The 72,089-nt window shown below is 34.9% G+C and overlaps 1 protein-coding gene and 1 pseudogene across 1 annotated transcript; one reads left to right on the top strand and one right to left on the bottom strand.

Annotated features, from left to right (window-relative positions):
- Nucleotides 1-34,151: 34,151 nt before the first annotated feature.
- On the bottom strand, nucleotides 34,152-35,152 carry LOC142634598 (uncharacterized). Its single transcript, XM_075808896.1, has 2 exons — nucleotides 34,816-35,152; nucleotides 34,152-34,717 (listed from the first exon to the last, which is right to left on the bottom strand). The coding sequence occupies exons 1-2, from the start codon at nucleotides 35,150-35,152 to the stop codon at nucleotides 34,152-34,154; spliced, it is 903 nt and encodes a 300-aa protein (XP_075665011.1).
- A 9,572-nt stretch (nucleotides 35,153-44,724) lies between these two features.
- LOC142634597 (putative inactive disease susceptibility protein LOV1) lies at nucleotides 44,725-48,601 on the top strand (annotated as a pseudogene).
- Nucleotides 48,602-72,089: the final 23,488 nt, after the last annotated feature.

Below are 72,089 nucleotides of genomic sequence, written 5' to 3'. Positions count from 1 at the left end.
ACACCATGGAGGTGTATCTCACAAGTGGTAACACCCAAACTATCCACAAGAGAGACAGATGCAACCACATAAGTAAGTGGCCTCAAAGACTGACAAGCACAAACCCATGGAGGGCACAAAACATGGCAAAACCTAGATCTAAATAGGCAAACATGGATATAAAGCATAAAATCAAGCAAGAAAATATAGACATGCATAAAGGAAATGATTCAAACCCTTTGATATAGGCCAAGGTGTATGGATGTAGGCCTACACTGCAAGATCTAGATCTACACCTTTCCTAAAGGACCAAAACATAAGAAAGATGGCATAACAAAATGCAAAAGGGTTTTAGAAGCACATGGCATAGCAACCAACATGTAGATCTAGACAAATGAACATGGCACAAAGCACACAAAGATATAGATTGAGCAAAAACATAGCAAGCAGCACATAAACATGCAAATCTAGGCACAAAGATGACATAGAGCACATAAAGATGTAGATCTAAGCACAAGAAATGGTGTTTGGACATATCATCGGGCTATGATATGCCTAAATACCATGCTTATGCTAGATCTACATCACCCAAGCAATGAAAACATGGCAAAAAGCAAGTAGATATGCTAGGAAAGCTATAAAACATGCTAGGAAAATCAAAAAAGCACATTATGAACAAGGGTAAAGAAAAGGGCGTAGATTGTAGCTAAAAAGCTATATCTACACCCTTAAAACCTCAAACCTAAGGTCCTAAGACCAAGGAAAGGAAAAAGAGTGCAGGAACATTACCTCTTGATTGTTGAGAGGAGAGAGAAATCAAAGGTCTTTGATGTGTTTAGGAGAGAATTTAGAGAGGAAAAGAGAGAGAGAGAACCTGCCTAGAAAAATGCTCCAAAAAATGCCCCAAACCTTTTTTTTTTTATAATCTGAGGGGGGGTGTTTGGGGGTATTTATAATGAATTTGTGACTCTTCACCTCTAGCAGCCATTTCGTGGCCACTGACTTGGAATGGCCTGATGAAGGTCTTCCTAGGCTTGGATTGGGTTGATCTTAGTGTCCCTAGAAAGGTCTAGATGTGTAGTTTCTGAAAAGCTAAAGAACTTGGAAAGCTAATGGTTGGATAAAATGTTGTGGTCTCGAGAAAAGCGAGCTGATACACTTCACACGGTTTTCAAGATATCTTAACTATAATGACTCCAATTTTGACCCATGAATAGTCATTGGAAAAGGAATTCAATAATCTTAACAATGACGCTATCCTCAACCCATTCTGATGGTCGTTTTTATGCTTTTAGGGATCAACCTCGAGTCAAACTTGGTCAAAGTTGACGAAAACCACAGAGCAACTCGTTTTTAATGTAGAATCATGAAAAATATTGTTTTGGGATGATTTTGACCAATTTTGACTTTCAGTCAACCCAGGGTTGGCTAAGGACATTTTGGTCAATTTGATCAGAAATGGCACTTTGAGTGCTCCGCAACCCGCTAGATGTTTTTGTGGGCCTCGTGGAACAAAGTTAATATTTTTAGATTTTTGGAATTCGGCACGCAAATCGAGGGCAAACAAAATACGGTATCTACACTTGCAAATTTTCCAAAATATCAAAAATCAATAGCTATGCCATTAATTAAAATTTTAAATTTCAAGTTTTTGTAATCTAAAATTATGAATAAAAAAATAAGTAAATGGATCATGCTAGGGTTTTAGACCCTAGTTAAGTATGATTCAAACAAATTTTAAGCCAATTAATTAAAGTGATTAATTAAGCAATAGATCATATTTAAAAAAACATCGAACACGTATAGATCACATGAACACCAAGAATGAAGACCCAAGAAAACTTTTGAAACTGTGGTTTCAAAGGAAAAAACTTGGAAATGATTTAACCTGAACAATCTTTAAGGCAACATTTCACCAATAGAATGAAAGTTTATACAATATACTTAACCCTAAATCTACTACTACCTCATGTAATACTTACTCACGTGATCACACGAAGCTCCCAACTCATGGACTCTTCTATTGTAAAATTGTTGAACACAAACTCTGCTGTTTGTGACTTTGAGACTTCACTCAAAGGTTTAGATCATTAACTGTGGTTGATTTGATTGTAGCAACTTTCCTATATAGTTAGATTTGTTGCTTGCTCATGGTCTTCAACTGTAGCTTCAAAAGGGTTTGAAAAACACTAAATTTGTGTACAAAATACACCCTCTTGAAATTGTAAAAACGTGCTCTAGGGTTTGTATTTAAATATCCTTAAGATCCATTAAAACCCTAGATCCAATGGTTGAGAAAGAAAGTGAGAATTTAGAGTTAAAATTTGTTCATGGTTGCTAACCTAAAAATATGGACTTTACAGATCGAATAGTAAATAACATCTAATTGACTTAAAATTTGATATGTGCGTTAAGATCATAAATGACGTGAAATTAATAGTTAGATTTTCAAAATTTTTAGTTACGTTAAGTTTTGTTAGTGAAAGTAGTAGTCATTTGCTATAACAAAGTTTGTAACCAAACTTTGTCCAAATTTTTTATGTTTTTAGCATATATGTCAAATTTTGTGTCAATCGAATGTTATTTAATTTTGAATCCATAAACATATTTTTCATACATAAGGAAAATTTTGCAAACAAAGAGGATATAAGGAAAATTTAATGCACTAATGAATTTATAAAAATCCACTTCCAATAGAAGATATTAAATAGCGTTGTAGTCAAGCTTTAGCGAAACTGAATATAGCTAGTACACGGCTCAAAAGTGATCCCTACTGACTCACTAGAATGAATTGTGTGAAAAAAGCACTATGCCAAAAAAGATCTTTCTATAAGCAATACCTTCTATATTTTACTCATCTAAAATAAAAAACCTTCTATATTTTGATTCTTCCTCCATTCTTACAGGTCCTTCAAAAAGGCTCTTTTGCCGGAATCAGGAAGAAGCAATCATTAGCAAGCAGAAAAGGTGATGAGTGTCTCTGCTCTGTGCTCTCTCCAGTCTACACAACTTAGTTTGTAATACTACTAAATTTTTGGGTTTAACTTAAAATTCTTTAAATTATAAGGTTTCATTTTAAGCTAACTCTAAAATATAGTATTTAAATTGAAATTTATAAAACAAGTGCCTCAACAAAAAATACAAGAGCACTACATGGTTCAAAAGTCATCTGTGAAGCATGTAGTACTCAAAACCTGGGACGGAGAGTATGTGTGGTCCCCCTAGAATTTATTTTTAATTAAATGATGTAATATATATATATATATATATATATATATATATATTTAGAAAGAAGTAAGAAAATTTTATTGAACTAAATCTAATGGGAATACACTATCCAAATCACTAGGTATGGATTCTATCCATACATCCGTGTCTGCACATAAAACTGCTCTTCTAGCTAAGGTATGAGCCAAACTATAAGAATTGATAGATAAAACGTAAAGTAGCCCAATATTTTCATAAATGAATAAAGGATTCTTGTTTAATGACATTTCTTGGGATTAAGAAACTCATTCTTGCGAAATTTTCCCATTCGTTTTCATGATGAGGAAAATCCTTTATTCATTTATGAAAATCTATTATCAATAAAATAAAGATTTTTTCCTGAAGCTTGAAGAGATATATGGCCTGGATCTTTGCTTTGATCTTCTGTTAGATCATTTAAAAGCAATTGTTTTGGAACTTCTAGATCCTTCCAATCAATTAATCTAGAACTTATTTTTATTTCAAAAGTCTAGGTCCAAAGATTTCAAAAAAAACATTTTATAGATATTTTGTACTTGTTTGAGGTAATTTATTAATTCATGGATGGTTTTCCAATGAATTGATAGATCATGAGAATTTGATTAAATGTCTATACATTTTGTTTTTATTTTAATTCTAATGGTCTTCTAGATTAGGATCATTAACTGAAATAAAGTAATTTGGCTTGATGACAAACCAAAGTATTCCATTAACAATATTAGATTTAATTCCTCCTATCATAGCTTTAAGGGGGTTTGTAAACCTTTTATCCACTACCACTGCTAGGATGTGAGTATTTATTCCTTGTCTAAAAAATGCCGTTTCAAAATTCAAAGTGAAAATTAATCCAAAAAATTTTAACATAAAAGAATCACTTGCTTATTTTTCTTTTAGTAATTCAGTTTGCTTGTTTGATATTTGTGACCCAAAGTTAAAAATTTGACTTTTGGCTTATTAAATTATTGATTGTTCCAAAAATTTAAGTTATTAGAAAATTATGAATTTAATCATTTAACTATAATTTTAGCACATCCCTTCACGTGTGGGTTTAAACTGTCCTTTAATAAGTTAGGGATCAAACTTGGGATGTCATTCTCTAATAAAATGTTAAATTACCAAATCTCTCATAAACTTAATGATGTGTTACATTTCTACCTAAAAGATTGTCAATGCTTTTATTTTTTGTCTATTTGTTTGTATGTCTTAATTTTTTACATAACAATCCTAATTGGATTTGTTTTCTAGGAATATTCGTACGTATCACATGGTTAAAACTATTTCCTTTACATAATAATTTTACTTTCTATTTACCTTTTTTAGTTTTTATTACAATTATGAAACAAACATTTTTCAGTCATGAATATTGTCGAAGTTAGATTCATAAAAATTAAAATTAAAAGAGAAAAGATGATTCTTAAACAGATTTTTTTTTTATATATATATATTTTATTTGTACATTGAAAGGGAAATCGCTACAACATTTAGGACAAAATCAATTACAAATGATTTTTGCGCTTTAAAATAATTTTGATTTTGATATATCACAAATGATTGAAGTGAAATGTAATAAGAAATAATCATCTTATGTACTTATTTTGTTTACATGTTTTTAATATTGAATATGTGCTAGTTTTAGCTTTCATATATTAATTTAGTTTTGAATTTTAGTATATTTCTTATTGAATGGCCAATTTTCATTTTCAAGCCTTTTGATTTTAGAGATTCGGCCCTAGTGAGATGACAAGTGTCTTCCATCTATATCAATATGTGACAAGTGTCTTCCATCTAAGGTTACATATTATCACCTTTCTCGAACCCAAAAATAAAAAATAAAAATGAGAGTTTTGTACAATAATACAATTTTGGCCCCCCAAAGCAATAATCCCCCATCCTTACAGTAGAAAACCAACTAAAGCTGCACACAACTTCAGCTTCTCAATAGTGTGACCCTTAGTCAACATGTCTGCTGAGTTCTTAGATTCACAAATCTTCTCAAGTATTACTAGCTTATCTTCAACAAGGTATCGGATAAAGTTGTATTTTATTTGTATATGCTTCGACTTTGAATGAAAAGCTGAGTTTTTAGCAAGAAAAATTGCATTCTGGCTGTCACTATGTAGAATGCCCATCTCTTGCTTCTAAACCTAATTCATTGAAGAAGCCAAGTAGCCAAATCATCTCCTTTCCAGCTTTAGTTGCTGCAACATATTCAGCTTTTGTAGTAGACAAAGTAACAATCTTTTGTAAATTTGAAGTCCAAGATATAGCTGTACCACTCAAAGTAAATACAAACTCAGTAATACTCTTTCTACTATCAATATCACCAACGAAATTAGCATCTACATAACCCTGCAGTTTCAAACTTGCACCTGTGAAGCTAAGACTTGTATTTGATAAACCTCTCAAATATCTCAAAATCCACTTGACTGCCTCCCAATATTGTTTTCTTGGCCTACTCATGTATTTGCTCATAGCCCCCAATGCATGTGCAATGTCTAGCTTTGTACACCATAGCATACAACAAGCTGCCAATAGTTGAGGCATAGGGCACCTTGCTCATATAGTCCCTTTCTTCTTCTGTCTTTGGTGACTGTTCTTTGCTTAGTTTGAAATGACTACCTAAGGGTGTGCTCACTGGTTTAGCTTCATTCATGTTGAATCTACTCAAAATTTTCTTCACATACTCTAATTTTGAAAGCTTCAATGTACCATTAGCCTTGCCTCTAATGATTCTCATACCAAGGATTTGCTTTGCAGCTCCCAAATCCTTCATTGCAAACTATTTTGACAATTGCTTCTTTAGGTTATTAATCTCCTTAATGCTAGACCCTGCAATAAGCATATCATCACATACAACATTAAAATTATGTAAGAATCGTCAAAAGACTTAACATAGCAACAGTGATCAACTTCACATCTCTTGAACCCAATTCTATGCATAAAACTATCAAATTTTTTGTACCATTGTCTAGGAGCTTGTTTTAGGCCATGCAAGCTCTTTCTTAGTTTGAAAACTAGATTCTCTTGTCCCTGAACAATGAACCCTTCTGGCTGAAACATGTAAATGTCTTCCTCCAAGTCACCATGAAAGAATGCCGTCTTCACATCTAATTGCTCAAGATGTAAGTTTTCTACAGCCACCATTCCTAGTACCAACCTAGTTATTGACATCTCTGAGTAGTTAATGCCCTTCTTCTGCTAGATACCTTTAACAACTAATCTGACCTTGTAACGTTTGCTACCATCATGCTCATTCTTTATTTTGTATACCCATTTGTTGTGCAAAACCTTCTTTCTTACTGACAATTCAGTCAATTCCCATGTCAAATTCCCCAACAAAGAATCCATCTCATCCTGCATGGCTAACTCCCATTTGCTTGAAATCTCATCTTGCAAGGCTTCATCATAACACTTTGGCTCACCACCATCAGTTAACAGGAGATAATTTAAAGCAGGTGAATAACGCTGTGGAGGTCTAATGGTCCTGAAAGATTTGTAGACTTCAACTATAGGTGTCCTCTGATCTACCTGTGAATCTACATTCTCCTTATCTTCTTCACCCATTTTCTGGACAGTACTTTTAGTCAATTCATCTAAGTTGACAAACTCAAATTTATTTTGATCTATCTCAATAACATCTGGCACTACAGTTGACTTGTCCTTATACATAACCTGTTCATTAAATATCACATTTCTACTTCTGATGATTTTCCTGTTTTGTTCATCCCAAAACCTATAGCCAAATTTCTTATCACAATGAAAAAAACAGATTTTAGACTTTGCATCAAGTTTACCACGAGCATCAGAATCAATATGAACATTAGAAACACAACCAAAAACTTTTAAATGAGAAAAATTTACCTCTTTACCGCTTCAAACCTCCCCAAGAAGTCTAAACTCCATGGGAACTGATGCTCCTTATTTTATTACGTAAGCTGCAGTGCTAACAACATCAGGCCAGAAAGTTTTTGGTAGTCCAGCATGCAACCTCATACTTCTAGCACACCCATTGAGAATTCTGTTCATGCGCTTAGCCACACCATCTACTGTGGTGTCCTAGGAATGGTCTTCTCCATCCTAATTCCTTGTGCAGCACAATACACACTGAACCCTCCATCTATGTACTCTCCTCCATTATCTAATCTCAAACATTTTACTTTTAAACATGTTTCTGTCTCAACCATGGCCTTCAATTTCTTAATAGTTTTAAATACATCAAATTTATTTTTCAAAAAATAAACTCATACCTTTTTGCTTAAGTCATCAATGAAAGTGATGTAATACCTTGAACCTCCAAGGGATGCAATCGAAGAAGGCCCCCATAAATCAGTGTGTACTAACTCCAAATTTTCAGCCTTCCGTGTCCTGCCAGTTTTCAAGAAGCTAACATTTTTTTCTGCTTTCCTAAGATGCAACTTTCACACATGTCAAAATCAATGGACTTCAATTATGGTAGTTTTCCTCTTGACAACAGCATCTTCATCCCTTTCTTACAAATGTGACCAAGTCTGTGGTGCCATAGGCTTGTATCAATACTTGCTTCAGCTACTGCAATTGTGTCCTTTGAACTTGATATCATATATAGGATACCAGTCTTCTTTCCACGAGCCAATACTCTAGCTCCCTTTGTAACCTTCTAAGTACCACCAACAAATAGTATTGCATGTCGTTCATCATTAAGCTGCCCAATAGAAATCAGATTCCTCCTCAGGTTAGGAATATGTCGAACCTTCTCTAGTAATCAAATAGACCCATTGGACAACAATATCCAGACGTCTCCCATACCCACAACATCCAAGGCTGCATCATCAGCCAAATATACCTTACCAAAATCTCCAGCAACATAATTCTGTATGATTTCTTAGTGTGGAGTGGTATGAAATGAAACTCCTAAGTCCAAAATCCAATCATCAAGTGGACTGTCTACTGCAAGAAGTAATGCATCATGTACCTCTTCTATTACAACATTAGCAGAATCATTTTCATTCTTCTTCTTAGGATTTTTGCATTGCCTCCTAAAGTGACATATTTTCCCATAGTTCCAACATTGTACTTGTTGACCTGATCTAGATTTACTTCTGTTCCTATTAGAATTTCTAGATTTTGATCTGCCCTAATTTGAATTTCTATCATTACCTCTACCTCTTGTCTCAAGATTTAGGGCAGAACCAGATCCTAAGGTTTCACTTTCATCTCTTTTGTGAATCTCCTCAGCTAGAATTAAATCTCGTATGTCATTGAACTTCAGCTTTTCTTTTCCTGTAAAATTGTTTACTGCCATCCCCATTACCTTCCAACTATTTGGCAAAGAAGAAAAAATGATCAGTGCACGAATCTCAGCATCAAAATCAATTTCTACAGACGACAATTGATTTGTGATACTGTTAAATTCATTCAGATGTTGTGCTATTGATGTGTTCTCTGCCATCTTCATATTAAACAGTTTCTTCATCAGATGCACCTTGTTGTTTGCTGACGGCTTTTCATATATACCAGACAAAACCTTCATCAGATCTGCTGTGGTCTTCTCCTTTACAACATTGTGTGCAATAGACCTAGACAGAGTTAACCTAATAACTCCCAGTACCTGTCTGTCAAGAAGAGCTCATTCCTCATCCTTCATAGTTGCAGGTTTTTCCCCTAGAAGCCGCAGATGCAACTTCTTCCTGTAAAGATAATCCTCGATTTGCATCCTCCAGAATCCAAAGTCTATGCCATTGAGCTTTTCTATTCTTGACACCTTTCCTGCTTCCTCTACCATTGCTCCCACTCAAACCTAATCTTAGGCTCTGATACCAGTTGTAAGCAATTAACACAAAATTCCCAAACCTGTGAGAAACAAAATAGAGAAAATACACACCAAAAGAAAAAAATAATAATCACTCGCACAAAACAGTATTTACGCGATTCGGCAATTTGCCTATATCCACGGAATTACAGGGATTTCATTATTATTAGGAAAAAATACAAAGTGCGGTCATACAGTTTTTCACTATCTCAAAAAATCCAACAACAAGAAACCACAGACTAAGCCTCTGCTCCATGGACTAAGTCTCAGAAAATCTCCCATTAAAAACCATGCAACATTATTTCAGGTCAGGTCGTCAACCAAATTAAACACAACTAGGCTCCATAAAGCCCAACACCAACACTGCTTAAAGTAAAGCTATTGTCCAAGTTACATAGTTGGCTTCAATAAAAATAAATTGGGCACTGTGTGGTTTAAAAGGATCAGTAATCATTTAATCAAGAAGAAAAGAATTCATGCAACAAGTGGTGTACCAAACAATGTTATGTGTAAATTTATTCAAATTATACGGATGCTTTAGTGAAATTGAATATAACTATTCACACAATTCAAAGGTGATGACAATTGTCTCATCACAAATAAATTTTGTGCAAAAAGTATTATGCCAATACCTTGCTACAATTTGATGCTTTCTTTGTTGGGCATTGTGGAGCTAGTTATGTTTGATCTAGATGACGATCCGACCCGACCCGAAATGATGTTGTGTGGTTTTTAATGGGAGATTTTCTGAGGGTTAGTCCATGGAGCAGAGGCTTAGTTCGTGTTTTTTTTTTTTTTGGTGATTAGGGTCACTCGATGTATTTTTGAAAGATAAAAAAATTGCACTGCCGCACTCGATATTTTTCCCTGATAATAGTGAAATCCCTACAACTCCGCGGGTGTAGGCAAATTGCCGAACCACGTAAATACTGTCTTGTGTGTGTGATTATTTTTCCTTTGGCATGTGTTTTCTCTATTTTGTTTCTCACAGGTTTGAGAATTTCGTGTTATTTCCCTACATCCTCCATTTACACTCTTTCTTGCTTAGTGTAGTAGACTCCATTACATATCATTCAAAATGGGTATTTTCTTTAAATCAAGCAAAAACAATCATCATGAGTTCCAATTAACTCAACTGATAAAATATCTGATAATTAAATAAAAGAAGTCATAGGTTGAAATTCAATATAATAATAATAATAATAATAATAATAATAATAATAATAATGAGCCAAGGCCAGCTCAACCTAATTTGGAGCTAAGGCGAAAGATTTATGTGGGACCTTTTATATAAATATTAATCTATATATACATATATATATATATATATATATATATATATATATATATAACTGAAGTCTCTGAAACTCTCACAATTTTTCAAGTCAGCACAATATTTAAATAAAATTATCATTTTATCTAAATAAAATAATTTTTGTGTAGTCCAAACTTAACAAGGAGTGAAACTCTATCTATCTAACAAGTCCAACTTAAACTCAAACCCTTCATTTTTTTTAAACAAAATTATTTTTGTTAAATCTAAACTTAACAGGGAGTAAAACTCTATCTCTTTAACAAGTCCAACTTAAACTCAAACGTTGAAAATTTATCTTCAAATTTGCGAGGTTAATCATGAACACTATAAAAGCAATGAAAACACCTTTTCTTTTCTCCCTTTTTTTAAAATTAAATTTTTTGGGTATTATAAATAATTTGGTCTGTTAAATTTTTTTTTTTTTTACACTTCAAAATAAAGAAGTAATCCCTTTGTAAAAATTAGAATAAGAGAGAATTAAGGGAGAAAGACACGAAACTTTGGTCATAGTGTTTGTTGTTTTGGATTTTGATTTTAGGGGATGGGGTGTGACTTGTGAGATTATTTTGGAAGATCAAGATGGCACAACTAGGAATAGAAATTATCATATATATATATATAACTGAAACGTCTGAAACTCTCACAATTTTTCACGTTAGCACAATATTTAAATAAATTATCATTTTATTTAAATAAAATTATTTTTGTTTAGTCCAAATTTAATAAAGAGTGAAACTCTATCTCTCGAACAAGTCAAACTTAAACCCAAACTCATCATATTTTTAAACAAAATTGTTTTTGTTTAATCCAAACTTAACAAAGAGTAAAACTCTTTCTCTCTAATAAGTCCAACTTAAACTCAAACTCAAATGTTGATAATTTATCTCCAAATTTGCGAGCTTAATCATGAACGCTATAAAAGCAATGCAAACCCCAATATTTTTTTTAAAGTCGAGTAGAGGTATGAGCTCTTCTTATGTTATTTTCTTCTCCTCTACTTTGTTAAAAAAAAAAACACCTATTTTATGGTTTTTCATGTATTTTTTTTAAAAGTAATTTTCGTACATGAACTACCAAACTCTCTTTAGCTGTTTTTTACAAACTAGAAAAGCTTGCAACAATTGAAATTATTCTTTTGCATGTAACCCATCTTTCTTTTATATTTCTCTATTGTTTAGTTATACATATTTTGTTTTGTTTCAATAATTTCTAAGCGGTTAATCATCTGATTCTTTAATATTTTTTTGGTCTTGTTCATGGTTTTTTAGAATCAAAGAGCAAACCCAAAATCAAAGAACATGAACATCAAACCCACAAGAAAAAAAAATGAACATCACCAAATCAAAGAACATGAACAAGAGAAAACACAGGAAAACCCACACAAAACCACTCCCAAACCAAACCATCTGGAGAATGAAAACCCAACAAAGCACCTAACTCATCCACTCCCAAACCAAACCATAATCAAAGAAATTTCAAATACCACAAGAAGTTAATAACTTAAAAAGCAAACAGAAATTTCAAAATTCGAAATGCCCACCAAATCTCCTGCAAACCCCGAACCCCAAATGTCCAAAAATGATCACCGATCAGACCAACAACAACAAATTCTGTAATCCCAACCAACGAACCCAGTCGAACCAATGAACCTAGTTGAACCTAGCAAATCCAGTCAAACCTAGCAACCACCAACATCTCTTTCTCTGAACCCAGATCTAATCAAACCTAGTCAAACCCACTAATGATCACTGATCAAAGTCGAGGAGAAAGCCCAGATCCCAGCAAACCCAGTCGAACCCAGCACCCACCATCTCTTTCTCTAAACCTAGATCCAAAGAGAATTTCGAAAGAGAGAGAGAGAGATAGAGATTTTGATTTGAGAGAGAGAGAGAGAGAGAGAGCTTCATTTTAGATGAGAGAGTGCTTTAGTAAGTTGAATCTAGTGGATGAGCAATGACCAAAATGTATTTGGTCATATTTGCTGATGTGAATATTTTTGGGTGAATATATATTCAATCTTTAAAACTAAAAAACGTAAAAAAAAATTTTAATTAAAATTAAAATCAAAATTGAGGAATTAAAAAAAATTGTTTTAATTTTTTATTAATTTAAATCTGACGTGGCATTTAAAAAATGCCAAATAATTTTTTTAATAATATTTTAATAGCTACATCAATGTCATGTTAGCAAGCAGGGCACTCCGTTTACCACCTCAAATTTTTCTGTTACTAGGTTGATGGTAGGGATCAAAATAAAAATGATTTTTCAAAATCAAGAATTGACTTAAGAACGAAATCAATTTAGGGACCAAATCGAGAATCGGCCCAAAATGTAGGGACCAAAAGTGTGTTTTGCCATAATTGAATTTACCATATCCTAATAGGCCTAAGTTGCTTAGGCCTTGGGCCGGCCCTGTAGTTAGCAAAAAAAGCATGTCATTGCTCTATGTGCATAGCTTATTTTGTAAGACTCTTGAATTTTAGGGTTTAACTTGAAATTCTCTAAATTATAAATCCTATATAATAGTAGTGTGCAAATGCAAAATGATATTTATAAAACAAGTGCATTACCAAACAAATCTAAGCAAGAACTTATCCAAATTATACATGCACTTTAATGAAAAAGACGAGATCGTTACTAAATCAAGAAGAATAGAATCATGGTCCATGCGTGCTCTCTTTATTTGGTATACGGAACTTCTTGAAGTTGCACAGTTTGTTAAATAGCAAAGGAGAAAAGATCACAACATGGTTTTAAATTGATCTGTGAAGCTTGTGGTACTCAAAACAAAGCTATTATCCAAGTTACAGAGTTGGATTGAATAAAAAGAAATTGGCCATTGTGTGGTTCACAAGGATCATTAATTACTAAATCAAGAAGAAAAGAATTGATGCTACAAGTAGTGTACCAAACAATGTTATGTGGGAATTTATTCAAATTGTACTGAAATTGAATATAACTATTACACGTTTCAAAAGTGATCACTACTGAAAAACGAAGAATGAATTGCGTGGAAAAAGTATTATACCAAACATAGCTTATAAGCTAAAACCTTTTCGTATTTTGATTCTTCCTCCATTTACACTCTTTTCTTGGTCAGTGTAGCAGAGTCAATTACAGGTCATTCAAAATGGCTCTTTTGCCAGAATCAGCACGAAGAAAAGAATGAGAATCACTAGCGAGCATAAAAGGTGAGTGTCTCAGAATATAACTTAGTTTATAGGGCAAAACTTAGGTACAATACTTAAGTCTTGTTTCTTAATTAGGTTCCTCTCTTAAAATTCAGTTATGTGACAATACTTATTTAAAAGTACACCTCCATCTCATGGAAAAAAAGTCATATAGCTGAATTTTAAAAGGGAAACCTAAGGAACAACATATAAATATTGGACTTAAGTTTTGCCCGAGTTTATAATACTGTTAAATTTTAGAATTTAATTTCAAATATATATATATATATATATTTATATATATATATGGTTTCATTTTAAATTAACCCAAAAAGATAGTTTTTAAAATGAAATTTATAAAACAATTGCATTTACAAACAAATATAATAAGCAAGAATTTAACCAAATTATACATGCACTTTAATGAAAAAAAGGTCCATTTGATAGTTCACAAGTGATCATTATTAAATTAAGAAGAATAGAATACATGGAGCAAGTGGCATTCAAAACAAAGCTAAGCCAGTAAGCAGGAACTTTTTAAAACGTTATAGTTACTTTTATGGAAAGAAAATGGTCATTACATAATTCAAAAATGGGCAATTACTAAATCCCAAAGGATATAATATGTTAGGTTCTAAAAGTTTAGAATAATTGTCAAATCTTGAACAAAAACTTGTCTAGATATAGATCCAAGGGTTTATAGGTTTTATTAGACAATGTTCAAGGTGATGCAAGTCAAGATTCAAGAACGTACAAGCTGTAGAAATAAGAATTCAGAATCTGCTTGGTTCGATCGATCAATAGACAGACTCGACTGATTGAAACACGTATTTGTAGAATTTTAAATTCAGCCCAACAATAGTTCAAGCCCATTATGGATTAGGGTTTCAAATCTACTTCTTTTAGTATATAAAGGAAACTATAAACATGTTTTTATAAGGGCTTTTGAGAGAGAGAAGAGTGTGCCTCTTTTGTAGATCTAGGGTTTTGTACCCAAAGGCTCTCTAAAGTCTTTATTAGGTTGTGTGATGAATCTTTTGTGAGATCTTGAGGTATTTACCTTCATACACACAAATAGGGTTATCAAGATCAAGATTCCTATCAAGAGCTTGATGATCGCTTCAGTTGCTTCTTAAAAAACTTTAAAGAAGATCTTAAACCTTTCAGTGGAGTCCCAAAGTTACAAGTAGGAGAACGTGTGGTTTCAACAAATCAAGGAAAGAAGTAGTCCGCAGACTCGGAGCTGCCACGTGGTCGTAGTAGTAAGTTTTCTACATAGGGTAGCAATAGGATATTAGTGGTCTAAGTTCTATTGTAAAAACTTCAATTCTTTCATAGTGGATTTGTTTTTACCTTGAGGATAACTAGGTTAAATCCTCCCTAGGTTTTTTACTGGTTAGGTTTTTTTGAGTTATCATATCGTTGTGTTCTTTATATTTCCGTATTTTTTACATGATATGATTTAAATGAGTTAACCTAGAAATGAATAATTTATCTAAGTCATCACTTGGCTAAATAACTAGGTTAAACATGTTATGTTAAGGGGTCTAAAACTTTACAAGTGGTATCAGAGCGAGTTAGCTCTTGTTTTTAGGTTTCTTGACCTAGAGTTGATCCTTGATCCCTATTATCATGGATAATTTGAAGTGTCTTTCTGCTCATGTTTGTGATAATTTGAATGAAAATGACACTATTGTTTCTATTAATCTTTTTTACGCTTGTGAAAGTCTTCATTAGGAATTATATTAATCCACAAAAGCTTTGAACAAGAGTTAGTTGAGTTTAAAGCTAAACTTGAAAATTTGACTAGCGCCAAGCCTACTGTTGATAATAGAAGTGTTTTTGTTTCTCTTAAGTCTAAAGCTTAAAAAGTTTCTATCCCTCCTTTCAAGAGGAATAATAAAGAAAATGCTTATTTTGTTAGGTTATACAAAGGCAAAAGTTCTGATGTAGATGTTGAAATTTCTAAACCTAAGTCTAAACCTACTGCTAGTGTACAAAAGAAATCTGTTTTTGTGCCTACCTGTCATCTTTGTGGTGCTATTAGTTATATTTGACCAAATTGTTCTTTGTTGAGGCAAAAACCAAAATTTGAGACTAAATTTGTCGTTAGGAATACTGATGTTCCTAAATTTGTTCATGTTTGTCACTTTTGTGGTGTCTCCAGTCACATTCGTCCTAATCATAAATTGAAATTTAAACATTTTGTAGTTCAATCTAGGATATGTAATGATATTTCTCCTGCTATAAGTCCATATAAATTGTTTCATATTCTTTTGAAAAATTTGAGCTTGTTGGCTTGTGAAAGGAATTTGTAGAATTTCGGTCTTTCTCAGAAGATTGGGATAATCCCCCAGATACACTCTACTTCAAATGGATTTTCACCTACAAAGCTGAAGACTCGTGCTATTTGGGTGAGAAAAGACTTACGAAAATGAGTGTTGTTTACTTGTCCTTGATTTAATTCTTTCAATTAATTGTGGACAAGTTTTCTTTTAGTTTTTGGTTGTTTTATTTTCTTAGGTTGTTTTGATTATTCAAAAATCCAAAAACATTGAAAATTTTCAACAGCAAAAAAAAAAGACAAAAAATATTTTATTTTGTATCTTGTTTTACTTGTTTTGAGGATTACATGAGTTATGATATTTCTATCTTGATTTAGAACATGCTTGACATTATGGAGAAACTTGAAAAAGATGTATTGCTCAACTAAATGAATGATTATTTTGAGATAAATATGATTTTGTATGAGTATGTACTAGTTTGTACATGTACTCATAGGTTAATTAAGAAATTGACATTTCTTTTATGTGTACCCTCTATAGCTTAGTTCAGCATTGTCATGCATTGTTTTTGCATTTTAATCATTTAGCATAATGTGTGCTTTTTAGTTTTGGTAATAAATTTTTTAAACCAAAAATATTTTTATTTATTTTGTATTACACATTATGAATTTGTAATCAAGGTTCGCCTATTATCTTTACATAACATGCTTGTGTACCTTGTTTAACTTGGATGAGTTTATTTTTCTACACTTTGCTAGTTTTAGCTATGTAGTGCATGTTGTGTGGGAACTGTTTATAGTTTTTTATTACATGATTTTGATTTTGAAGTTACATGCTTTTGATTGTTAGGACTAGAACCTAAAGGAAATGCATAAATAACTATCTTACCATTGTTTACTAGTCAATCATGAACACCTTAGTGTATATCGTAAGATTTTGTATTTGAGAAAGTGTAGCACATGCACAAAAAGAACATAAGGTGTAATCTCGAATTAATAATAAAATTGGTGTGTACATTATTAGACTATAATAAAGATGACACAAAGAAATTAATTTGGTTTGTACATTATCTAGCTAAAATAACAATTTCACAACGAAATAAATAATGGTGTGTACATTATGAGACAAAATAAAAAGAAACTTACATGATTGTAAGCTTGTTTTCTAGGAGATGTGAGAGTTATATGATGTAACTCATTAGGTGATAGTTACTTTCCAAGTTATGTGATGAATAATGTAGAAATTGTGATTGTCTACTATCTACATATCATCTCACATGTATCTCATGCTATTACTAGTTACACACACCATACAAGTTATTCTTTGCTAAACTTAGTACATGATATGTGTGTGAATTTGTTTTGGCCATCCAAGATTATATGCTCTTTGATTTTGATACAAAATATTTTCATAGATTGATTTTTGGGGATAAAATGTGTCATAATCTTGTTTTGAAAGTTCTGGGTTGAAAACTCATGTTTTTGAAAAACATTTAAAGTCATTCTCATGCATTTCATTCATGAAATTCCTTGGTTTGAGTAGTTTCTGCATAATCTTTTGCAGTTTTTCAAAAATTTAGTTTTCCAGAATTTTGATCAATCGAGTGTGATTTTCGATTAGTTGAAAATTTTCAGGTTTTTTAAGCTTGCTTCTATCTAACTCGATTGGTGTTCGATCGATGCTCAACCAATATTTTTTCTTTCATGCATCAATTGTGTTTAGGATTCACATGCATTGCACTATTTTTCTGTATTCATCTTGCAATTTTATAATCATGTCTCTCATTGTTTTCACACATAATATGCATATACATTGCTAAATTGGGTACTCAACTTGAAATAAAAATTGATTGATTAATTTTTGAGTCCTTTGTACATTTTAGTATATACTATTTTTTATGTGTGAAATGCAAAAAAAAAAAAAATTCTTAAGAGATATGATGGATAATCAATGTGCAAATATTTTCTATACTTATGCATCTGTTTATGGGTCACATGGTGTCAAGTTTGCATTTATTGAAAGAGAATATTTTTCTTCAAGTGTATTCTCAACTTTTGTGTTACTTAGTTTTTCCCCACCTCCTAAATGTTCCTCAAAACTGTTTTTTCCCAAAACTTGTGTTCTTTCCCAAAACTTGTGTTGTTTTTCCTATTTTTATAGGGGAAGAAACTTGTTTTTAACCTTTGTTGTTTATAGGAGAAGTTGCCTCTATTTTCTATAAAGCTGAATTGTTTTGTGTTCCCCTTGATTCTCTATTTTCTCTTATCCTTTGTTGCATATGTTTACTATTTAATTTTTGTTTGAGTTGTCTTTATCAATACATGACAAAAAGGGGGAGAAATAGATGAAATGTGGGAATCTTGTTTTAAAATGTTTTGTTTAGGGGAAGATGAAATTGTTTTTGAAAGGGGGAGACAATAAAAGTTTTTGATGAATCTAACTTAGGGGGAGAGTTAATTTACTTTTGTTTTTATATTGTGTTTCATCTAATTTACTTGTATTTTCCATACATGCGCTTATGGTTTGTTTAGTTTTTCAGGAATTTACAGGTTAATTCATTCAAAGCTGTTGTCTATGCTTGCAATTGATAGTTAGTAGTTAAGTTGAATTATAATTTGGGCATTTTATTGTATTGGGTTGTTCTTGTATTTAAGCATTTCATTTTGTATGTAAGTTTTGTCACCAATTGCCAAAGAGGGAGATTGTTAGGTTTTAAAAGTTTAGAATAATTGGCAAATCGTGAATACAAACTTGTCTAAATATAGATCCTAGAGTCTCTAGGTATTATTAGAAATGCTCAAGGTGATACAAGTCAAGATTCAAGAACATACAAGCTGCGAAAAGAAGAATTCGAAATCTGCTTGGTTCGATCGATTGAAAGACAGAATCGATCGATCAAAACATGTATCTGTAGAATTTTAAGTTCGGCCCAACAACAATTTAAGCCCGTTAAGGATTAGAGTTTCAAATCTACTTCTTTTAGTATATAAAGGAAACCCTAAGCACGTTTTTATAAGGGCTTTTCAGAGAGAGAAGAGTGTGCCTCTTTTGTAAATCTAGGGTTTTGTACCAAAAAGCTCTCTAAAGTCTTTGTTAGGTTGTGTGGTGAATCTTTTGTGAGATCTTGAGGTGTTTACTTTCATACACACACATAGAGTTATCAAGATCAAGATTCGTATCAAGAGCTTGATGATCGCTTCAGTTGCTGCTTAAAAAACTTTAAAGAAGATCTTAAACCTTTCAGTGAAGTCTCAAAGTCACAAGTAGGAGAACTTGTGGTTGTAGTAGCTCAAGGAAAGAAGTAGTCCGTGGACTCGGAGCTATCACGTGGTCGTGGTAGTAAGTTTTCTACACGAGGTAGCAATAAGATGTTAGTGGTCTAAGTTCTATTGTAAAAACTTTAATTCTTTCATAGTAGATCTGTTTTTACTTTGAAGATAGTTAGGTTAAATCATTCCCAAGTTTTTTACTAGTTAGGTTTTCCTGAGTTATCATATCGTTGTGTTCTTTATATTTTCACATTTTTTACATGATATGATTTAATTGTGTTAACCTCAGAATAATTTATCTAAGTAATCACTTGACTAAATAACTAAGTTAAACATATTGTATTAAGGAGGTCTAAAACTTTACATAATATGTGAAACAAGTACTATACTAGAGAAAGCTTTTTCATAACATATTTCAACAACACAGTTACTTTAACGAAAAAAAAAAAAATACTTGGTTTAAAAGTTATCGTTATTCGTTACTGAATAAAGTAGTATAGTTTATGTGAAAATAAAAAAGGTATACCAAAGTAACCGAACAAAGCAACGTAAGAACTTATTCAAATTACACAGGTGCTTTAATATTATAAAAAGAAATTGCCAATAGGAATTTCAAAAGTGACCAATTCTGAATCGGGAAGAATAGAATATGTTGAACAAACAGCATACCATACAAAGTTACATGAAAAACTTATTAGAAGTGCACAATTACCTTAATAAAAATAAAAGGTACTAAACTTATCCTAAGAAGTAAAATAAAAGGCACTAGTATTACTATTTTCATGTGTGTTCTAACAAGTATTATTATTTACTTTTAAAAAAATAAAGATGTTTATTACACATTGGTTGTGTATATCTAGTATCTGCGATTTATAACCTCAGTTTACAACTACAAAAGTTAGACCATTTTGTAGTTGTACTATGGTTATGTAATGTATTATAAACTCAGTTTAAAATACCAGTATTACTATTTTTGTGTAGGTTGTAATAAATAATATTGTTTACTCAAAAACAAAAAAAAAAAAGAAAAAAAAAAAGAAGATAAAACCTTATATATAAGTTACACAGTTACTTTAATGAAAAGCAGGCCATTGCTGAATTAAGAATATGTAAAAGAAGTGTTATTCTAAACAAAGCTACACAACAACTCATAGAAATTACATATTTCCCTAAACAAAAAGAAAATGGTTCAAAAATATCATTTTTAAGGGCTCGTTTGATACATACACTTAAATAATAGTTTTCAGTTTTTCAACATTATACATGTTTCCACATATTTTTTTACCCACAATTATTTTAAAAAAATACAAACAACGTTACTAGAATAACATTACCAAACGGGCCCTAAATCCCAAAATACAATATTTGAGAACAACCGGTATCCCAAACAAAGCTAAGTTGGAACTTATTACACAGTTTGCAGGGACAATTTCATAGCTTTTTTTTTTTTTTATAAATACAAGATAGAATTTCTACTTTAGCATAATGTAAGTGTAAATGTGTGTGAAGCTCCCTCCTAGAGACTTGAACTCCGGCTCTTACCCCCCACACTCCATAAGCATTTATACATGTGGAGTGACCATCGCACCAAGGATGTGCGGTGGTAATTTCATAGCTAAAACGTGATTATTAATGAATCACAATGAATAGAATTAATAGATCAAATGATATGCTAAAAAAACCTAAGTAGGAACTTATTCAAGTTTTGTAGTTGCTTTAACGAAATGAAAAGTGATCATAACTGTATCGAGAACAATAGAATATTTTGAGAAAAAAAAAAGGTAAAGCAAACAAAACTATGCGAAACTTATTCAAATTGCATTATGGTTGTAAATGCCATGACATAACTCAAAAGCAATCATTATAGGATTATGAAATATGAAGAATAGATTATGTGGAACAAGTACGAGTGAATTTATCCAAATTACACGATTTTTTTTAACAAAAGGAAATGACCATTACAAGGTTCAAAAGTGTTTGAGCATTTTAATATTATTCAATTAAAATGGATTAATATGACAATATAAATATAATTATATGAGAGTTAATATGAAAGATAAGGAATTAATGAAATTTTTAATCTCACGTTGAAAAAGAAAGAGACTCTTTAATTCTTTATAATTGTGGTGATTAATGAGCTAAAATGTACTGGAACATATATTGGGCTAAATATATTTATAAATAATTTCCATATTCATTAATGAGTAAATGAACTTTTTATTATGAAAAATGAAGAGCTATTCATCCACTTAATGGATTAGATATTGGGTCTATTTATTTCTTCCAAAAACTCTCATCCATTAATTGTGTAACTCCAACCCAGAATTATGGACCTAATTAATCAGAGACAAGTCCGAAAAGATCTACATCGGTTACAATGTTTAGTCAATAAAAGGCTTGAATCTACTTAAAGAAAACGAGTGTTGTGTCTCAATCCAAATAGTGTTGGGTTTATTTTTTAATCTAAAATAAACATTATTTAGAAGTATTATTCAGTATCACTTTATATTATTTCCATTATTATTGTGTTTGCACTAATAAAAAGTGATCATTACTAAATCACAAAAGAGAGAATACATGGAACAAGTGGCGTACCCAAAAAAAAAACTGTTTGGGAACTTATTCGAATTATATAATAGTATGAATAAAATTAAATGTCCATTACAATTCCTAAGTTGATCATTTACTAACTCAACAAGTATAGAATAGGTAGAAAAAAAGTACGACACTAAAGAAAGCTGCTGGGAACTTATTCAAAGTAAAAAATTTCTTTAATGAAAAAATAGCATTACATAGCTCAAAAGCAATCCATTACTGAAGCAAGAAGAAAAGAATATATGAATTCATAAAAATTACATTGTTGCTATAATAGAAAGAAAATTATCATTACATGCTTCAAAAGTGATCAATTTTTAATAAGAACGAACGAAATCCTTGACAAATTAGTACACCTAACAAAACTATACGAAAATAGAATGTGCTTTTCATAACTTTTGGGCCCAATATTTAAAAAACATATTTTCAAGAAAGGATTTTGGGAGCTCTAGAGCCCACAAAAAAGCATGAACCTTTGGTTGAAGAGCCATTTCTCCACTTAAAGGATTTGCTATTGGCCTATTTATTTCTTCAAAAACTCTTTATCTCATTCATTAATTACTCAGTTTTTTTTTTTGTTATTTTCATTATTATTGTGTTTTCACCAACAAAAAGTGATCATTACTAAATCAAAAAAAGAGAGAATCCATGGAGCAAGTGGTGTATTGAAAAAAAAGTTGTTTCAGAACTTATTCAAATTACACAATAGCATGAATGAAATTAAATGTCCATTACTTAATTCCTAATTGATCATTTACTAACTCAACAAGTATAGAATAAGTAGAAGAAAAGTACCACACTAAAGAAAGTCACTTGGAACTTATTCAAAGTAAAAAAATTTCTTTAATGAAAAAATAGCATTACATAGAAGCAATCCATTACTGAATCAAGAAGAATAGAATATATGAATTCATAAAAATTACATTTATGCTTTAATAGAAAGACAATTATCATTATATGCTTCAAAAGTGATCATTTGTTAATAAGAAAGAACAAAATCCTTGAAAAATTGGTACACCTAACAAAACTATACAAGTATAGAATGTGCTTTTTAGAAATTTGGGCTCAATATTTAAAATACATTTTTTCAAGAAAGGATTTTTGTGGCTTTAGAGCCCACAAAAAAACATGGACCTTGGGGTGAAGAGCCATTCATTCACTTAAAGAATTAACTATTGGGTCTATTTATTTCTACAAAAACTCCTTATTTTATCCATTAATTGCATAACTCCAGACTAGAATTATGGACCTAATTAATCAGATTAATTTGGATAATAATTTCATGAGGCCCATTGGGTCTATAAATAGACTCATACAGACTCAACACAAGTAACAACATTACTACACCAAAAAATTCAGTAATTACAAGCATTCTTATACACTATAAAATAGAGAGATTCTTGGTAAGGAAGGGTGTTTTAGTCATACGACATTTGTTAGGCTGTTATATCATAGGAGATGCAAGTTAGAAAATGTTTGCACTAGAAACTTGAGTTTCCTTAAAAAGAGCAAATGTCGCGCCTTAGTCCAAATAGTGTTGGATCTTTTTTATCTAAATTTCAAATATATAATATTCAGCAATATTATTCAATTTTTCTTTATGTTATTTCTAATATTATTGTGTTTGCACTAACAAAATGTGATCATTACTAAATCACAAATGAGAGAAACCATGGAACAAGTGGCGTACCAAAACAAAGCTATTTCAAAACTTGTTCGAATTACATAATAGCATGAATCAAATTAAATGTCAATTACATAATTCCTAATTGATAATTTACTAACTCAACAAGTATAGAATATGTAGAAAAAAACTACGACACTAAAGAAAGCCACTCGGAACTTATTCAAAGTAAAAATTTTCTTTAATGAAAAGATAGCATTCCATTACTAAATCAAGAAGAAAAGAATATATGAATTCTTAAAAATTATATTGTTGCTTTAATAGAAAGAAAGTTATCCTTACAATCTTCAAAAGTGATCATTTTTTAATAAGAACGAACAAAATCCTTGAAAAATTGGTACTCCTAAAAAACTATGCAAGAATAGAATGTGCTTTTCAAAGCTTTGGGGCCCAATATTTAAAGTACATTTTTTTCAAAAAAGGATTTTGGGGGCTCTAGAGCCCACAAAAGAAATGGACCTTTGGGCCAAGTAATTCGGGGATGTTGCTGATTTTTAAAGAAATGGATGAACTTTCAGCCCATTTTTAAAAGTTTCCAATGACTGTATTCTCATGCAGCAGTGAGTTGGAATCATAGTTTTAAAAACAGGACCGGACTGATAAGTCCGACCGATTCAATCGAGAATCGGTCCTTAATAACTTAATAAAAAATAGGTACATAAAAAATAACTTAATTCGGTCTGACTATGGTAAAAAATATAAAATAACTTAAAAACAAGTAAATAGTGAAAACCGGTTGGTTCAACTTGAGAACCGAAAACCGGCATGGTTGAACTGGTTACTGACCGGTTGGTCATTTTTTGTCGTTTACCAGCCTAAAACTACGTCGTTTTGGCCAAGAACTTAAAAACTAACCCTAACTCCTAAACACGAAACACTCTCATCTTACGCCTCAATCCTCATCTCAAGATCTCTACCTCTCTGCCTCACTCTCATGGTCTCACGCTCTTTGCCTCACTCAACTCAAGCTCACTCTCTTTGAATATCCCTCACTCTCTCTGCCTCACTCTCACAGTCTCACCTCACACACGCCTCTGAATTTTTTTTTTTTTTTTCCAATCTCAAGCCTAATGTTCGGTTTTTATGTGAAATTTTATGGTTTTGTGGTTGATTTGATATTGGGTTTGATTTTTTTATTTTTTTATTTTGTGCTTAGAAATATTTTGGTGGTGTTTTAGTATTGTGCTTGGGAATTTTGTTGGGATCTGGTTGTTGTTTTCAGCGTCAACGGATGAATCCCAAACACTATAATTGCTGGAACTTTGACACCAGTTCTGGCAACTAGTATTAGAAGAAGTAGGGTTAAAAGGAACCATTTGATATACATGCATGCCATTTGATATACAAAGTTTGTACTACTTGTCTGAAACAACCTTTAACATTGAAGTAGAATAGGGCTGCTGTGATAAATAAATATCGGTTGGAAAATAAATGAGTCAGCTTGATTCAAAGTTTAGGGTAGATAGGTGGTTGGGAGTTTAAATTGCTACACAAAAATGAACGCTCAGTTTGTTTCAATGGAAAACTTTATGTAAAAATAATTTTCTTTATTTTCCAATGTTTGGTAGTATAAAAAAATATGAGTCAAAGGAAAACTATTTTTGGTCAATATAAAAAGTATGGCTTATTTTTAGAACTTATTTTCCATTAATTTTTTTTTGGAAAACAACTCTATCTCACAGCAAGCTAAATATGAGAAGTTAAGAGATTGTTTTTCAACTTATTTAAAGTTGCTACCAAATATTGGAAAATGAGATAGCTTTTTAGAAAATGTTTTTTAGAAAATGGCTCATTTTCTAGAAAACATCATTATTGAAACAAACAGAATAGAACGGTTTTGGGCTACTTGCCTTACTGGGATTTTATTTTTCTCTAGAAATAATAATTGCTTTTTTGTCATATAATGTGGCTCATCAGGCTGTCTCTTGTAATTAGGAAGGGCCATCTCCATCTGCTCTCTTCTTCTTGGATTCTTGCCCCAAAGTTAAAGACAGGGTAGGGGCCTCTCGTCTTTTTCTTTAAAATAATATTATTCTTAAAAAAGTTACAAGATTTTATGGTCAAGTGAGCAATTTAAAAATGAACCCAAATTTAAAAAGTGTAGTGTATTTAACTTTTATATTTTTTGCTATTATATATGAACGGTAATTTCATGGATATAAGAATCACCATACTTGCTTAAATATATTAAATTGGCTTTAATATATGTCTAACATGAAAATCACCGGTCGTTGGTGTACTCCAAATCCATATACATAAATATTTGCAATAGGGATCCATTCCCTTGTTTATTGATTTGGAAGTCATTGTACTTGTTTGCTCTTCTTTAACATATTTCATTCTTCCTTATGTTGTAAATAAGAAAAAAGCAATTTAGTACTACACTGACCAATATGGCTGGAATTTGTTGTGCCAGTAGCTAGGCCAATATAGAAATGCTGCTATATCGTGCCGGTTAATTTGGTCTTACCAAGATATTTATTGAATTTTGGCCAGAAAGGAAAAAATGACCAACAATTTTTTTAATTAAAAAAAAAATCTGCAAAGAATCCCAAAATTAGGCCTCTTAATTATTATTCTTGGGTAAAATACAGTTTACATCCATGAGGTTTGGGTTAATGTTAACCAGGTCCAAGATTTTTAAAACTAACCAGCTTAGTCCTTAAAATGGGTAAACTCAACTTGGACCCTAAACCATTACTCATTTTTCTCCTATCTCTCACGGTAATTAGGGACCAAGTTGGTCAATTTTGAAAAGTTTTAAACCTAATTGATATTAGCCAAAACTTAAGGGATGTTAACTGTATTTTACGCTTATTTTTTTTTTCCTATAAAGTTTGTTAGGAATCTTGGGAATCAAGTGGGTCAGGATCATTGTAAAGCTTTTATATCTTCAATCAGGTGCCCCCAAGTTAAAAAGGATGAAGAGAGCAACCACTAATGGTTTGAACTCTCAAGAACAATATCATGAAGTCCCAATTCTTTAAGCACCTGTTGGAAAAGTACTAAAGAAGCGACTCCCCTAGACCTAGTTCATAGCTGTGGAGAGGATAAAATTAAGGTAGACGAGCTTGTTCAATAAAACATGTCATAGGCGACGGTACTGGGATAGTGGATGATCAAAACATAAGGAGAAGGTGATGGATTAATGCGCTAGATGGAGAATATATAAGACAGATTAATCCTTTATAGTGGACGAATTCTAGCTAAACTGACACAAGGGGGATAGATATCAAGGCCACGTGGCATCTATATGGCTTAAGTGGTCTCCAAGGAATCCTAAATGGAAATGTCTTGCACCTTACGATTAACCCTAGTAAATGTAATCCTAAATATGGGAAGAATCTCTCAAAATACGTACATTTATGAGGATCTTCTCTACAAGGAAATATCTTCTTCACCAAGAAACAAAAATTGGTTTTACACTACTATAAAAATAAAAAATCCTTAGGAATTAAGGTACGCATAATTCCCCCCAGCTCTGGCACTTTCGAGTTGTGAAAGTTCTCTAACTTAACCTTCAGAGGGTATTTGGCTGGTACCACATTGGTACTTTCTGTAGGGTCTTCTTCTTCTTCTTCTTCTTCTTCTTCTTCTTTGTTGTGCAGGTCTTGCCTAAGAGCACACAAGGATTATGTAGCTTACTAGCAATTTTTGGCGTCATCATATGTGTTTGTTTCCAAGGAAATTAAACTAGAAAAAATGAGAAAGTGCAAAGAGAAAAATGAGATAAAAGGAATGTGTTTTCACATGAATATTTTTTTTAAAAAAATTTTATATTAATTTTATTATTATTATTTTAGCTTAGGGCACATGGCAGTTAACATTGCATTTTGGGTGGAATAATATTTTATTTTAGCTTTTAGTCACATTAGAAAATTTCATTTATCACTATTTTGACACAATATTAAAAGTTTTTTATTTTTTTAGGGAAAAGACATGGAACTTTTATTAAGAAATAACAACTAAATCAAGCTGAAATACAGTGTTTAATTGTGGAGGAACAAACTCCATCCACACAGCATAGTGAGAGACATTTATTGTATGTCTAGCTAAACTATGGGCTAACTTATTACCTTCTCTCCTAGTATGAGAGTAAAGTAATTTGAGAAAGGACCTAGAATAGAACTTAGCTTCTTCAACGAGTAAACTATGGGAAGCCAAAGACGAACTCTCATTATGTTGAGCTTTAATGGTCAACTATGAATCTCCTTCCAAAACACTCGGTTAACACCAAATTCTGCAGCAAACAAAAGAGCTCTAGCCACAACCAAAGCTTCCACCTGCTTTGCTCAGTAAGCCTTGGGTAAGATCTTAGAAAGAGAGGCAATAGCAAGACCTTGTGCATTCTTGATGACAACCCTAATACCAAGCTTGTTCTCAACATCAAAAGTGGCACCATCAAAACTAATTTTAAACAACTTAATTGGGGGGGGGGGGGGTTGGGGAAAGGGGCTGCCAAGAAACATAGGGCACATTGGGCTTTGGTTTGTTGTGGGTTGCACAGCTAGGAATTTTCCTGACATTCCTTGGAGACTTGGACATGTTGATGAAGGTAAATGTTAGATTATGCTAAGTGGGTTTGATTCCTCTGTGTCCAAATGGACCAAGCTATCATGGCAAAAAGTACTAGATCCTTGTGCTGCTGAATAATCCAAGAGAGAAGCTCTTTAAAATCCACAAAATGAGAATGTCGGCAAAACCCCCATAACTTTGAATCCAACCACACACCATTCAGAATAGCACAGGACCACATAGCATAGAGGGGAATCTCTGGACCATTGGAGCATCGATCACAATGTGGGCTATTGATAATTGTGTGATGAACTAGATTCTCCTTTGTTGGCAAGGAGTTTCAGCAAGCTCTCCACATCAAATTCCAGACGTTTTTGGGTGATAGTAGAGACCAAATTCCTTTCCACAGTTGGGTGTCTAAGGGCTCCTCTTGTGGGATAAATTCAAACTCCTCCTTTAAGAACCTATACCTAAACTTACATGTATATCTCTTGTCACGAGAAAAAGGCCTAAAGGGAATCAACAGCAACAATTCAAGATAAAGGGATATGTTTGATTGTTTCAACCTCCGTAGGAGCAAAGAGGACATCAATCGTCCCATAATTCCAACTTCTAGCTTCAAAATCAATCAAAGTATCTACTATGGCTTCCTCCATGGTGGCAATAGGTTGAGAAGAGATTGTAAGAGGATGTTTTCTTAAGAGTCAATGGTGTTGCCAAATCTTCACAGATTTCCATCCCCAATACGCCATCTTGCCCCCCTTTAGATAACATCTTGGCCATGTAAAATACTCCTCCATGCATAAGATCTAGATCTAGAATCCTTTTTTTCCATTATAGTGCAGTAAGGGAAAAGGGATGTATCATTGTGCAAAATCCTGGGAGAGAATCATTAAACAATGCCAAGTCCTAAAAGTCTATTCCACCTACCATCTTGGACTTGGTCATCTTATCCCATTTAAGCCAATGAATTTTTCGACCGTCTCCCTATTGTCCCCACCAAAACTTTTCACTTAGGCCCTCAATGTCTTGACATAACCCTAGAGGAATTATAAAATATCCTATAGCGAATGCAGGGATAACTTGGAGTACAAATTTGATCAAAACCTCACGCCCTACTTGGAAAAGCAGCTTTCTTTTCCAATCTTGTAATTTTTGCCATACTCTTGCTTTGATATAGTTGAAACTAGCCTTTTCCCCCTCCCTACCAATGAAGGGAGACCTAGTTATTTTTCATACTGATGAACCTCTTGTACCCCCAAAATACTTTTGATGAGATCTCTAGTATCTCCTGGAGTATATTTGCTAAAGAAGAGGGTTATTTTATTTTTGTTCACTTTTTGGCTCGAGGCATATTTATAGATAGCCAACAAACTCATCAATTCATTACATTCATCTAAGGTAGCCTTGTAAAAAAAGAAAGCTGTCATCTACAAACAACAAATGAGTTAGTTTTGGTCCTCATTTGCACAAGGAAAAAACTGTAATCTCCCCCACACTGGATGCATGTCTAATGAGATCATGTAGCCCTTCCATAAACAATAAGAATAGAAAAAGTGATAGAGGGATCTACTTGCCGTATGCCTCTAGTAGGCTGAATCATACCCTTAGAATCCCCATTAACTAGAATTGAGTCGGTGATTGATTTAACACAAATCATGATAAGAGAAATCCTCCTTTCAATAAAGCCCATTTGTCTCATCAATGATTCTAGAAAAAATCACTCAACATAATTGTACGCCTTGCTCATGTTCAATTTGAGAGCCATAAAATTCGAGTTACTGGACTTATTATTCTTCATGCAATGCAAGGTCTCAAAAGCCACCAAAATATTATCAAAAATAAGGTAATCCTTAGGAAAAGCTGATTGGTGTTTAGTGATATTATTGGAAGAAATTTCTTCAATCTATTAACAAAAACTTTGGAAAAAAATCTTTTACAATACATTGCATAAACTAATGGGGCGATATTCTTGGACATGTTTTAGGTTTTTTATTTTGGGAACGAGGGTGATAAAAGTATGGTTAACTGAAGAAGAAAGAGTACCTATATTCAACCAGGACAGGACTGAGCTGGTAACATCATGATCTATCGTATACCAAAAATGTTGGTAGAAGACTGGTAGCAAACCATCTTGGCTAGGAGCTTTAAGGGAAGTGATCTACTTTAGAGCCTCAGTGATCTCACATTCATGGAATTCCCTAGAAAGCTTATCGTTCATATCTTGGGTAATAACCTGAGTTATATGTGTCAAAGCATCAGAAATAGAAATCGAATTGGAGGTGGAAAACAAATCTTGATAATAGTTGGTTAGAATAGTAGCTATTTCCTCCGAATTTTCATGCCACTGATTAGAATCATCCCAAATGCCCCTGATTGAATTCTTCCTCTATATTTTCATGGCCCTACTATGATAAAACAAAGTATTCCTATCACACATTCTCAACTACAAAACATGTGACCGTTGATTCCACATGTGAGCTTCCCTATCTAGGAGTACGTTCACTTCGACCTTCAATTCTATAACCAATCATTGTACCCACTATGGATAGCCTCCCCCTTAGCATGAATCAAGGACCTTTTCTTTTTTTCTAGCTCCTTTTAGACACTACCGAAGCAATTCAGATTACACCACGCAAGGTCCTTGCCACATTTATCAATCTTCTTTAAAATTGTGTTATTAGGTTCATGGCTACCTAATGACCTCGAAGATGTCTCCACCGTTTCCCCACATCAACTATCAAATAGCCACATCTCCTTAAAACGAAAAAAAAAAAAAAAAAAAAAAAAAAAAAAAAAAAAAAAAAAATCCATTGAGGGAGGGCTCTAGGCTTGAGAGATTAGGTAAAAGAGGTGCATGGTCTGAGGAATCATAGCGGAGATGATTAATTCTAAGGACTAAGAATTTCAGATTGAACTCAGTGGTAGTAAGTCCCCAATCAATTCTTTCGCAAATTGAACACTCGTTTGCAAAGTGCCTACTCCAAGTAAAACGAGGACCAACAAACCCCATGTCCATAAACCCACATTCATTTATCACTTCTCAAAATAGCTGCATTTGCTTGTTATTCCATGGGGCTCCCCCTAATTTGTAGCCATGTTTTGTAATCTCATTAAAATCTCGTATATAGATCCAAGGGTGATTAGGGTGATGATTAAGATTAGGAAGCTTTTTCCAAGCCTTGAACCTCCTTGTTGCTTCTGGTTGGTTATAGAAACTAGTAAAACACCATCCATGTTCAGTGTTCTTGTCAATGCAAGTGTCTATGGAATGCTTTGATGAATCTTCCATAGTGAGATTGACTTTTGCTTTCCAAAAAAGAACCAATCAACCCCCTTTATTATCATTGGAAACCACCCATCTATGCTTAAAATCAATGTTTTATTGTACAAGGTCTAGCCTAGCTTCATCTGTCCATGTTTTAGCTATAAACACAATAGAGGGATCTTTCGCCCATATAATTTCTACAAGCTCCTTCCCCATACGTGAGTTTCCAAGTGTTGAGTTAAGATAGCTTGACTCCGGTTGATTAATTTAATTACCCAAGTTGATTAATTAGATTCAATTTCATGCAAATCATGGAGGCACCCAAAAATACTAAATGCAGCAGAAAATAAATTAGACACAGTGATTTGTTGACAAATGGGGAGAACCTCGTAAGGCAAAAACCTCATTAGGTGATTTTAAGGTTATCACTCTCAAAAATCCACTAATCAACAATCAAGTGGTTACAAGTATATGAAATCTTACCAACTACCCTTGACCTAACTCGAAATACCAACTTACAGTTGAACCTTTGCTCTAATACCCAATTGGGCTTGATCTTATAGTAGTCTTCTTTCTCTTGATGCACAAACCTCCAATTTGTGACTAATCCTTTTGCATGAATCTCAAGTACATGATTAACTCTAGCAACTTGAATAGATGTTGTTGGCTGCAAAGTTTTTCACTTTATCAACAATGAAAGTCTGGAAGCACTTGGTTACAAAACCCTATGACACACAAATGCAGTAACTTCACATAGAGAAAAATAAGTCTCTTGGATTTTGTATTTGTATGTGACGGCCTTTAAAATAAATCTTATATGTGTCTAGAGTTGTGAAAAAAGAAACCCCAAACAAATATGCAAGACTAGGCCGAATTTCAGATTTGGAAATTCTAAAATCTTATTTCTTGATATATCGAGCCACTGTCGAGCTATCTATTGAGCTTCACATTAAGTCTCGATAGCAGGCATCTATGAGCTATCTGTTAAGACTTAATGAACAGCTTTTCTTCACTTGTTTCTTGAACCAAATTTCATGTATTTAATACTTGACTTGGACAACATGTTTTTTGAAGTACTAAACCCATCTTAGATCTACCCAATTACAAATAAAGTGCATTTTGTCAAAGGATTAGCCAATTACACAAAATATAAACCTAATACCAAGCTCCCAATAGTTCCATGCTAAGCAATTCATTGTTGTTAGCGGGGCTGATGATCAGCCTCCACCAATACAAGGGTTGTTACTTCTTCATTCATCAAAATCTGTAGTCATTTAAGAGATAATTCTAAGTGATCTACATCCTGTTCCAGTCTTCGTTTCAAACTACCCCAAGTAGCTTTAGTGTTTGGGGTGTTTTTGGCAATGTTGGACTTAGTCTTACGTGTCTAATTAGGCATAACTTGTAGTCAACTTGGAAAGTTGGAAGCCCTTGCCGTCTCACTAATAGCCTATGATGCACGGACACGGACACGGACACGGCGATACGACAATTTTTGAAAAATAAGGACACAACACGGCATGGACACGGCAATTAAATAATTAATTAAAATTTATATTTAGGCATTTTTAAAAATATTTTTAGACATAAAATACATTTATGTCTAAAATCTAAATTATGTAACAACTACAAATAAGCAAATTAACACCCAAAGTAATACAATAATATACATAAAGTGTTTAGATTACAAACCAAACTCCAAAATTTTAAAGAGGCTACATTCAAGTATTCAACATCAAACTACAAACATAAAAGGAAACCAAACTTTAAACTATCAAGATTGCCATAGAACAAGAAGTTCAATATCAAACTAAAAACATAAAAGGATCATAGAACAACAACATCATCGTCGTCATCAATATAGTCATCATTCTCAACAAGACTTATCTCCATCTCTGGCTCATCTAGTGTGAGATAAGCAATCTCAAGCAACCCAGGTCCTCCAAATGGTTCATTCCAAGTATCTCCACTAATGTCCCATTTCTTAGAGTTTCCTTTAGTGTACTCTTCTCTCCTCCTTGAAAGAAGCCGAAGATTAGAATGAGCAAACACTAAATCTTCAGCACGTTTAGGAGTAATTCTATTCCTCCTCATACAATGGATGAAGCCATATGTACTCCAATTCCTCTCAGCACATGATGATGAGCAAGGCTGTCCAAGAAGCTATAGAGCTAAAGTTTGAAGCATTGGCAACCTGGACCCATAATTTGACCACCAAAGCATTAAATCCAAGACCCACCTATCATCCATGTTATCATCATCATAAGCCCTAATTCATGAAAACAAACCAAACTCCATAGTAACATTCTTCCTATTATCAATATCAGGAAAGAATCTTTTGAGGCACTTGTTTCTCTCCGTAAAAAGTTCAACATCCTTGTGTGGCACAACACGACCTCTGACTTCCTCAATCCATTGATTAGTATAATACCCAGTTAAAAGCAAATTAGAAATCCCTAAAGAATATTTAAAAAAAAAAGATTAAAGAGATAAAAAAATTACTTCGGATTCAAGGAATGGGCTAGGCAATGAAGTGGTGTGCAATTTTTAGTCCACCGTTCAATAAGTATAGCATGTACCACATCATAGAATGGAGACTCCTCATATTCTTCCTTGCCTTCCTGCCGGTATATTTCTTTCTTCACATTTTCTATCATGGAATCCCACATTTCGTACACCTTATGGAGAATGGGTGCATCCATGTCAGCCACTTGAAGCATCTCATAAATAGGTCCTGTGAATCTCAGAATATATGCAACCTTGTCCCACCACAAATCATTCAAAACATAATCCCTCACAGTTTGAGCTTTTCCTACATCTTCTTCTCTATATGACACCATTCCTCACTAATGACCATATTTCGAAGATGCTGTTTTACTTGAAACAATCTTTTAAGCATGATGATTATTGAAGCAAATCGTGTTTCAGCAACAACAAGTAACTTCAAATGGGTAAATGAATTAAAAATTGCTAATCTCATAGAATGATTTGTGATAAAAATACAAATGAAAGTTGCCTTATCTGAAACTTGTGCAATCTAGTTACATTCATTATATGCAACCTCATTCTGCAAAGAATTCTTAGGCGCACATATATTCTTCAAGGCCAAATTGAGGGTATGCACAACACAAGATGACCAAAATATATGAGGATATTCAGCTTCAACAATAGATCCTGCAACTTTCATAACAGATGCATTATTAGTAATAACTTGGACAACATGAGTATGCCCAACCTCACCAATGACCTTTAGAAACAAATCAAAAATGAAGTGCTTGTCTTTGTACTCTTTGGTACCATCAATGGATTTGATAAAAAGTGGTCCTTTCTCTGATGTAGCCATAAAATTGATAAGTGGCCTTTTTTGTGGATCTGTCCACCCATCACTTATTATGCTTAAACCCCTTCCTTTCCAAGTGTCTTTAATTGACTTCAACAACTTCTCAATATGTAACAAAGTTGTTCTTAATTTATTGTAACCCGGAGGAATATAGCCCGCTAAATTATTATTACATGCAAATTTGATCATCTCAATCCCATACGGGTTCTTAGCAAAATGAAAGGGTAAACCAACAGAATAAAATGTCCTAGCAATAAGAGAATCTAATTGCCCTCGACATTGATTGTTAAAACACATCTCCAAAGTAGGATTCCCAACCCCCTTTTTTTCTGAAAAAATGGATGACTTGTAGTTGTACTACTGAGAGTAGGACCCAAATGAGGACTACTAGGAGAATCAGATGGTAAAAACACTAGCTTAGGCTTCTTCAATCTATGCGAAGATTCCTCATACGCATCTTCTAATTTTTGCATTTCATTTAAATACTCATCTCCAACCTTACCACATGGTTGTATTCCACCATTAGACAGTTTTAACAAGTGTGCCTTCACCCTTGAATAAGACCCCTTAAAAGTTTTTTCATAATAGTTAAATTTGAAAGTAACATTCCCACCACCAGCAGCTACTTTTTCTAACTTAGTAACATATTTCCATCGAGGAGCAACCGTCTCAGTTGATTTTTCACTTTCAATATTCATTTTAGTAAATCGCCTACAATATTTAAGTAATTCAACTTTAATAAATAAATTAAACTATGGCAGTAACAACTAACAAGTAACAACATTATATCATATGGTAAATAATGTAACATAATCCCAGTATCCCACTCTCACGATCACACACAATCACTATGTGACCGTGAGAGTGGGATTAAAATAAAAAAAAAAAAACGTTATAAGATAACTTAAATAAAGCTACCAATCTCATTCGCCCAACCAGCCAAACAAATATTTGAAAGAACACAAAAAAAAAAAAAAAAATAGAGAGAAGCGTCAGACCTGAGTTGTCCATGCCGAGAGAGAGAGATCGGAAGGGACAGCCGGACAGGGATGGCGTCGACGTACGGAGCTCGCCGATTGGCCCGATTTAGCTCCGGCGAGGGACAAGTCAGCGGTGGAGATCAGAGGAAGGGTCGGTGGGTTAAGAATTGAGAAGTGAGAGGCTGAGAGCTTGTGGGTTTTGGGCAAATGACTAAATGAGCTTGTGGGTTTCATACTTTTGTTTTAGGTATATCATGAGATCAACAGTGTAGGTAAGTCCATATGTCAAAAATCTGTGATTTTCCTCTCTCTTTTTTTTCTTTTTTTTCACTGCTGGCGTGTCGGACGTGTTGGAGCTGCATCGGAGCCGTGTCAGAGAAGCGAAAAAAAAGAAAAAAAAAAGAAAAAAAAAAAGGGACACTGCTCGGACACTGGAGTCCGGCGAATCGTGCCAGTTACGATGTCCGACACGTGTCGAACACAGACACGTCGCCAAAAATGGCGTGTCAGTGCAACCCAGCTAATAGCATACGCATTCATCTTTTCGGCTGGTTGGAGCTAGATAAAAGTGTCAGACTTATTTTGCAGAGCGGGACCAAATCAAGGAGGATTTTGGGGGTCGTATCGAGTGAGATATTAATCAATATCTCTGAGTTGTGTTTCGAAATTGAATAGAGAAAAATCAAGGCCACTATTTTTGGAATTAATTTCTTCCACAGATTCTGGAGAAGTAACTGCATAGTGTGATTTGTCATTCCAAGATTCATGCAAATTATTAGATTTTGCCAAATTTGTCACCTCTTCCCTAAGTTGGCTTGTACTCCCTAATGACACTTCTTGGACTAATTCCGATGAAGCCAAGGTTGTTCCAATCACTATTTCATGCTCCATTGGTGTAACCTCTCTTTCTTCCACTAGGCTAGTGGGTTGAGGAGGCTCGTTTATCTTGGCTTTATAAAAACCTGGGACTATAGCTATATTCTTTTAGGATGAGATGAAGGTCGGTGCTCATATGCTAGGTCCAAATTGTTTTTGCTCTAGTAATAGGGTTCCCCCCTCGTTCAAAGGGTTTTTTGTGGTTTGAATAATCTCCCCCAGTAGTTCACAAATCTTTTCTGCCACTGCTTTTTTCATGTATCGAATGAGGATAACGTGTACTTGCACCCAAAAGGTGGTCTTATCAAAACTGAGATTGCATAGGGGAGTATCCTTTTTCATAACATTTCATAACTATCAACTGTTTTTAAAGATTTTTCTATGGCGTTCACTCAATAATGATTTTTTCTTTATTATTAGCTTAAGACACCAATTGATTTTTTGGTGTGGACAGGGTTCAAACCTTAAATTTCTTATTCATCTATAAAGGGTTTACCAATTAAGTTAACTAAAACCCACATATAATACATATCAATAAAAATATATAAGTTAACATTTGTTTAGAAATCTCATTTCATTTACATAAAAATAAAATTATAATCTCCAAGAAGGGAAATAAAAAAGAATCTCCGTTGAGTGAACGCCATAGAAGAAGCAACACAAGGATAAGACCACCCTAGTTATAAAGAAACAACACAAGGAAAAATCATTATTGAGTTGTTATAAAGAAACAGCACAAGGAAAAATCATTATATAGAATGACGTTCACTCAAGGATAAGACCACCTTAGAAGAAGCAACTCAATAACGATTTATCTCTCATGAGAATCTCCTAAGTTATAATTAAACTATCACTTTGTAAACAACTATTTTATTCTTTGAGTCCCCAGTTTAATCTTTTAGTTATTCATATTTATGAAATCTAATTTCATAAAATATGAACTTTAGTAACTCTTTACTAAAGTGGTTGGCCCTAAATAATCAGTTCCCATCAAACTTATCTCAATGAGATATTTCGTGTCTTTATAGAAAGAGATTGTGGATTCTATCTTGAGAATATGTGTTTTCTCCACTACGTGTGGTTACCCAACATATTCAAAGTAAATCTCACTCCCGATATATCAAAGTAACCACACGTAATCTACATAGTGTTGAGAAAACTAAATCTCACTCCTGATATATCAAAGTAATCTACATTTCATGATCAGGTTTACTATCCTCACAAGATTGAGAGTTTATGAAATTAGAAGTCGTGAGATTAATTATTTATGTGATAATTGTTAATTGATTAATTAATTTCACAGTAGTCCAGTTCAATATGTCTTACACACTTAAGACATATCAACACACAACTAAAAGTTTACAAGGAACTATATTTCATCACCGACTACGAACTATATTTTAAGTTTACAAGGAACTTGTGATTTATATCTTCTATAATTAAATCACATAAATCACATACAATGCATTTTAAGGACTATGATAATGTCCTATTAGTTCATTTATAAATAGTTTCATATAATTAAACAATTTAATTATTTATAACAAGCTCATAAATTTGATTTTAGGGCACAAACCCTAACAAATCTCGCATCTCTAACTTAATTTTTAGAACACTAAAGAAAACCATGTAGCTCACCACCAATTGACAAGAAATCTATTAAGCTCACGTCTACATGCTAATCGACAATTCAATTCAAGTCAGGACTAAGTGCTAATTGACTTTCGTAAATGGTAATTTTGTCTTCTGCTTGTTCTCTCTCTCGCAGTTCTTCAAAGCTGCGCTATCCTCACTCTTACTCTCTAGGACTTTTATAACCAAATGGCCGAATGGCCTCAATCACACGCTCCAAGTCTTCGCCCAAGAAAATGGCAAGAAGACTTTTGTGTCTTGCCAACCAAAAGTGGAAGTGGCCTCAATTATGCTTAGCTTTCATTCCATACATGTGAGTTTATCATTTATTTGAATTTGGACTTGTGACTTTTTTATGCTCATTTAGTTATTTTTAATCTTATTCAAGGATCAATTAAAACCAATTATTCTTTATTGTGTGCAATTAAGAGATGTGGGGTTGAAACCCCACCTACACCAAAAATTAATTGGTGTCTCGGTCTAATGATAAAAAGTTATCATTAGGAGCGGACGCTATAAGTTCAAATTCTCTGGAAAAAAGAAGAAGTCCATTTTATGAAAAAAAAAATTCAATCAATGAAATTTGACTCCCTTGTATCTTCGACCATGAGAAATAACAATTTGTCAATCTTATCCTCGAAAATCTAATTTTCCATTGAATTAAATTCACAAGCCTCGTGATTGACTGAAATGACTATTTTACCCTTGAGCCTATAAAATAGTAATTTTCTCCATTTGTTTCGATAGAAAATTTTATATGATAATAGTTTTTGACCTTTTTTGTGTTTGGTAGTACTAAAAAAATGTGTCAAATGAAAACTATGTACAACAATGGAATACCCTATTAAGAGTATGACTTTCTTTTTAGAAATTGTTTTCTGATAAAATTTTTCGGAAAACAACTCTATTTTATGTCAAGCTTAAAAAGAAAAGTCAAGATATAGTTTTTTAAGCTCAATTTTAAGGTTGTTATCAAACATATAATTTTTTTTTTAGACTTTCACAACCTATGGCGTTCGCTCCTGATGATAGCTCTTTATTATTAGACTAAGACACCAATCAGTTTTTTGTGTAGGCGGGGATTAAACCTCAAATCTCTTATTCAATTATTAGAGACTTTACTAGTTGAGCTAACTATAACCCACAACATAGAAAATAAATAATTAAAACAATTACTTAAAAAAAAAACACTAATATGGAAACAAATGGATTATATAATTGAATTTGGCAATGGTGACTGTGTTGTTGAGGTGGCTATTGAAAGAGAAATAAATAATTATTAGATTGACTCTAGAACAGATTAGGTTGTCAATATTAATTAATTATTCATTTATAAAAATAATTAATGGCTTTAATAATTTAAATTGCCTAATTATGCTCTAAATTTCATTTCATTTCCTTGAATTTGAACCGATGAAATTTTTATGGGTAATTTATTTTATCCTATTCAAGGACCAATTAAAATCAACTATTTTGTTATGTTCATTTTAGTCCATTTAATATATTTTAACCACATACACACACACACACACACACACACACACACACACACACATATATATATATATAGGAGAAAGGGGATGAGATAAAAGAATACACTCATACGTCAACACCAAAACTGCATGTGTGTATGTGTTCCTCCAAAAAGAAAAAAAAAATTTAACCAATGAAATTTGACTCTCCAATATCTTTGAACCATAGTTTTGATTTTCATGTGAGAACCAACTATTTTACTCTTGAAAATTCTATTGTTCATTTAAAATTCCCAAGCCTCGTGATTGCATGAAGTGACTCTTTTTTTTTTCTTTTTTTCTTTTTTTTTTTCTGGTCTTTGTTGAAGTGGAAAATTTTCAAACAATCACAATTTACCACATGCTACTTAGTGGATTCCACTATTATTATTCAAAGACTATTGAAAATATTCTAAGTGTCACTGAATAGAAATTCCAAAAAATATCTAAGAGCCAATCACATGTCAACACGTGTTGATATTTAATTTAAAATGACATAAAAGTCTAATTAAATATTGTCACGTATTATTTTAAATTAAGACATTTTGGCTAATCAAATAAATGTCATGTATCCCTTGGAAAACAAGATACAAAGTTCCTCTATTTAAATTATGACATGTGTCACAAGTAAGAGTCAATCATATATCATCATACCTTCTTCAAGACTCCTATAAATAAAAGATCTACTAAGAGCCCGTTTGGATATGTGTTTGCACCATGCAATCAGATGTTTTTATCAAAACACAAAATTCTCGACGTTTGGCATTGCAATTTTTTAGCAATTGCGTTTTCAAAAACGTCAAATTTGGCGTTTTGGAAATGGAATACAAGCGCACTTTTTTGAAACGGCAATTTAAGAAACTCATCACAATCCAAATTTGAGGGGTGTCAATACCTAAATATCCTCAAAATTTTACTTAATGACAAAAATATTGCTTATTGACAACTTGTACTTGCTACTTCTCGTTGTTCTCTATACAAGTTGCAGAACGACATCACAGCAAAGCTCCAATTGTGGCTAAGACACATTGGGTAAAGGCATGTAAACCTGATGTACCCAAATCACATGTAGCAATATTTATTGGAAATTGAAAGAAGACGCACAGGTAGAGCCTCAATTGCACCATTTGCAAGCTCAATCACCACAATTAGAGAACGCCATTGCTGCAAGCTCTTTCTTTCTTCCTCTCCTGTTAGTTTTGCACTATGTTATTTGTGATTTGGGTTTCAACTTTTCAATGCATTTAGTTTTTGTGGTTTAGAATAGATGGCAAGGCCTGATTTGGGAAAGTTATATTATTATTGATATTAGTGAACAACTATAGGGCGGGGTGACTGTATTGGTGAACTGATATAGTGGTGGGGAACTGTAACTTGACTAAATTAGTTGGAAACCCGTGCGATACATGGGAAAAATTTGCCTAAAAGTATGTTGGTTTTAAACTTTTCATAAAAAGTATAATTAAATTATATTGGTCTTAAACTAAAACAATAAATACTACAAGAAGACTTTAAAAAAATTTGGTGTGCATCTAACTTAAAGTTTTTGTAGTCCTCTCTAGTTTCTAGAGTGGCATACCAAAATTATTTTTGCATTATAGATTTTATACCAAATATTTGAGGCTAGAATCCTATAAATTATTTAGATTTTAAAAAAGGACAAACACTATTAGAATCTACTAACGGGACAAATGTTATTAGAATCTATTACCGCAGTATCTCAATTTTTTTGTTAATATCTGAACTTATAATTATCTTTATGCTTATGATGGACTTGCTAGTTACATGCATTTGTAGAAAAATAAAATAAAAAACCTACAATTTGAAGGCACACAAACAACTTGATCTAACTTGTTGTGAATTTCCTAATTGGTTGTAGGAGCAAATCAAAAGTCGTTAACAAATTGGTTTTCATACCTAGTACAATAGCATCATAGATGACTCAAATTTTAACATGAATATAGTTGAATGCAATATGACTATTGGTGACTATGCCATACCACATAGCATTTGACTTTTTCTTTAACACGAAAAATTCTTAGATACTCTTAGTGTATAGTAAAATGGTATTCCATCTTCTCACATTCATGATAGATTCCATCATAAATTTAATGAGTAGACCTACTATAAATGTGAGATAAGTGAGTACTATTCACCATGCTCCGAGAGTACTTAAGAATTACTCTTGTAACAGAACAAGAGAAGCACTCATTAGACAATCTTCCAATGTGTAGCCCATTGGTAAGATTGAATATTATCTTCAATTTGGAGAATCATAATATAACACTCAAAATGAGAGAGAGAGAGAGAGAGAGAGAGAGAGGATAGAGTGGTGGGACTATTGGGACTATTGATGTTAGATTGTATATTTCCTTTTTTATTTTTATTTTTTTAGAGTGATTGTAAGTTTTTTAGAGTGATTGTATATCTTCCTTATCCATACATCTCCATTTGTTTACATAGAAGGGCCTACAAACCATTGTTTGTAAATAAATTGAAGAGAGTGTGTATTTTGAAGGGAAGCTTGTACGAAGGAAGGGAGTGTCTAGTGAGTAAGGGTCTTGCCTTTCAAGTTTTATCTACTCATAGGGGAGGAGAAAGGGAGTTTGTAAGTGGGTTAGGGTTTGTGCTTTCATCTACACATGGGAAAGGATCATGCTTAGGTCATAATATGTAAGTGAATAAGTGGGCTTGGGCTTTTCATAAGATTTGGTTTAATTTTTAACAATGGCCCATCTTTTAGATAATAATAATAAAAAAATAATGTGATTTTTTGGGTAACAGTAAAAACAACTTAACGAGAAGAGGTTAAAAATGTTTAATGCAATATTAGAGTGCTACATGGCAGGAGCTCATGCACTCTCACATGAGGCATTTACTTATACATACATACATACGTACATACATATATATATATATATATATATACATATATATATTGATATTATTTTATGAGTGTACTTTGGTGTTAGAGTTGTGTCCTATTTTGGTAATTTACGCAAAAAAAAAAAAAAAAAAATCTTCTCAATGTTCTCATAAGTTTTACCAAACGCTTATACGTGGTTTTAAAAATTGTGTTTCTAAAAAGCCCAAAAATGCTAATTTTTAAAAACGCACTTTTTAAAACAGCTTATCCAAACAGACCCTAAGTCTTGTAGGAGGACATTGAGAAGTCTTGAAACTCTGATAGAATCAAGTTCCAAAGTCTCCAAGAACTTTAAAAACTTCAACCTTCAAATACAAAAAACATTCATCAAAATCATTTTACCAAGTCTTGGAGTTTTCCTAGAATCAAGTTCTAAAGCCTTATGAAACTTGAAGAATTCTAATTCATCAAAGATCCATCAGATTCAAACTCCAAAGTTCCAAAGAACGTCCGTTACAAATTTTTGGGAAATTCTGGCCTTTTGCCCCTATTGAGCAAAATATTTGGCATTATGCCCATGTTCCAAACTATATAGGTTCGTGCCCCTATTTTGAAACTCAATTTTACTAAAATTGAGTTTCAATCAAAAAACTTGATTGCATGGAACTCGAGTTATGCCAAATGAAACTTTAAAAAAAAATTACACTACTTGCATGGAACTTGAGTTCAAGAAGCTTGAGTTCCATAAAAAACGCCGCTTTAGACTCCCTGAACGCAGCTATATGTATGGGGCAATCAAACTTTAAAAAAATAATAATAATAAAATAAAATTACACTACTTGCATAGAACTTGAGTTCAAGGAGCTCGAGTTCCATAAAAAACGCCACTATAGGTATGGAACTCGAGTTCCATGCAAGTAGTGTAATTTTTTTTTTTTTTTTTTTAAGTTTCATTTGGCATAACTCAATTTTAAGCCAATCAAGCTTTTGATTGAAACTTGATTTTTTTTAAATCGAGTTTCAAAATAAGGGCACGAACCTATTTAGTTTCAAAACAGGAACATATTGTCAAATATTTTGCTCAATAGGGGCAAAACGCCAGAATCTCCCAAATTTTTGAAGGTCAAGAACATTTGAAGAACGCGTGAAGATCATTGAAAACATGAAAGAACAAAGAATTTCTAACAAGCTCAAAGAAAAAGATTCATCACAATTCCATGCCAAAGATCTTTCAATCTACTTTCCAATCAAAGTGCAAACACTTTGTATTCGAATCAAGACAATTCTTGAACTGAAGATTTTTCCAAGAATGTCGAATCAAAGGATTATTATTTTGTAATAGAATTTAATTACAGAAAATTGTACTGTATCATTTATTAATACAAATTTATATTTGTGAAACTATCACTACTGTTTGATTTTCAAATTGTATTTACAGTCTTGAGCTTAGTACGCCAATGATAATTTTACCCGTGAACAATGGTCTTATGAGAAACTCGAATTTTCACTTGCTAGAAATTGAGGTGTCTACAAAAGGGTTAAATTTTTTCTAAACTAAAAAAAGGGCCACCCACTTAACCCGTGGTTCAACATGTCCAAACCTGCCATTTCAGCCAGGCGGGTTTGGGTTGATCCGTTATTTTCAGGGATCTAAAAAACCCCTTTCCCATTCCTTTTTCTATTATTTTCTTATAAATCTTCTGCATTCAATTTTGCTGAGCAGGGCTTTTATAGTGTCTAAGAATGGCGGATTTGGGCTGATTTGGTGGGTTTAGCATTGGTTGTTGGTCATGGGCGATGCGTTTCGGTGGTTTTGCAGCTTGTGCTGTTGAGGGTTCTTCTATTTTGGGTGATGGTGTTTAGCAGAATAAGAATAACGTGGGATTGTGGGCTTGTGATTGGGAACAAGGTGGCACATAAAAGCGACTGACATTTAACTTTTGAATTAAAATTCGAGAGATGGGTTTCTTCTTCTTCTTCCTTTTTTTTATTTTATTTTTGTGGGCCTAATGGTAAGAGTTTTTAAAGCTAAAGTTTGGAAATCGGGTTCTAGCCTTGAAGGTTTGGCAAAAAAATGTAGCAGGAAAAAGAAGGTGATTCTTTTGAATTTAATATGGCCAAGGTGACTGTTGTTTTTGAGAGAGAAATTATTCATTACACCTGAACCATTTTTTTTAATAAATTTTACAAGATAAGAATCAATTTACACATAAAAATTCTAAGCTTTGTTTATGGTTCACGAATGGGGATCTAGAAATCGTGGTTGTTCCTCAAGTGATATTTGACTTGCCACCTTAGTTTTGGTATTGTTTATGATTCACATATTCTTTTTGTCAGGCCATTATTGATCATAAAATTTCTAAGCTTTGTTTGGGCACACCAAATTACAGAAATTGAGAGCAACCATGGGCATTTTGTCTGTAATTTCTAAGCTTTACCATGCTTATATATTTGAATTGTACATCATTCTCATAATCCTCGTGTGTGGGTACTTAATTACCATTTTGGTTATTTATATAGTCTGGCATCAAGTGGGGAAACGTTACAGGCGTCTTAAAAAGAATGTCAAGCTCTTGGATGGTGTCATAAAAGATGTTGAAGAGGTTTCAGAAGCAGGAAGAAAACTAGATGAGCAGCCTAATCAACTTCGAGATTCACAGCTGAAAGCTGGAGTCACTGTGCAAATAGCTGATAGTGAGAGAGACTGGGTGGATGCAACCAAAGCCATGGTTCGCATGGCACAGGACTGCCATGACTCCTACCAGAAATTGAGTGAAAGAAGAAAGACTCTTGGATTGACTCTCTCTGCTATCATAGATTGGAACAAAATTCGTCGCCTCAAAGCTGAGTTTGATTCGTGTCTGTGGGAGATGTATCAAATTTGGGAAAAGCGTATACAAATCTGTAGATCAATAGAGCAGTCAAGGTCTATTGTTAGAAGCTTGCAGAACAGGCCAATCGAGGAACATCAATCTCATCCTTATAAACGAGCTCCACCAACTGTCTCTATTGAGAGAAATTTGAAAGTCCTATTTGCTAACAATCTAGAGTTAGTGTCTGACTCTGACAAGCAAAAGGAAATAGAGTACCTCATCAAGTTCCCAGTGCAGCTACTGCATTCTTTCCTGCGAGATTTAGAAGGGCTTAAATTGGAAAGCCAAACAGAAAAGGCTTGGGTGGAGGAAGCGGAGGAGATCTTTGACGAACTACAACATGAAATTGACAGGGTACAAAAAATGGCAAAGGTAATGAGATGGCTTCCATTTTTGGGTAAAGGGATGACAAGACGTTGGGTGAAGAATAGCTTTGGCCAAATCAACAAACAGCTCTGGACCCTCATTTTTAAGAAGTACATGATTGATTTTAGCTTTATCAAAAGAGTTCCATCAAAATCTGTTGGTCCGTCCCCAAAAAAGAAAACCCAGGCCACAACTGATGACAAGGAAATTTTAGATCTTCTAGATGAGTTTCACAAGCAGCTCAATCTTGAGCAATCCAAGGTGTCTTCTCGGCTCAACTGGATGATTTCAAGCAAGTGCACCGACTTCTCAAAGATGCAAAAGCAGTTGAAGGCTTAAACAATTCAAGAATGGCTTGGAAGGATCAAATAAAGATCATTATTAAAGATGCAATTAGTTCTTTGTCATCCTCCCAACCCCAAAGGAGCAACACCAGTACTCAAAAGGAGATAGATCCTTGGCCAAAGTCCTCTACAGAAATTGAGCGATTCGAGCAAGCTATGGAATTTCTTGGCATGAGCATGGAAGTTTGTCGCACTAAACTAAGTGAAGAGACAAACTCAGTGGTCGGCTTGGAAGATAACATCCATGAAGTGGTCTCACTACTGACCACCAACGACACTACTGAGAATTGCTCCACACTTTCCATTGTGGGGATGATGGGAATAGGGAAGACAACTCTAGCAAAGATGGTTTTTAACCATGCAGCTATTCAGAAACATTTTGAATTCAGATACTGGGTGTCTCTAACCGATATAGTGGACAATAAGCATGAAATCCTGAAAAGGGTGGGCGAAAATGTCCTGGCAAATCATGGGGAACGAACAGAAAAAGGTTACTCATTCAAAGAGGTGAATGATTTCTTGAAGGGTAGGAAGTACCTTGTAGTTCTGGACAAAATCTCAAGCAAGGAAACCTGGGATACTCTGAAAGAAGCATTCCGAGATAAGATATGCGAGAGCAGAATTTTGCTCACCACACGAGACAAGAGTGTAGCTTCACATGTTGACCTAACAAGCATCATGTACCCACTTAAACTACGAACACAAGAAGAGAGCTGGGATTTGTTTAACCAGATGGTGCGCTTCCAGGCTGAACCTTCTAAACCTGATCATGGACTCTCACCAGAATTGAAAAAACTTGCAGAAAAGGTTGTAGGCAGATGTGGAGGCTTGCCATCTTCCATCTTAAATCATGGGTATCTATTGTCCGGGAAAGAAGTGACGTCTAAGGACTTGTCAAGGGTGCTTGAGCATGTCACTCCTAACCAAACACCCTGGTCGGAAAACTTGGAAACAAATGCAAAAGACTTCCCTCCGCATCTAAGTCAATGTCTTTCTTACTTTGGACAATTCCCCAGAGACACTAAAATTTCTTCAAGAAGATTAGTCGTTTTGTGGGTTGCTGAAGGGTTTGTAAAACAAAGTGGTGAAAAGCAAGAGCCTCTTAAATCTGTTGCGGAGAAATATTTGTCAGAGTTGATAATACGCAACTTGGTACAAGAAGTGGAAAGACAGCTTAATGGGAGGGTCAAGACATGCAGCTTCCCCAGTGTTCTGCGAGAACTCTGGTTGCGAGAAAATCCAAGTTCGGGCTTTGATCAGCACGTACTTTATTATTCCATTGAAAAAGATTCCAGCTTTGGTGGCAACATAAATTCATCAACACCAAATATATTGCAAAGCTATAGAAATCCCCTCTCCTTGCTCTGCTTTGATACTCGTGAAGGAGATAAACCTGGAGTAGCTTTTGGTCACTACCTTAAGAAGGGCATTGCAAGTGGGCATCTGTTATATTTAAAGGTGCTTGATCTTGAACACGTATTCAGACCTCATTTGCCTAAAAGTATAGGAAAATTAATCCAGTTAACGTATCTGGGATTAAGGTGGACATATCTAGAGACTATTCCATCATCAATTGGCAACTTAGTGAACCTCGAAACATTGGATGTGAAGCATACTTATATCCGAACTCTCCCTAGTTCAATATGGAAACTGAAGAAACTTCAAAACCTATACATGAGTGAGATTTCTCGAAGCAAAATTGAGCATCAACCTGAAAGAAAATGTAAAGGTAATCAGCGTAACAAGAAATTTTTACAAAATCTCCAAATACTGCGTGGTGCATTTGTGGATAAGGAAAGTCCTCTGAAGGATGCATTTAACATGATGAAAAATCTTCAAATATTGGATTTGTCATTCCAGTTGGAGTGGTCACAGCAAAAAGCATTGGCAGAGAGTCTTGTGGAATTGAAGCGCCTTCAAAAATTGACATTGAAATCATTTGATGAAATGGGTCAACCCCAAGATCTTCATGTGACTCAATTGTCTGGCCTCGTAGATCTCTACTACCTATCTTTGTATGGAAAATTGAAGAATCCATCCATCGTCATAAATATTAATGGACTTCCTCAAAGCCTGACTGATCTTACCTTATCAGCCTCTAGACTTTCAAATGATCCAATGCCAGAGTTAGAGAAGCTTCACAACCTTAAATCCCTCTGTTTGTACTCAGCTTCTTATACTGGGAAACACATGGTTTGCTCCAGTGGAGGCTTTCCCCAGCTTAAAATTCTGAAACTCTGGATGCTTCAGGAATTGAAAGAATGGAAGATGAAGGAACAAGCAATGCCAAGCCTCAAGCAGGTGGAGATTCGGTCATGCAAGAAATTGAAGGTCCCTAACACCACAGAGTTAAGGCATCTAAAGACTCTTCGCGAATTGAAGTTGAAAGATATGCCAGTGGATTTCACAAAAACAATTGAGAACAACAAGGACCGAATTTGGGGCCATATTGCTGTCTTTCCAGTCATAATTATTGATCAGTAGTGGTCACTGCTGAATGGAATTCAAGCTTCCACCTATGTGAGGTTGTCTTTTCTTTTCTTTCTATGTACCTTTTTTATTTTTCCACAAAAAAATTATTATGATTATGACACTGCAACTTGTAATTACAGACTTGTGCTTCCTTAGGAATGATGCGAGCGTTGGATTAAGCAGAGCTGTTTCGAGATGATGTCTTAATGAGTCATCATGCATAAGGGTTTTTTTTTTTTTTTCTTGGGGCGTGTCGCTTGTTTTAAATGCATTTGGTCAATAAAAGTCATATGCTTGTCATGCAAATGACTGGAATAAAATCGTAGGCTTTGTTGCGAACAAAGTGCTACTGTCTGTGTGATGACTGGAATCAATTGTACTCCTTTATTTGGAAACATATATTTATTTGTGATTGATGTATTTCTTATTCATCATTTCGCCTTCGTAAGACAAGTAGTTATCACATTTATTAGTTATTTCAATTCGCAGAAAGGTTTTTGATTTGCAAAATTGCAATATCTTTTCCACCATACTACTAGAAGATGAAAGGAAAAGTTTGAACTGCATCATCTTCTTGTAATTAATGTGACCGTTGGGATGTAGTTTGAGAGAGGAACCAGGATAAGGTGCAACAATTCAAATATGCCAGGAGTGCAAACTAAACATTGAAGTTCAAGATCAGGTTTAAGCAAAAAAAGTTTATAATCAGGATAAAATGGTAATCCGGTAGGAGAAAATATTGTTCTCTGTGAGGGGATATTTGCAACATAGCGTGATTTGAGGAAACTACTTCATTAGTAAGCATCTCTTTAAAACTAGTTAGGAATATAGCATCTCAAGCCTACGATGCTCGAGTTCAGTGAAGCTGGTGTGAACAAGTAATCCATGTGGAACTCAAGTCTTAGAGACTTGAGTTCCAAAAAGCGTAGAAGAAGAAGAAAAACCAAAAACAGAAGAAGGAAAAGAAGAACAACCAGAAATGGAAGAAGGAAAAATCCACAGGAAGAAGAAGAAGAATCATCCACCAAACCCACCAATGATTACACGCAAAACCCCAAAATCATAACCGACCTACCATTCAATTCCACAAAATTAACCCAAATCAAACCAAATCCACCAAGTTTTTCATCGTGAAATTCCCAATTTCACTTTTTGCAAACACCAAATTCATTCCCCCCTCCAACAATGACCACCACATGAAAAATTTCTGCAATAAGAAGATCTACAGAAGAACCCAAATGAAGAAGAAGAATAAAAAAGAACCCAAACCCATAGAAGATTTGAAGAGGAACCCACATGAAGATGAAGAAAGAACCCAAACCCAGTAAAAACCTAGATTTTCTTTATAAAAAACAAGCCTAAAAGGCTCGAGTTCCATGTGTAAAATTCTCCACATCAGCTGTGTGCCAACACACTAAAACTCGAGTCTTAAATGCTCGAGTCTTTCACAAAAAACTTAAGTCTAATAAACTCGAAATGCTATTTTTCCAAATTGTTTTAGAAATGTGACAGCTAATGAAATTGTTATAAAATTAATGCTAAATGCAAAAAAAAAAAAAAAATTCTTTTTGTGACTCTAAATCACCTTTCAATCTAAAAATAGCAAACAATTAACTCAGATTAGATGTAGCAACCAAATTTCTAAAGATAGTAAGCTATTCTTTTCTCTTTTTTTATTTTTATTTTTTTTATTTAGTCTTTTCTTGGGTAAATTTTTATTTGACCCCTTCTGCTATTCGCACCTAAATATATGGGAATTTTTCTGGGTAGGTAAATACCATCTCATACTTATTTCGGGACCAAAAAGCCATTCACATTTCACAGTAAGCAGGTTTTCTTATGATTTAATACCAAACAAAAATTAAATGCTTGAGTTACCATCTAGATCACTTGACCGGCGGCTACTCCTGCTACAAAAGCATTATCGTAAAACAATTAGATATTACCGAGAGCTTTATAGGGCAATTAGTATTTCATGGTATTCGCAACTTACAATGAAGATGTTCAATGTTGAGAATTTAAACAAATTCCAAAAACTTGTGAGAAAAAAAAAAAAAACAATATGCTTACGTCCATGAAGTTATAACGATTTTCACTATGTATAATTCTGTGCTCTCTCTCAAATTTCTAAATATAGTGTAATACAAAAAAAACATTTAGGATGTGTCTTTCATAACTAACACAGAAATCACTCGTTTAACATATGTAATTCAAATTATCAGCCGTTTGTAAGTTTTAACCAGTAAGATGATGTTCCATATAGGTACTTTGGTTTAACAACTGAAAGTTAATATATGTGAAAAAAACTAGATTGACACCAATGTTCTAATTAGTGAAACAGATGTTTCTTATGCCAAAAATTAAGACCTTACTAAATCTCACAATCACGTTAATAATCACAACAATACAAAGCAATAAAAAAATTCTATGGGACGCTATTCGTTCGCAGGCCCAACACTCGCCAAAGCCCATCGCAATAGTGCCACGTACACGAAGCCCACGACTCGCTGGGATTCGAGTTCTAAAACTATCATGTTTAAGACCACATGTGACATCAGGCCCACGAACATCGTCCGGATGATCCTCAGCACCCAATTCAAAATTAGGAAAGCACTAATGATAGATGTTGTAAACATAAAACCCTGTTTGTTCGGGGAATGTAATCGCCTAGAAGGTCGGGTCCACGTAAGTTCAGTAAAGCTTTGGGAATATCACTGCCGAGCAGTCCATCCAGCAGTGGAACCAATTCCAATGCCACTCTCACTTCCTCTCACTCCCAACTAAACCCCCACTTAAGGGTAATAGTATTGGACCTCCCCCTTCCACCCACTAGGGGAATAATCATGACCATTCCACTAAATTTGGCTATAAATAGGCAAGGACGATTCAGTTGAAGTGGTTGGCAATTCCAGAGAGGAGAGACTAGAGAGAGAAATAGATCATCGTGGGAGAAGAGGGAGAGTGACAGGAAAAACTAGGGAAACTGGGGTACTGGGTTGCCGAGCATAGCATCACTTGTTGTAGGAAATCTGAAAGCCCACCATATAAATGGATTGTGAGCCCAAATACATCTTCGTCCTAATAACTATATTTGGGCACGCACAATTGATGCCGTCTGTGGGAATCTCTTACGTAGCTGTGGTACTATCGAGGCGCACACAGGAGAATGTCTGGAAGTGGACAGGGAAGCCATGCAGAGAGCGGCTCTAGAGGGTCGTCGCGGGGGTCTACATGGCGAGAAAGGAGGCAAAAGAGGCAGGAGGACAAAAGACATGAGGAAACAGAGGAATTTGGGCCCAGAGAAGGATCGTACCAAACCCTCCAAACAATGTATGATGCCTCAGGCCACAGCCGCCTCGACAAAAGAGACCAGGAGCTTGAGCAAGGGATTAAGAACTCGAGCGCCTACGTAGAGCAGTGAGGGATTTGGAGTTGCGAGCGAGGGGTAGACGGAGGAGAAAGGACCATGAGGAGCAAAGGGAAAGGTCGGCAAGTGTGAGAAATCACCGTGTGGCAGGATACTATCAATTCAGGTCTCGTCGACACCGCGACTGTTCGCGAAAGTATACGGACCGTGAATCAACTTCCCCATATGAGGGGCGACCTCGAAATGTGGCCATGGATGCCATAAGTCAGGCATTACGCCAAGCTGCTCGATCTCCATTCTCGAGAGACATTGAGAGCGTGCCCATGCTGAGCAGGTTCACACGGCCATCGTTCAATTCCTACACTGGAAAGACAGACCCGGTAGAACATGTAAGTCACTATATTCAAATGATTTCTTTACATGCCCATAACGAGGCATTGATGTGCAAGGTTTTCCCCTTGAGCCTCGGCCTCACTACTTTAAGGTGGTTCAACGGATTAAAGAAAGGTTCGGTCCATAGTTTTTCGGAACTGATCCAAGAGTTTGGAGTGCGGTTCATGACTTGTAACCGGGTTTCGCAGCCCGTGGACGCGTTACTATCAATGAAAATGGGGGCTGTTAAAACCCTTCGCAACTATGCCAATTGGTACTGGGAGCTGTACAATGAGATCGGCGGGGGCAATGAAAAGATCGCGGTGAGCACCTTTTGGATGGGGTTACCTGAAGAGTCCGGGTTGAGAGAATCATAAACCCTGAGGCCTCTCGAAGATATGAGGCAGTTGATGAGGCGTATCGAGGAGTACAAGTGCTTAGAAGACGATTGGCTGCAAACCAAGGGGAAGGCCCCGATCATCAATATCCTTGGAATACTGGCTTTAACCCCAGACACAGGAAGGATTTGAGAATTCAAGAGCCCGGTCCAGCAATTGGGGGAGTCAATATAGCGTTCAAGGAACCCGTGCACAGGATCATTAACAGGATAAAAAAAATGAGCCGTATTTTAAACGGCGGAACAAGATGGCGGGCAACCCATCAAGGAGAAACCAGAATTTATATTGCACCTACCACAGAGATAAAGGGCACACCACCAAACAATGCAGAGTATTAAAGGATCATCTGAAGCAGTTGGTAAAGGCGGGACATTTGAAAGAGTTCCTAATGGAAACAAGGAATCAAGAGGTCGGGCAGGCAGGTCGACTATGCGAAAACCTTCCCCTGCCCCCTCTGGGAGTGATAAAGGTCATCCATGCGGTACCGATGAGTCTACAAGCACACAGAACAAGCGGTGTATTAGCCGTGGTAGCAATAGAAAGTTGCAAGGGCGAACGCCCACTGGTGAAAAAGCTGAGATACACTAGACAGCCCATAGCGTTTGACGATGATGACATGGAAGGCACCAATTAGCCACACCATGATGCTTTAGCAGTCATGGCCCCTGTAAGGGGTTTCATAGTAAAGAGAATAATGATAGATTAAGGAAGTGGTGCAGACATAATGTACTCGGACTTGTATAAGGGGCTCAGTCTAAAAAAGGAGGATTTATCAAAGTATGATACTCCGTTGATGGGATTCGATTGGCATATGGTGACTCTAGAAGGGTAGATATCACTCCCAGTCAACATGGGACGTAAGGAAGTAGTGGTGAAATTCATAGCGGTCGCTTCTTTCTCGTCATACATGGCAATACTCCGAAGGCCGTGGATCCATGACATAGGGGTTGTACTGTCCACCTTGCATGTTAAAGTCAAGTTCCGAACTGAAGAGGGGATTATAGTGATAAGGGGTGATCAACAAACGGCCAGACAATGCTTAGTAGCTGCGGCCAACAAACAAACCGAGCAAAAGGAATCAACCGAGAAGGCTCCCCTATAGCAATTACCGCAGCCCCAAGTAGAGGGGACCAACGTTGCTGAGGATTTGGTAAGAGTAAAAATTATGCCAGTAGGTGAAAGGAGTTTCCTGATAGGGGCAAGCTTGAATGATGGGGAAAGGGTGGAGCTACTGTTGTTTCTTATACAAAACATGGATGTGTTCGCTTGGAGTCTATATGAGGCACCCAGAGTCGACCCCGAATTTATAGTTCACAAGCTGAATGTGGATCCTTTACGCCCTCCTAAGAAGCAAAGACCGAGAAGGTCCGCTAAGGAGCATGTGGACGCCGTCAAACAAAAGGTTGGGAAGCTGAGGGAGGCGGGGGCCATAAAGGAAACGTTCTTTCTGGAATGGCTCACAAACATAGTGGTTGTGAAGAAGAAGAAGAACAGTAAGTGGAGGGTTTGTGTTGATTTCACCGACCTGAACCAAGCATGCCCGAAGGATCTGTTTCCGATGCCGAAAATTGATCAATTGGTGGATGCTACGTGCGGGCACTCGATAATGAGTTTTCTTTACGCTTTCTAAGGTTATCACCAGATTACCTTAGCCGCCGAGGATCAGGAGAAAATAGCATTCATAACACCCGATTCTAACTATCACTATACCGTGATGCCATTTGGATTGAAGAACGCCGAAGCCACTTATCAACGAATGATGACGAGGATGTTTAGGGATAAGATTGGGCGGACAGTTGAGGTATACATTGATGACATGGTGATAAAAAGCAAGCAAGAAGGGCAACACGTTGATGACCTTAAAGAGGTGTTTGAGATACTCTGACGACACCAGCTGCGCCTCAATGCCGATAAGTGCGCTTTCAGAGTAGGGTCTGGCAAATTCTTGGGTTATTTAATTACCAAACGGGGGATTGAAATTAACCTCGATCAGATTGAAGTCGTGAAACGTCTTAAACCACCGAGCACTCCTAAGGAGGTTCAAAAATTGACCGGCATGTTGGCTGCTCTCAACCGATTTATTTCCAAATTTGTTGATCAGTGCCGGCCATTTTATCAGCTTTTGAGGTAATGGAAAGGGTTTCAATGGGACGAGGAGTGTGACAAAGCCTTCCTAGACCTTAAGGACTACCAGGGATGGGCACCAACATTGATAGCCCTAGAGCCGGGAGAAGACCTGTATATGTAGCTCTCGGTGTCCGAGCATGCAGGCAGCTCTGTGTTACTGAAGGATAGTGGTGTGTAGTTGCCGGCTTACTACATAAGCAAGACATTTGTTGATGCCGAGACCAAGTATTTACCATTGGAGAAACTGGTACTGGCACTTGTACATTCCACCTGAAAATTGCCCCATTACTTTCAAGCTCACACCATCTATGTTCTGACCGAGTACCCTCTTCAATCACTACTGAGGGGATCTGACTTTACGGGGAGGATAGCCAAGTGGGGGACCCGGCTAGGCTCATTCGACATCAGATACAGACCGAGGAACTCAGTGAAGGGACAAGTACTTGAAGACTTTATTGCCGAGTTCTAACCAAAAATTGCGGATGTAGTCTGCCTCGCAGAGGTCAGGCCTTGGAAAGTGTTTGTGGATGGCGCATCCAATACGGCAGGAGTAGGGGCTAGAATTGTGATCATCACCTCGGAAGGGCTAAAGCTAGAGCACTCGTTCAGATTACGCTTCAAGGCTTCTAATAATGAGGCCGAGTATGAGGCTCTGCTCGCCAGACTAAGAGTTTTCATGGACTTAGGAGCCAAAGAGGTGGAAGTCTACTGGGATTCTCTCCTAGTAGTTAATCAGGTGCAGGGGAACTTTGAGGCCAAGGACCCCTAGATGATTGAGTATCTGTGGCTAGTAAAGAAGACCATATGTAATTTCTCAAATGTCAGAATTGAACGGGTAGCTTGGAGACAGAATCGGCACGCTGACTCCTTAGCGACGCTGGCATCGTCAATAGCTGACATGGTGCCTCGGTTGATCAGGGTGGAGTTAGTGCCGGAACCAAAAATTACCGTTAGGACACCGGTTGCACAGATCACCACAGCCGAGAGTTGCTAGATGGGCCCTATCATTGATTTCCTTGCAGAAGACCGAGCCCTGGAAGATGAGAAAGAGGCAGCCAGAGTACGACGGACCACTGCTCGATATTGGTTGTCTGCCAATAGGAAGTTATATCGAAGATCGTTTGAAGGACCATACCTACAGTGTCTTCGTCCTAATCAGGCTGAAGAGCTATTGACTAAGCTACACGAGGGTGTGTGCGGTAGCCACGAGGGGGGGCACTCATTGGCTCACCAAGCAATGACTCAAGGGTTTTGGTGGCCGCGGATGAAGAAAGACGCCACAAAGCATGCTCGGAGGTGTAAATAGTGTCAGATACACGCACTGATGATCTACCAGCTTGCCGGGAACTTGAACCCAGTAAGCAGCCCATGGCCATTCGCCCGTTGGGGGCTAGACATAGTCGGGCCATTTCCCTAAGCATCGGGCAATCAGAGGTTTGTGCTGGTGGCAGTAGACTACTTCACAAAGTGGGCAGAAGCGGAAGCGCTGGCAAGCATCCGAGATGTTGATGTCAAGAGATTCATATGGAGGAACATTGTAACAAGATTTGCCGTGCCGGAATCTTTTGTGTCGGACAATGGTCTACAGTTCGACAGCAAGGCTTTCTGAGAGTTCTGCAACAACCTCTATATCTGGAACTGGTATTCCACACCAGCATATCCGCAGAGAAACGGCCAAGCAGAAGCAACCAATAAGGCCATCATAAGTAGATTGAAGAAAAGGTTGGAGGGCGCCAAGGGTAGATGGGCCAAGGAGTTACCAAGCGTCCTATAGGCATACCGAACAACTCCCAAGAGATCCACGGGAGAAATACCATTCTTTCTAACTTATGGGGCAAAAGCTGTCATCCCCGCTGAAGTGAACCTATGCAGCGCTTGAGTCGCAGGATTCACTCCGCATGAGAACGAGAAGCTAATGTCAAAGCAACTGAACTTGCTAGAGGAACATCGAGAAGCGGCCACCATTCGGCTAGTAGAATATCAGCAAAAGCTCACCCATAGGTACAACAAAAGTGTGAGGAAGTGGGAGTTTGCCGCTAGGGAACACACGAGACGTTAATGCAGGGAAACTAGCCCCGTCCTAGGAAGGGCCCTACCGAGTGACTGCTATTGTAGGTTCTGGGGCATACTACCTAGAAGACTTGGAGGAAAAATCACTTCGCCAGCCATGGAAGGTTCACAACTTGAAAAAGTTCTATCATTGACCGGCTACCCCCCAAAGATGTCAACTTGATGTAATTTTGCATTATCATGTATTTAATATGACGGTATCTATTCATGCAGGTGCATTTTACCACATTACTATTAGGTTACCATCGTCGGGCAACAAATCTAGAGAGAATGGAGAGTGTGAAGACATCTCATCCACGCTAAGGACGAAAACTTATCCTCGGCTCGATTCCTTTCACCGAGCAGGTTGAAACCTTAAGACATTATTTTCTAAGGACGAAAACCTACCCTCAGCTCGATTCCTATCACCGAGCAAGTGGAAACCTTAACACATCATTTTCTAAGGACGAAAACCTACCATCGGTTCAATTCCTATCACCGAGCAGGTGGAAACCTTAAGACACTATTTTCTAAGGACAGAAACCTGTCCTTGGTTCGATTCCTATCACCTAATAGGTGGAAACCTTAAGACATTATTTTCTAAGGACAAAAACTTACCCTCAGTTTGATTCCTATCACCGAGCAAGCGGAAACCTTAAGACATTATTATCTAAGGACGGAAACCTATCCTCCGTTCGATTCCTATCACCGAGCAGGTGGAAACCTTAAGACATTATTTCCTAAGGGCAAAAATCTTGAGCCTCCGTACCAAGCAACGAAAACATAAGCCGAAAGATCCTAGGGGCGGAAACATTGCTCTCAACCACTGTGAGCGAGAAAGTAAGATATGATGATCAAGTTAACCCTAATCATATGCAAAGCCAGCAGTTCTCAAACAAACATGTGTGAATTTAAAAACAAGATCAAAACACACGGATTTATGTCCCAACAATACTGATCAAAACCATTCAAATGATAGAGAAATTGTTCTGTCGCCACAGCCCGATGACCTAGGCTTAACAAAAAAGAAAAAGAAAAAGAAAATATAATAATAATAATAAAATTTTTACGCTCCATCAAAATTTAAGCCTTCATTCAGGTAGGTTGGAGGACGGAGTCTTCGAATTGGGTTGAACGGGCATATCCTTGTCTAGCGGGGCTGTGAGAGGGGTCTGTTTTCGAGCATCCTCGGCTTCAACATGAATGTTACTTGAGGTTTCTAAGTCTACCATTTCAACATGGGAATCAATCGCCTGCACAAGGTCCCTCATGCTCGGTGTATCTTCCTCATCTTCAGCACAGACCTGACTTTGAACAGGTAGGGGTGGAACTGGATATGGAATCTGATTAGGGTTCCATAGAGGGGAATTCTCAACTACTCCCATTGCTTAGAGGGCAGCCAACCACCCTTCCTCGAACCTGTGGTTCCGAGCTTGATGGATAATAGGCTCCACAGAGTTCTCGGCCTCCGTAAAGCCTGCATTATACCATTTATCCTCGCAAGTTTCAAGAGCATGCTTCAAACGAAAAATCTGGTCGGCTTGGGACAAATTCAAACTATCCGACTTGGCCAATTTTAGCTCAATCTCGCCCAATTTGGATATCTGATCGGTCAGTTTCCTCTCCGCCGCTAAACGAGCTTTTTCGGCATCTACTGCTTTCCTTTCAGATACATTGGCAGCTTCTTCCTTCTCTTTGACCGTATTCTCGACAGCGGTTTTCTGCTCATTGGCATGATCAATAACCTTGGCCACCTCCTTGGCCACCTCCTTCAGCCTCCTGTCAATAACACTAGTTAGCTACGCTGCCTGAGAACATAAACAGTGATGAAATAATGAAATTGGGAAAGCGCCTACGTATTGTAATGCATGAAAGCGGGGAAGTAACAATTACCGCTATGGTATGCCATTGCAGCTGTCTAGCAAGCGACTCGTCATCCCCGTCCTAGAAGAAGTGGGCATCCTTGGGCAGCTGGAGACCTTGCGCCAGGCTCTGAGCAATACAAACTCACCATAGGCCACATGACAAGGTTGTCACACAAATAGGGATCGACACACAAACAGGGCCATCACATAGACATGGTCATCATACAAACGGGGTAATCACCAATGTCATGACACATGGGCAAAAGCACATCAAAAGCTCACAAGTTAATGTATTTGATATACATAGTTCACTTCCAAGTAGTTTTATAAAATATTTTAATAAACAAATAGTCTAGTTTCCAAAGCTCCAAAAGAGGTTAGCTAGAACCTAAATGATACTAAGAAGACCTATCACAATAAACATAAAGCTTGAAATTTCATCTAGCTACGAATCAAGAATTCCCAAATAAGCAATTAATTATGCAAGCCTAAGTATTTAACCTCACAAATAATGTATTCCACTTCCAAAGTTTTTCAACAAATTAATTTACAAGGCATAGACTCCAATTTATAAACTTAAGTCATTCAAGGTGTTCTCTCTAACACCAAAACTTCAACACTTTATAAGTACTTCCTAAAAGATTTACACCACATCAACAAGAGACCCATAACACCAAAAATCACAATATCCTCCAAGACTAACAAATTGAAACTTTAACTAGCTCTAAATAAACAATAAAAATTATATTTACCATCTATTTCACATTAGAAAGCCAAGACCCCCAAATTTTCACCGTAACAAACCTTAGATAGCTACCATTGTAAAAACCATAAACCTACTCATCAAATAAGTCCACCAAATCAAAAACCTATATACATAATCACAAAAATATCACCTAAGAAGCTCATAAATCACATGAATATCATTTCCAAAGCTTAGATTAAAGAACCTCAAGTAAAAGTATAAAACCCACCCAAAAAATTAGGAATTCTTACCTCAAATAAAAATGATGAAGATGCTTAGAGGTTCCTAAGGAGATTTTCCGGTGATCTTGCCGGAAAAATGATGGTGGAGATGGTAGTGAGGAGTGGGTACTGGTGGAAGAGTGTTAGAGAGGAGTGTTTTTGTGAAAAGAAAAGAAAATAAGTGGGAGAGATGGCCAGCCAAGAGAGTAAGTGAGATATTTGTGAGAGTTGTGTGGTTGAGGGGAGTGGGGTAGGTGGGGTCACACATGTGGCTCTCCAAAATATCTTATGCTTTTTTATTTTTATTTTTTTAAGCTTGGGGTGTTACCATTCATATGATTAATAACATGTGACATGCAAATAACTCTTTAAAAATAAGAATGATAAGATATAAATATTACCGTGGTACATGGCTCAGTTGAGGTACGACACTTCCTCTCTTTAAGGCATTTTGTGCCACTTTGAGAGAATATCAAAGATACATTTCAACTAGTGCAATGGGTTCACTAGTACGATGCCCTCATGATACAATAGCCCAGCCACATACATTGTAAGCTCCATGAATTTGCACTACTTCATAGAAAAAAAGCTGTATTACAAGAACACCTTCTTTGCCCACATAAAGTCCATATAAAATACCCATGTCTCCTAGCTAATTACTGATCCTTCTACTTCTTTAAAATTTAGCCACCTAGCTAATTACTTTGTAGAGCACATGTGCGTTAACAGAAAAATAAATAAATAAATAAATAATGAAGGAGAAAAAGAAAAGAAAAACAAAAACAAAACAGTGAAAGAGATTTTTGCCTTTATCTTGCATTCTTGTCATATTTAAAATTGCACACCTTATCCAGTTTCCACTCTCAAACTACATCAAAATTTTTATATTCAGCACAATTTGTTGTTAGAATGGTTTGTTTTAAATGGATTCCATTTAGCGGACTCAAAACAACGTGGTTTTAGTGTGTTGAAACTTTGTTGATTTTGTTTAAAAAGAAGACCAAAACGACTTGTACTTTAGGACCTATTTGCTCTTATGTACCTTAAAGTAGTGTATAAACAATCATGATGAAATAGATTTATTTGGTTTTTTGTTTTTTTTTTTTTTAAGGATCTATGTTGGAATTCTGTTTTTGCTTCAATTTAATGTCATTAACAGTATGTTTGTAAGGACCTATATTGGAATACTGTTATTTAAGGACATATGCCTCATTTTTTTTTTTTTTTTTTTCCAGATTTTCTACTGCTCACCTCTTATTTTGAGGGGGTACCTGCAGCTTTGTGTTTGCTTTTTTAATAACAGTTTCTTAGGGATGATCTATCTTTATTTGTGGTTCTAAATAACAAGTAGTATAGCTACTTTAAGTTACCGCATTAGTGGTTCTGTACTGTTTACTGCACTGTTCTGTTTACTGCACTGCACTGCATTAGTATAGCTGCACTGCATTGCATTAGTATAGCTGAAACTTCTTCTTGTTTATTGTCTTTATTGTTATCTTTAACCTTATCATGCATTTGAATGATTTTAAGGATCTTATATCTACATCTTTCTTTATTCGTTTTTTTGTTCCAGCTCACTAGAGCCATTCTAGAAAACCCAAAAGATAAGACCAATGTTCATCTAATTTTTGCACAATTGCATATGATTTATGGCTAGCTAAATCATATATTATTCTTTGACCATATTTTTGCATAAGAGGTCCATCTGGGTGCCTATTAACATCCAATCGAAAAAAAAAAAAAAAACGTTGACTTCCCACTGCCAATTTGATGCTTTAGATATTGCCTTGCCACCTCTTTAATCTAGAAGAAAAACAAAGCTTCACACATCAATACAAAACTTCTTCATATTCTCTATGTGGTCTCAAAAGTGATGGCTTATTTGGATTTGAAGGGAGGTCATGAGACCTTGTGCTTCCCTTTAGTTTTTATTTTATTTTATTTTAAGTTGCATGAATTAGCTTTAGCATATTTGGACAACTTGTATATAATATGAAGAAATAAAGAATGCCTTGACAGTGAGTCTACAAAGATTTGGCTTGTTTAGCTTTAATGATTTACTACAAACGTGTGCTATACATGTACCATAACATGGAACAACAAGGCCGCATGGCTGCACATTCATTTTAGTCTATGTAATATTGTGTATGAATTAGACAAGTAGCAGTGAGCTGAACTCTTCATTTCCCATACTTCTTTGTCAATCTTTTGATAAGAATCACCTTATTCCTATCCAAATAAGAAGAAACAGGGGATTGAAAGAAGAATGGAACAGTGAGAGATTAGAGAGAAAAAAAAATAGAGATTAAGAAGAAGGAAAGACGCAGGAATTGCATTAGATTTCCCATTGATACCTATATTCAGAACCTACATCCCTTTATACCCGAGCCTAAAGAATTGTAATACATTGACATCTCCTATAACTGCTATTAACTAATTAACTAACCACCCCATCCCTCAATAGCTGTAACTAACTGAATACTACTAATTACAACTATCCCTTAACTAACTACACAATGACTTAGACCCATATACATGGTAGCAGCAACCTCTGATCCAAGCACAGCAACCCTTGGCCACATCAGCACTCAACGCACCAGTCATCAGCACTCCACGCACCAGCCTTCAGCACCCCACGCACTAGCAACACCCAATACACTAGAGCACTTCTATCATCTTTCTTTAACGAAATGTTGACATAAGAGAGATCCACACCAACAGCAAAAAGAGCAGCACCAGAGACGAAGCATGCCACAGTCATCAACAATTTCTTGGGAGTTGAAGGAAAGCTAAGCACCATTTTCCTTAATTATCTACATGCAAAAGGAGAAGATTCAATCAAAGATAACCAAAAATACACTCTTGAATCCAATTCCTATAAAGTATAAAATAAGCTAATTAGAGCCACAACATCACATATCCTGCCCAGCCAATAGCTTAAAGGAAAAATAAAAAATCAGTTTTATCTAAATTCTAAACAATGTCATACTTTAAAAAAACATAGACAACCCAATCATTACTAAATTGCAGAAACACAATTGAAAACCAAAAGAACTAGACAACCACCAAACTTTACAACCACAAAGAGCACTAACGAGTTTTTTTTGGTTCCCCAGAAACAGCAGGAACATTTTAAAAAAAAAAATATTTTAAGTTTGAAACTTTTGTTTTTTCATATTATTTGGGACCCATAAAAACTAAAACTGAGCCTAATAAAATCACTTTACCAAGTACAATTGACTCTTTCAAGCTAATTTCTTTTTATACTAAACAAGCTCAAAAACATAAAACCCAAAACAACCAATTTTTAGGATTCTACTTTCTAAGCAAACAAATAAATCAACAGAAAAGAAAGGAAAAATCATGGTTTTTAAAACCGGACCGGATCAGCCGGTCCAACCGGTTCAACAGAGATTCGACATTCAATTCGGTCCGGTTATGTCATAAAACCGAAAATAGCTTAAAAACCGGTAAATAGTAAAAACCGGCCGGTTCAACCTGAGAATTGGAAACCGGCACGGTCAAACTGGTTTTGCAAAATTGCTGAAACAGATCTGCAATGGAGTTTTTTTTTGCAGTATAAATCTTGTTTTTTCTCTTTCAGATCTGCTGATGGTGAGGACAGATTTTTGCAATAAAGTCCTTTTTCTTAAGATTGGCTATGCTTGAGAGAGAGAAAATGACTGAATATTGCCGTTGAAATTAGCATCTTGGAGTGGTATCTATAGATCTTCAGTGAGGAAGAAAGGAACTAATGATGGTATTTTAGAGATAAACAATAGAACTGACTTCCTGAGAAAGAGAGAGAGAGAGATACGGACTCCATAGAAGAGAGAAGACTGGAAAAATAGTCTTTTGGAAAAAACTGACTTGCTGGGGAGTGTATTAGTGCATATCGTGTATTAGATTTTAAAAATAAAAAAAATTAAAGAGAGAGTAAACGTGTGGCTAGGAGTGGAGTGGGAAGGTCGATTGCTCAGTGAATTGTCTTGTCATCTCTTATCAATCTGATTTTTGAGTTTTTTTTTTTTTTTAATTTAAATTTTCTTGAATAAATAAATAGTTAAATTTATACTATTGTTTATACAAACTGAAAGATGAAGCCTAAATATTAAAGAGGTGTTTGATATATACACTTAAAAATTGAAAATTGTTTGAAAATATATGTGGGTGAAAAAATGTATAGAAAAACGTGTAATTTTAAAAACAAAAAATTATTATTGTTTGAGATTGTGTACCAAACACCCCTAAATAGTTTATTCTTTGTCCTGCACTATTGACAAGAAAAGAAATGTGGTATGGAAAAAAACACTTTTATTTATTTTTTTATATTTTCTTAATATAAGTTATTAAAATTTAAAATTTAAAAATAAATTATTTTAATATTTTAATTAAATTATTTATGACATCATCGGTTCAATCAACGGTCGGACCCCGATCCAACCAGAAAACCGATAATTAGCTCTTTTTTCGGTTCTTTCTCCGTACCGATTTGTAAAACATTGGGAAAAATAAAAACAGAGTACCAAGAAGATTAATAGGAATAGTTCGGATTGATTTCTTTTGATACCAAACAGAGTACTCACAAAAAGAAAAGATTTTACTTTCTTAGCAAACAAATGAATCGATAAAGCAAAACCCAGATAAAGAATTACATTAAAATAAATAAACAAAAAAGAAGGAAAACGGTTGACCTTGAGAGAGAGAGAAAGAGAACCAACCTGCAATTGCTATGAGCTAAAATAATGGTGACCCAATAAACAGAGTACTCACACACACCTACAGTTTTTTCTTTTTTCCCTGGAACAATGGTGGAGGAGCGATTTGTACTCACTCAGAACACGTACTTAAATCCAATGGCTTAAAAAATGTGTAACTCTTTAGAATTACACCAGGTGTAACTTGAACCTATCTCATATATATATGTTTCTACTTATTTGTGTAAGCATTAATTTTTTTAAATATTTATCAGCATAAAATTTAAAATTCACCTATTTTTTAAGTCTAAGTATTAACTTAAGTACATTAACTCAATATATTAGCTTAAATATCGCATTTTCTAACAATTTTTTTTTTTTATACTTTAAAGGTTTTAATTATTTTTTTTATTGTAGCTGTTAAAACACCCTAAATATTCCTAGTACAGCAAATATACAATTGATATTTTACGGGTGTGTCATTATGTGTTTATTTTACCTTGTATTTGCAAGAGATGTATTTTGATCTTGAAAGTTCAAATAGTGTGTAAAACACCTATGAATGTTTAGACCCCCAAAATTAAAATAACCAACACAAGCTTATAATCAAACAATATATGTGCGGAAAATGAAATATAAGCTATAACAAAATCGGTAACACACTCCAAACCATATTTAATCACAAACACAGCAACAATTAAAAGGTAAAGAGAGAGGGAAGAAGGATGCAAACATAAAGATAACACGCCGATGTGTTATCGAAGAGGAAACCAAAGTACTTGGCGAAAAACCTCTCTGCCACCCTCCAAGCGGTCAACAATCCACTAGAGAATGAAGTTGAGATACATGAATAGTAGAAGACCCTCCAAGCCTAATCTACCCAATGCACCTAAGCCCTCCAAGCTTCTTGCTCCAACAGGGTTACGCTAAACTTTGTCTTCTCTAGCTTACCGGATCTTGCAATAAACCTACTGCATCCGCCATCCTTGGCATCTTCCAATGCTTCCTAAGCTCCAAAAACACTCAACACTCTAAATTGGTGTGGGCAGTATTTGGGTACAAATCTCCTCTTAATGAGTATAACAATGGGAGAGGGAATGAGAAGAGACTACAAAGATTTCTCTCTAAAAATGAGTAGCTTTATCTAATAAGGTGGGTGTGTTGTAGAAACCTCTCTTAGGGTTTTTCTTTCTGAATAGCCACATTTACATTTTGTGGGAATGAGGGTATTTATAGTAGGGTATGTGAGGAATGTGAAAAGTCAGTTTTCATCCAAATAGGGTATTCTGGCGACTCAACCTTGTGACTAGAACGAGTCGCGAGTTTGAGTCGCGAGCTAATTGACTGGTCAGACTAGAAGTTTTGTCCTGTAGTGCTCCAGCTGTGGTGACCCTTCAGCTCCTCCGCATGCTCCACACGTGTCACCTTTGGTGACTTACCAATTGCGAGATCCAGTTGCGAGGCTCTTCTTGAGTGCACACATTTGAGTTTTCTTCACACTCTCTCACACACTACCCTTACATAATTTTCACCTAAATACAGGATTTCTACATACTAAATTACAAGCAAATATGACACGAAATAAAGCCAACATATGGTTGATTAAATTCAACCTTACAATCTCCTCATTTGGCTATTCCGTGACAAAAAACCTTAACATAGACTTTAGACTTAAACATGAGTTTGGGAACAATGACAAAACTCACTCACACCTAAATCTAGAAGTTGTGATGCACTTAGAACATATATACCTGTAACCTGAAACACTTGCACAAAACATATTAGACCCTCAAGGTAAAGCAAGTAATAAAAGTACAAGTATAATGTAACAAGTAAATTGCGATCAAGTAAACATGATGTGAAACATATAAGCAACTTGATCATACACCAAAACAGTCACAAAGAAATGACTACAATGATTACATAGCAAAGCAAATGATCATCTGAACATGCAATTAACAAAGCACAATAGCATAAGGATGTATGCATGTCCAACACACAACCGATACAAGAACACTAAGGTAATTGCATCAAGGATACAAGATCCAACAAGGGCACAAGAGTACAAAAGAAAATGCAAAAACATTAACTAAAAGTATTATAAAGAAAACAAGAAAACAAACATAAAGAGAAACAGACAAAACAAAGTTTTCTTATTAACATAATCTTTTTTCTCCCTTGGTATATGCATCTCCCCTATGGTAATCTCTCCCCCTACGAATGTGCATGAGATAAAATTTCTCCCTCTAAAGATGTGCACAAGAGCCATATAGAAATTACAAAACTCTCCAGTATACTCTATGGGGCATACTCTCCCCCCTTTTTGTCACGAATAGACAAAGTGTCAAGGAGAAACGAGGGAAAGAGATGAAGGTACAAATAATGATAATGATGCATAAGGGGTGCGAGATGAATGAGAAAATGAATCTCAAACCTAAGACAAAACAAAATGCTACAAAGCATAAGGCAAACATAACATGCTAGGATGAAGAAACAAGGTATAGACCAATGCATGACAAGGGTAGCAAAGGTGTGTGCAAGAGGTGGCTATGTGCAATGCATGATCAAAGCATGGAAATTGCACATGTGGGGAAAGGTGTGTAAAATCCACAACCAATGATCCAAACATGTTCCCAATGAAGAAACATGAGAAACCCCAAAGTTTGATATTCATCAGAGTCCAAACAAGCAAGAAAATGCCTAAGAGACATTTTTTCAAACACCTAGCTTGCACACTATGAACAACAATGTGAAATAATGCATGAACATCATGAAATCCACCCTTAATACATGTTCTTTTGCCACAAGGGGCCAACATACAAAGCAAATCATCAAAAGAAACAATCCCATACTAAAATTTGACCAAAAAAAAAAAAGTTTTCCCAACCCTTATGATGAAAATCCCAATCAAGAGCACAACACTCTCCAAAACATAATCTAAGAATCCAAATCAATGAAAAGAGTTTAAAATTACCTTAGAGATGTTAATGTAATGAAAAACCATTCAAATTGATTGGGTTTGATCCATATATAGATGAGCACACACACATCACATTTAAACAAGTACAATCGAACAAATGAATAAGGCATTCATTGAACATTAAGCATGTGTGTTGTGTGTGTGTATCAAATGTGGAATAGTCCTTAGTCTAGAGTGAAGGTTCAATGATCAATTCAATCAAGTCATAAACTACTAATATTAAGTCAAGTGGTCTATCTCAATTATAGAAATGAACATATATAACCTCCCACAAGAAAATGATTACATATCTTTGAAGCTTTTTATTTGGCTTCTTTACAATTCATCACATTTGATCATTTTTTATCTTTACATCTCTTTTTGAGATCGATGCTTGAAATTTTTGATATTTCAAATTGATGAACAGGTCTTTGGCTTTTGGGCACTATACATATAAGTCACTTTCCATTTTTCCTAGTCTAATATTAGTATGTGCGACGGTTTTTGCAGCTCATTATCTCTTTTCATTGTGAGCTCAAAAAGGCAAGAGCTAGGAACGAAAATGAGCGAGCTAAGCAAGATGAGGTTCAAAAGAATATTCTTAACTTTTTGAGGAGCAAGGGTTATGATGACGCTCTTACCTATGGGGGCGATTCATCTTCAAGTTAAAACACTTATTGGTTAGTATTTTATTTTAGCAATTAACCCGCACTACATGGTGTGACTACTTTTTTTGATGTATTATTTGAAACTAATTGTATTATATTACACTTGAAAATCAATATTTACTTTCTACAATTTATACATTAGGAGTTGTGATTTTAATTTATTGGTGTGGCTACTCTTAATGCATTGTTTGAAATGTTTCTTATAACATAGTTAATGTTTTTACTTTATGATTTTAATGTAGTATTGTTTTTATATTTGTGTAGATTTCTTGTTGGTGGCTTTTAGGAGATTTACTTTTGGAATTACTTGAAGACATATGAGGACATCTTTTGTTGATTTTAATTATATTATGCTACATTTTTTGTATTGTTATAAAACATTTTGAGTTATTGTCTGTGTTGCAAACAATTATTGTATGGAAGGAGTTTGAATTGGATACTTGTTTTATTTTTTACTTGTGGAATGTATGGATCAATTTTTTTTATAAATGTGTTGTTGAAATAAATGTGTGGTTTTGATAATGTAATAATAAGTTACATGTTAATATCAAAGCCATGAAAAAATAAAAACAGAAAATAAGTTTTAGTGACGAATTTTTCTGTCACAAATATAGCAACAAGAATTTGTTTTAGTGACGAAATATTTTGTCACTAAATGTAGCAGAATTTTGTAAGAAATGGTTTTAGTGACGAAAATTTTCTTCGCTATGTGTGTCTGGGTTTTCTTAAAAACAGTTTTAGTGACGAACTTTTTCGTCACTATATGTACCTGAAAATAGTTTTAGTGACGAAATTGTTTGTTACTAAATATGATTTAATAAATTGAAATGGTTTTAGTGACGAAATATTTTCGTCACTAAATAGTGTTTTTAGCGAAGAAAACATTTAGCAATGAAACGTTTTCATTGCTAAAAGTTTTTTTTTTTTTTTTTTTAAAAACAAATCGGTCTTTTAGTGATGAAATTTTTCATCACCAGGACTTTTAGTGAAGGGGGTTCAGTGACGAAATGAGTTTTGTCACTAATTAGTAGATTTCGTCACTAAAGGTTCTTAGCGACGAAAAACTGAACTTTTAGTGACAAATTTTTTCATCACTGAAAATACATTTTGTTGTAGTATTAGTAAATTGTTCAAGACTTGCAGAGAGTGAGATGAGATGAAGAGGAAGGAGTGAATAAATATATAATTATTTTTCTTCTCATGTCAGAAAAGTTACAATTTTTCTTAAAAACACATACACAAACTAAACACATAATTATTTTTTCACTTTTAAAAAGATGTTAATAGAAATATGGGACCCAATACATTTTTTGCATTATGAAAACTTTAAACGTGTGTTTTCACAATACTTTTTAAACCAAATTTTGATATCATTTTGAACAACAATTCTTAAACACTACTACCAAATAGGTCCATGTTTATGCATGCAGATGGCCTGGCTCAAGTCTTAAAGGAAGCATGCATTTTCTAATTTTCCTTGGAGTTGTTTTCCAATAAAAAGTTGAGGGTAATAAATGAATATATATATATATATATGTATATGTATATATATTGAGTGTTATAACTAAGATAGCTATGGATAGGTTGTGGAGATCCAACTCCTCTGTTAACTCTAGGATTGGTTGTCCTCTTGATATTGTGAATGAAGAATACCACACTGTAGAAGAAAGTGAGTACCCTGATATCAGAAAATGGAATATTCCAAAAGTGTCTACTAAATCTGTTTACGAACTTAGTTGGAAAGAAAATAATGCTTTCTCTGAATATAGAGTTAGAACTGTTGAACAAACTTTTTCTATCTCTAGATCTCATGAAAAATGTTGTTTATTTTTCAGAAAAAATATTAATGATTTCATGATTAAGAAACTCACATATTTACACATTGGTCTTGTTCAAGTTGCTGTTAAGCCATTGACTAGAAAAGGTATTAATGCTTCTGTTCTTATGTGTTTACGTGATGTTAGATTTAAAAGATTTAATGATAGCATTCTTGGTATGATTACTGCTTCTCTGTATGATGTTCCTGTTTTCTTTGATTATTATCCTGATCTTACTCTTGCTTTAGATGATCCTAATATTGTTAAAGCTTTAACTTTGAATATATTGACATCTGGTTATGATATGGATGAAGGCAGTAAGCCTTTCACTGTTATTTACCGCATTTATTACGGATTGCTTGATTCTCAACTAACTCCTCGTGCTAGAGGAAGAGATCCTGTAGGTAAAACCATGGTAATTCAATGTTCCACCCCTAATGCTAAGATCCAAGTCCCTAAAATGATTCAATGAAAGAATATTAATATTCCCAAAGAATGGACTTTGGAGCGTGAAACACCACCTATTAAACACATACCGTAACCAACGACAGTAAGAAGGAACACAAAAATGAAGTAACACAAGGTCAGATAGACATAGACAGAATATGAAAACACAACAACACTATCGGCTAAGGAAAGAATGGCTCTGATACCATAAAAGGGGAAGGACGACAGCGCAGAAGGCGGAAGCACAACAGATATAATAATTCAAAGTAATTATAATTGAAAGTAAGGCGGTAGAACCAGCCGAGCAGTTATATAAAAATAATTAAAAGATATGGAAACTGAAGTGTTTATTGAAATTAATTCAAAACACTTACAGTAGTAGCAGTAGTTACTGGATTACAATAATCAACAAGATAGTAGTACAGGGCTTGAAGGCTAGTTACAAGCTTTGTGGGTAGTAGTGAGATATTTTGAATATTTAGGAAGTTCTAAAGAAAGTCCTAAAAGAGAATTCTGATTTGCGATAAGGGACAACCCCCCTTATATAGGTAAATAAAAGTAGTAGTCAAAAGTGAATAGTAACTTTTTCATTATCAGGACCCGTGAGGGGTAGCAGGAACAATAGGAGCGCCAAATCCGAAAGCTTTTCCAAAAATCTGGCCTTATCAGGTTGGCATGTCATGCCAAAAGTAATGTCCATAGTGGGGGTAATGAAATATTGTAGCAATATAGATGCTGAAAGTGGTTTGGCATTTTAGACCAGAGGAATCACAAAATGTAGGAAAAAATTGGTTTTGTATTTCATACAAAACACATAGCGGAAACAACAAACAAGGATCTATTTTATTCATGATTGATAACATGCACTATGTAAATTTCAGAATTTAAGAACAAGATAGCGTACCTTGGTGTGGTGAAATTCAAAACCAAAGATTGAAGTACTCGGGAATACTTTTAATCTTCACTCCAATTCCACTTTACGCCCAAGATGTGTGGTCTCTCAATCAGTTTTGAAAGTGTGTCCCACTCTCACATACACACCATTTCTTATATCACTAATAAAAATTATGTATGTTTCTCCCTTTATAACTATCTGATTATCTAATTGGGCTACCCTATTGGGCCTTTCCAATGAGCCTTGGGCTTTTCCGTCAACTCTTGACAAGTCCAAAGTTACCATTAATTATGTTTAATACCACTATATAAATATAATTTCACTCTAGACCTTATTAATAAATTATATCCCAAGATTTTATTATACATGCAACCCCTTCATAAACTATTCATAGTAACACAAAGTCATGAATATAGACTGCCACTTTGTAAATTACTACATCTTATCCTTGAGTACCCGGTTTAATATTTTAAGATTATTCATCATATATTTATGAAATCCAATTTCATAAATATATACTTTAGTAACTTCTTGCTAAAGTGGTTAGGCCTAACACTTTGAATAACCAAACCTATTAAACTTATCTCAAGGGAATATTTTATATCTTCGTTAAGAGATTATGAATTCCATCTTGAGAATATATGTTACATCAACATTAAATGTGGCTGCCCAACATACTGAGGTTTTGACCGTTATTTTAGATCTCACTCCTAATATATCAAAGCAACCTACACCTCATGATCATGTCCATTATTCTATCAAGATTAAGAGTTTAGGCAAATAGAATTCGTGAGATTTATTATTCATTTGACAGTCGTTAGAAGAATAATAAATCTCACACGGTCCAGTTCAATATGTCTTAACTCTTAAAACATATTAGCGTATCAACTAGAAGTCCCCACTTCCATGATCAAGACAAATCATCTTAGTTGATACGTTATAGTTTTTGCAAATGAAATGTCCAATTTCATCACTAACTACGAACTATAAATTTTGAGTTTACAAAGTACTTGTGACTTATATCTTCTGTGACTAAATCACATAAATCACATATTATGCATCTTATGGACTATATGATAATGTCTAAA

Source organism: Castanea sativa, chromosome 5 (assembly GCF_040712315.1).
Source record: "Castanea sativa cultivar Marrone di Chiusa Pesio chromosome 5, ASM4071231v1".
In the NCBI taxonomy this organism is placed as follows: domain Eukaryota; kingdom Viridiplantae; phylum Streptophyta; class Magnoliopsida; order Fagales; family Fagaceae; genus Castanea; species Castanea sativa.
This window is presented reverse-complemented; position numbering and strand designations above follow the sequence as displayed.

What these genes read in the sequence shown, in the direction of transcription:
- LOC142634598 (XM_075808896.1), bottom strand. Translation starts at nt 35,152, where the DNA reads ATGAATATTGAAAGTGAAAAATCAACTGAGACGGTTGCTCCTCGATGG. An exon ending in TCATTTGGGTCCTACTCTCA is followed by an intron (nt 34,718 to 34,815) that starts GTAGTACAACTA and finishes GAGGGCAATTAG; the next exon opens with ATTCTCTTATTGCTAGGACA.